At 40.0% G+C, this 72,089-nt stretch overlaps 1 protein-coding gene across 2 annotated transcripts; it reads left to right on the top strand.

Moving 5' to 3' along the window:
* The first annotated feature begins 25,166 nt into the window (after nt 1–25,166).
* On the top strand, nt 25,167–65,918 carry MAP3K7CL (MAP3K7 C-terminal like). Of its 2 annotated transcripts, none has more exons than XM_053565184.1 (5): nt 25,167–25,408; nt 28,063–28,171; nt 41,466–41,527; nt 50,578–50,693; nt 65,111–65,918. In XM_053565184.1, exons 2-5 carry the CDS (start codon nt 28,102–28,104, stop codon nt 65,289–65,291), a joined length of 429 nt encoding a protein of 142 aa, XP_053421159.1. In that variant the 5' UTR covers nt 25,167–25,408; nt 28,063–28,101; the 3' UTR covers nt 65,292–65,918. The 2 variants fall into 2 exon arrangements, with proteins under 2 accessions (XP_053421159.1, XP_053421160.1); XM_053565185.1 differs by lacking the exons at nt 25,167–25,408; nt 28,063–28,171 and adding exons at nt 38,806–38,885; nt 41,164–41,377.
* Nucleotides 65,919–72,089: the final 6,171 nt, after the last annotated feature.

Genomic DNA, 72,089 nt, shown 5'->3' with positions numbered 1-72,089 from the left:
TCTGGTATTTTGGTAACTGGGATTATTTGGGGGGAAAAAAACTGAAGCTGTATGTTTTTGTTTTTTTGAGCAAAAGTCTCACTGTTCCCTGGGCTAGAGTCTCAGCTAGGCTCAGACTGTGAGCTAGCCTAGCTGAGACTCTAGCCCACAGAGTCTAGAATCTAGCCCTCAGCCTAGCTCACACCAACCTCAAACTCCTGTAGCTGGGAGTACAAGCATGCCTCACTACAGCTGGCTAGTTTTTCTATTTTTAGCAAAGACAGGCTCTTACTCTTGCTCAGGCTGGTCTTGAACTCCTGACCTCAGGCAATCCTCTTGCCTTGGCCTCCTAGAATCACTGTGTTCGGCCTCAAACTGTGTTTTTCCTCTTTTCTCACACCACGATCAGTAGCACAGAAGAAGACTTCTGTGGTCAGGTATGTGGATTCCTTGCTGCCCCCACTTCAAGCGGTGGACACCACCTGGACACTCCCCACATTATCTAGCAGAAAGTAATATCAGATCCACAGAGTGAGCCCCTGAAACTACCCTTTACTCTTGAGTCCAGTCACAAGTCTGCGTATTTGAAACTTCTAACCAACAGGGTTCAAGGCTGGGTTTGTACGACCTCCTCTTTGGTTGGATTAATTTGCTGGAGTAGCTCAGAGAAATCAGGAAAATATCTACCTATGTTTGCAGGTTTATATATATAAATGATTGTGTATTGTGTACACATGAAGAGATTCATGAGCTGGAGTGACAAGAAGGAGCAAGGAACTTCCATGCCCTTCCTGGGGGTGCCACCCTCCAGAAACCTCCATGTGTTCAGCTATCTGGAAGTTCTCTAAATGCAGTACTTTTGAGTTTTTTAAAAATTGTTTGGGATTCATTAGGTTACACTGACTGTGGTTGTTAGGTAAAGTCCCTCTTATAATTGTGTACAGCCCCCAACAGATGTGCCATACACTGCTTTTTTTTTTTTTTTTTTGAGACAAGAGTTCTCACTTTGTCACCCTCAGTAGAGTGCTATGGCATCACAGCTCACAGCAACATCAAACTCTTGGGCTCAAGCAATTCTCTGGCCTCAGCCTCCTAAGTAGCTGGGACTATAGGTGCCCACTACAATGCCTGTATATTTTTTATGGTTGAGCTTTCACTCTGGCTCTAGCTCAAGCTGGTCTCGAATTATTTTTTGTTTGTTTTTGGAGACAGAGTTTTACTATGTCATCCTCAATAGAGTGCTATGGCATCGCAGCTCACAGCAACCTCCAACTCTTGGGCTTAGGTGATTCTCTTGCCTCAGCTTCCCAAGTAGCTGCCCACTACAACACCCGGCTATTTTTTGGTTGCAGTTGTCATTGTGTATGTGGCTGGTGCCCTACTCACTGAGCTACGGGCGCCGAGCCTGGTCTCAAACTCTTGAGCTCAGGCAATTCACCTGCCTTGGCCTCTTAGAGTACTAGGATTACAGGCATGAACCACTGCGCCTGACCTAAATCGAGTACTTTTGAGTTTTTATGGATAACACTGTCAAAATGTGCTCAGGCTTCAGGGTATGGGACCGTACCCTCTCTGGAATGAAGGCCTTAAGACCTATAATCAGAAAGATGGAATAAAATTATAGTCTTGCCTTGGGGTGGGTGAAGGTCAGAGAAATTCTGTTTCCTGAGGCTGCTCCCAAGACCTCATATACCCAATATTGTAACAAAAGACCATAACAGGGGCTATGAGAGTTATGAGCCAGGAATTATGGACAAAAGCTAACATATGTATGTAGTTGGGTGGACAGAGAGGTCATGTGCAATTTACTATGTCAAACTATTTTAACATATATATGTAACACCACAGGGATTAATTATTTTCTTGAGTTAATTTCCTAGGTGAGGAATTACTAGCTAAAAGTGATACAGGACAGGTGGCGCCCCAGCCAGCTGAGCTGAGCTGAACTGGAGGACCTGCTGCCTCCGCCCTGGCAGTATTGGTGTGGTGGCAGCTGGCAGAGGAACCAGCGGGCTGGAGGGTAGGCAAGGCCTTCCCCCCACCAGAGGCTCTAGCATCTAGAGAGGGTAGACAACTCTTGGGGAGACACCAGTGTCTTGATGTCTCCTTCCCCTTGCACTTATGACTGAACGGGGACCACCCCCCATACCTAGGTCAATTTTATGTAAGTTTCCTAGGCCTCAATTCCATGAATGGACTGTGTCCATTCATCAATACATTCATTCACTTTGCCCCAGTAGAAGGGACTGTATCCATTCACTAATATACCCATTCACCTTGCCCTGCAGAAAGTACTGTATCCATTCATTTCCTGGCCTCGTGTAACTATAAGAAACCCATGCGACTATATATATATCCCTGGAGAGAGAGAGAGAGAGCACTTTTCTCCCTTGACTTGGGTTTTCTCTCTCTGCCAGGAGCTTTGGTATTGTTTTGTGTTCTTTTCTGTAAATAAATCCTGTCTTACCACTGACCTGTGGTCCGTGGATTCATTCTTTGAATCACCGAGACCAAGAACCCATTGAAGATGAAATTCCAGTATCAAAAGGGTACACATATTGCTAGGTATTGAATTTTGTATCCCTGCAGAATTCATACATTGACTGTATCTGGAGACAGGGTCTTTAAGGAAGTAATTAAATGAGTCATAAAGGTAATGCCCTGATCTGATAAGATTTGTGCCCTTAGAAGAAGAGACACACACATAAAGAAGAGGCCCAGTGGGGACACAGCAACAGTTGGCAGTCTGCAGGCCAGGAAAAGAGCCCTCACCAGGCATGTAATCAGCGTGGTCTTGGACTCCAGCCCAGAAGGGTGAGAAATAAATTTCTGTTGTTTGAGCCCCTGGGTCTGTGATATTTTACTATGAAAGCCCAACCTGACTAACTCTTGTATTTTAAGGCCAAATTATACCAAATTATATACCAAATTGTCCTCCAGAAACATTATACCAATTGTCACCCTCACTAGCATGTAGCATATTAAAAAATAAATATTCTCTTGTATTTACATAAATTTTAAATGTAAACTTTAGAAGAAGTGAATTTGAATTGTGGTCTACCTTTCAGCACCTAAGTCTGGTTGAGCAAACCACTCTCCCCTCTGAGTCTCAGTATTCCCATTTCCCAAATTAGCACCATCATAAAATTCCCTGCCTATGTTGATGCCATTTCATAGTATTACTGATAGTGCCAATGAGAGAAAGTATAAGATGTTTTGTGAACTGTAAAGTAAAACATTATACGTCGGTGGTGTTATTCATCTTACTGCCTCAGTAGAACAAACCACAGGATGTTTAGGAGGCCAAATGAAGCAGTCAGAAATAATTTTGCAGTGTTTAGTCAACTCAGTTGGAACAGAAATTAATCAACATGAAAAATGAATGAATGCTTTGGTTGGGGTCTCAAAGTTCAGCTTGAATCTGAATTCAATTTAGACTGGGCAGAAACAATTTTCTGATTCTAGAAAAGTCGTTTCAAACAGTCCATAAACATCCCTTTCTTCGTTGAAGAATTAGTATATGTTGTTATATATGCGTTGTTACTTTGTCTGTCCCTACGAGGCTGACATTCTTTACATCCCTGGATCTGGTCAGAGAAACCTCATTATCACCCCATTTCCAAGTTATGACAATCTTCTGGCTTTGGATGAAAATGCTTGTTTTCTCCTCTAGCCCCCTGCCTTCCAGTTGTTTCCTAGTAAAAACTTGTGAGTGTGGGTGGCGCCGGCCCCATATGCCGGAGCTGGAGGGTTCAAACCCAGCCCTGGCCAAAAACTGCAAAAACAAAACAAAACAAACAAACAAAACAAAACAAAACAAAAAAAACTTGTGAGTGTCATAGGGAGAGAGCTGAATGAGTGTTAAGTGCCATGAGTTCCAAGGAAGAAGAACTTCCATATAAATCAGTGCCCTTTTGTGTAAACCTTATTTTATGCCCATTTCATTAATGCCTTTAATACATACATGTATTGCTTCTAGTAATTAATTTTGGTTAGTAATAGAAAAGTAGACAAGGTCTATTTGCCCTTGAAATCAGAGAGAACTCAAAAAAAAAAAAATATATATATATATATTTGGCCAGGAGATGTTTAAGTATTTCATAAGTGTGAGACTTGTGACAAAACTCCCTGTCACCGTTTGAGGGTTCTTTTTGTCAAGGGTTGTTGACACAGGAATGGATTTTGACTGGTAGTTCCTTAAGTATTCTACTCTACTGACATCCGTTTCTTGATTACAAACCATATATCTAATTAAAACAGCACACTTTGCCCTCTGACAAAGAGTTGGTATAGTAATGATGAATGCCTGGAAGTAATAATTACTTCGCATTTTGGAATAAACTGAAATTTATACAAACAGTTGCACCCCACGCTGGCTCTAGGCAAAATGGTAAAATGGTTCAAAAAATTATCTTGTGCACATTATCCTAGGTATTGCTGCTTTTATTCTTCTTTTTTTTTTTTTTTATAGAGACAGAGTCTCACTGTACTGCCCTCGGGTAGAGTGTCGTGGCGTCACACAGCTCACAGCAACCTCCAACTCCTGGGCTTAAGCGATTCTCCTGCCTCAGTCTCCCGAGCAGCTGGGACTACAGGCGCCTGCCACAACGCCCGGCTATTTTTTGTTGCAGTTTGGCCGGGGCTGGGTCCGAACCCGCCACCCTCGGCATATGGGGCCGGCGCTCTACTCACTGAGCCACAGGCGCCGCCCGCTGCTTTTATTCTTTATGCTATAGACTCCCAGCAATGAGATTTCTGGGTCAAAGGTATATAGAATTTTAATTTTAACTATTGTCAGATTGCTCTCTAAGAAAACACTAATCTAGCACCGTGTAACTGTTTTTCTACCAACAAGAGATGCTATCTGTTTTCAAAAGGTTATCAGTGCAATAATGTAGAAAGTTATATTGTGGATTTAATTTGCATTTCCTTGGCTGCTAGGAAGCTTATTTTTACCTTTCTTCAAACCTTCTACGACCCATAAACATTCAAGTTCTTTCCAAAACATCCTAGAAAACCCAGATATTTTATTTTATTTTATTTTTATTAAATCATAGCTGTGTACATCAATGCAATCACAGGGTACAATGTGCTGGTTTATATACAATTTGAAATATTTTCATCAAACTGGTTAACATAGCAGATATTTTATTTTAAAGACAAATTAATCTATTTTCTATAAATAAAAAATATGTTCATTATCAAAACATATGAATGTGTTTATTTACCACTACATACCTCAATCACTCACGTTAACTATAAATTTTAAAAATTCATTAACTTTAAGGTATATACCCCACCTTTTCTTTTTCTGTAACTTTTATATTCAGGTGCTGGAGGGAGTAATCCTCTTAATTTTCTTATCTCTTCATTGCCCCAGTTTTCATCTCTGTACTTTTTTTGTTCTATTTGCTGGTAGTTCCTAAACTTGATATACCATTCCTTCTATTGAGTGTTTCATTTCTGATTTCACACCATCAATTTCAAATAACCTTTTCTTCTCTGAATACTTCTTTTCTGTCTTTTTATTCCCATTTTATAGATCCAATGTCTTCTCTCTCTTTTTTTTTTAATTAAAAAAATTTAAGCTGGTCAAATTTAGGAGTGGTGGGTTGTATACCAACTTTAATGACACAAATATTATTAAGTTTCCATAACCCACTCCCATTGAATCAGCCAATGTCTTCTCTTAAATTTGAAAGTGTAGTAGAACCTCCATAGTTGACCACCTCCCTATATTGTGTGTGTGTGTGTGCGCGCGCGCGCACGCGTGTGTGCACATTCATTGTGGCATAGTTCTGCTTGTTCCAGTCTCCAGATGGTGGTAACCAGTCTCATGGGAAGGCAGAGGAGACACAGGCAGGCTATCAACCCATTTCTGAGGCAAATGAAAGAAAAGTATCTTTCCTTTTCTGTTATGCTTTCCCAGCCTCAATCAGAGAGGCTTCGTTCACCTCTTGGAGGACAAGGAGAACATTTCCTTGGGAGATATGGATCCCTGCAGGCCAATCTTGGCTCTCTAGTGTTTGTCCCTGGGTCCTTTCAACTCTGTGTGGAGAAAGCCTTGCACCAGTTTTCCCCTTTGCAACTCCTACAAGAGCCCAAGGCCTTGCATCTAGCTGCTTACTGCTTGGTATTTGTGCGATCAGGAGACAAATGGGTTGAGTTGACAGTGGAAGGGAAGGGAGTACTGAGAGCTGCTTCCCTGAAAAGACCCTTTAAATTTCAAAGCATTGATAACACAAAGCAGAGTCAGAGCAGCTTCTTGTGGGCAGGACAGCAAAGGTGGCTTGTTTATGAAGGTGGGGCTTTCAGTTGTGGCAGTGGTGGATTTGGGTTGGGAAAATCGTGCTATATATCCCGTTTCCCTGAAAATAAGACATCCTCTGAAAATAAGACCTACTTACAGGAAAGATAAGACATCCCCCTGAAAATAAGACCTAGTGCATCTTTGGGAGCACACCTTAAAATAAGACACTGTCTTATTTTCGGGGAAACAGGGTAATAGTTCAGGATTGGGGCATAGTGAGACTTGTACAAACAGTCATGAAACATAAATAATCATTGGATGAGCCTACTTGAGGTATCTGTTTTTCTGAAAGAGTGCTATTTAATCCAGTAAGGATGAGCGAGGAGTCTAATGTTTGGATAAGTAAGTCTGTGAGAATTTCCTAAAACATTCAAGGTATTTGCAACTACATTTTTCTGATCAAGGCAATAGGGTAGTGATGCTTATGCAGACATTGAGCTGTGTAGTTGTATATGGTGTCAATGTTTAGAATTCAAGGTGAAACAATATCCTTCCCTGCTCCTCTGTTGCCAATCAGGGGTTCCACTGGGCGCTTTCTACTTTGCTCTTATATGGTTGATATGTCTGACACAGAGCAATGATGCCATTACAAGGAATTCCAGCCCAGACTGCAGGGAAAGATTGTCCTGTAAGAGACAAGGGAAGGCTTTTCGGAATCCTCACCTGGTCTCTGGTAGTTCTGAGCCAGAAGACAGGTTGGAGACTTCCTCAGTAGACAGAGATTGTCTAATTGCTTAAATATGTAAAGACATAGAAGCCCTGATAGGTTGGTCAGAAAATCATAACCGTCTAAAAACTACAGGATACTGTTGGCTTTACTTAATTCAATCAAAAATACTATGCTTTTTTTTTTTTAATTTAAGGTTAATGTGTGGGCACAAACAACTAGATTACAATATTTGCATTTTTTAGGTAGAGTCCATCTTGTAATTGTGTCCCATACCCAAGAGGTGTACCAGATACCTTTATATTATGCCCATTAAGTGGGAACACAGAAATCCCCTTCTCTCTTTTTTCTTCTCCCTTCCACATTCCCCTTCCTCCATCTTGAATTGAATTGAGTTTTTCTCTTATGTGCATATGTATTAGATTATCTGCGGGCTTCATATTAGAATTGAGTACATTGGATAGTTGCTTTTCCATTCTTACGATACTTTACTAAGAAGAATGTGTTTCTCTCCATCCAGGTTAATACAAAAGATATAAAGTCATTGTCTTTTTTATGGCTGAATAGTATTCCATGGTATACATATTCCACAGTTTGTTAATCCATTCCTGGGTTGATGGGCATTTAGGTTGTTTCCACATTGTGGCGATTGTAAATTGAGCTGCAATGAAATACTATGCTATTTTATCACAGGATTCTAAGATTCTTCAAAATCATTCATTTCCCTATAATGCCTACTTCAGCATCAATTACCGGGTCTGTTCACTGTTGCTTATATGGTTCTGGTCCACACTGGGCAAGGATATCTGGTAATGAGAAGTGTGGTTGGTTTGGATAGCAATGTCCATGGTTCTCTTTGGAGGCATCACTTCATTCCAAATCTGGGGCCCTTTTCATTGACCTACATCTGGAGGTTAATTTTGCAATAAATGAAACAAAAAGTTTTATTCTAATTGTTAAAAATCAAAAGCAAAGTGAAGATGGAAACCCGAATGACAAAAAATAATGAAAATAATAATAACTCAGAGAGTATATAGAGTAGATCAGGCCCTGGATTAAGGGAAGATTTCTACATCATTCTGTACTTTTTTTTTTTTAAGTTATTGAGGTTGGAGTTCAGTAGCCTAATCATAGTTCACTATAACCTCCAAATCCTAGGCTGAAGCAATCCTCCTGCCTCGTCCTCCCAAGTAGCTGAGACTACAGGTGTGCACCACTGTACCCTGCCCAGCTACACATTCCATTCTCTTGAACGCAAAGATTTTAGTCAAAGTAAATCACCCAGGGTTACCTTACATAAAGGTGGGCCTGGAGAGGGTTGGACAGAACACTTTTTAAAAAAATTTCAAACTGTGAGGATGGTACAATTGTTTTTGTTACACAAATAGCTTTTACAATGCTCAAGTCAGGGCTATTATTGTGCCCATCACCCAAATAGTGTTTATTGTTCCTGGTAGGTAGGTTTTTACCCCTATTTTCCTAGTCCCTCTCTTTTCTTGATTTCTAATGACTTACTTCCCTCTGTACACATGTGTGCCCATCAATTAATTCCAACTTATTAGAGAATACGTGTGTCTCCTTTTTTGTTCCAGAGATACTTCACTTAGGATAACGGTCTCCAGTTTCATCATATTGATGCAAAAGACATTATTTATGGCTGAGTAGTACTCTGTGTTATACCTATATCATGCTTTGTCAATATACTCACCAACTGAAGAGTACTTAGGGTGATGGCACATCTTTGTGATTATGAATTATGCTGTCAAAAACATTAGAGTTCAGGTATCTCTTTGATGAAATGACTTCTTTTCCTTTGGATAGATCCTCAGTAGTAGGATTGGTGGGTAGAATAGTAGGTCTGTTTTTATTTCTTTGAGGAATCTCCATACTATTTTTCATAGAAGTTGTACTAGTTTGCAGTCCCACAAACAGTGTATAAGCATTCCTTTCTCTCTACATCCATGCCAGCATCCAATGTTTCTTGACTTTTTACTGATGGCCATTCCGACAGGGGTAGAGTGACATCTCCTTGTTGTTTTAGTTTGCAATTTCCTTGATAATTATTGATACTGGGCATTTTTTTATATGATCATTGGCCTTCTCTCATCTTCTTTTGAAAAACTTCTCTTCACATCTTTTGCCCACTTTTTAATGGTGTTTGTTCGTTTCTTGCTGATTTGCTTGAGTTCTTTGTAGAGGGCAGGAAATTCTTGAGAGCTAGAGGAGGCCAAATTCTTCTCTCCATAGGGACTTGACCTTTGACTCAGAGCCCTCAGGAAACCTTGACTCTTTTCTCTAGTATTTGATCCTCCGCTGATGCAAGTGGAGGATTTATTTATGTTTGCCCATTGGACAGCAGGGTAGTTCGGCTGTTTTCACATCTATAAAAGGCAGTGCAGAGAGCTTCCTTTGATGTGTCTGCCTCTGCTGTGGGCTCCTGGCTAACTTGGTCTTCCCCATGTAGGGCTCTGGATCCCACTCCTAAAAGCTCTAATTTGGGGATCAGAGTCTGAAATAGCCCCAAAGGTACCCTGTTTAGCTTGTTATTTCAAAAGCTAAGTCCTTGCCACAACCATTTAAAACCCTCTCACCTTTCATTTAGCTAAGCAGTTCTTTTTTCAAATTCGGCTTTCTTGTGAACACAACATTTCTTTTTTCTTTATCCATTACAATTCTGCATCTATAAAAAGCATTGCTGGACGGAGGAAAGAGCGAAATCAACATAAAGGGCCTTAGTTGGAATTGGAGCGCTCTCAGGGAGCTTAGCAATAATAGTTTCTAATGCCACTCCTAACTGCAGAGGAGCAGGGAGGCCACAGAGTGGCCTGGGTGTGAAACCTGATCCAATAATGACTACCTTCTGGATGTTTGGCAAGTTACTTAACCTTTTTTGCCTCAGTTCTACCTCATAGGGCTGGCGACCTAAGTTGCAGAGCCCTTTGTTTGAACTTCAATGAAGTGAAAATGCTGGGTTCCTTGTTCAGATTTCATGGTGGTGGCAGCATAGTATTGAACCAAGTGTGGGACCCCTCAGAGCATGGGCCCTGTGCCACAGGTTGCTGGCTCTGCTTATAGGGTTGTTGTGAGGACTACATAAATTATTGTATCTAAAGCCTTTAACATAGTTCCTGACATGTATGCAAATGTATGTAAATGTTGTTAAATCTTGAAAATGACCATGGAGTAACCTGGGAACCAGAGAGATTATTGCTGGCTCAGGATAACTCTGCAGTGAAGTTCACTCATTCTGTTAGTATTTTTGAAAGCTTTTCTATATTCCATGCACAGTAGCAGACAATGGCAATATGTAATTTGTGAGTTTTGCCTTTGTTGTTTGTTTTTTTACTGGTAGTACTGTAGTGTGCTAGAGTAAACCTCAAGATATGCTAATTTTGTCACTGAACAGGCCATAGAATTCTTACCTTATTAAGTCACATAAATTTAGAAGAATTAAATAAATGACATTGGGATCTTGGCATCAAAATATGAAGAAAACTTAAAAATATAAACATAACATTCTAAATATATAAATGTAAACATAAATGGTGAGTGAGCTTTCTCATATGTTAAAGCAAAGGCTGATTTAGATGATCTGGAGACGTCTTCCAGCTCTAATGTTAGTGATAGAATCACATTGGCTCAGGTCTTTTCTACTGCCTATGTAGTCACAAGTGAAAAGACATTAAATTGACTAGTTTTTTTGTTCTTAATGTGTCCTTAAAGAAAATTATTATCATTATTATTATTTTTTGTAGTTTTTTGGCCAGGGCCAGGTTTGAAGCCACCACCTCCAGTATATGGGGCCGGCACCCTACTCCTTGAGCCACAGGCACTGCCCAAGAAAATTATTAAAAACATCTCAGATCAATGGCAGATAAAATTTTCTTAAAAGCTTTCCTTTAAAAAACCCAAATGGAGTACAGAGTACGTTTCCATCTGGCTTCTGATTCATTTTCATTTACTTTTTCTTGGTAAAAAGGGAGCATCATTCTTGTTCATTGTGAATCTCAGAATCTAAATTTGTAAAGGAAATTCTAACGGCATGCTAATTAGGTTCTGCAGAGAGTACTTTAAAAGTCTGAATATATAAATAATTTTACCATTCAGGGTGTGAATCAGCTATAGTTAGTCCGGAAGGCTTTTTAAAGCAATACATGTTTTTTGTGTTCAGGAATGATTTCCTGACGTATAAATAACTTCCTTTTTTGTTTTTTTAGAGACAGAGTCTCACCCTGTCACCCTCAGTAGAGTGCTGTGGCATCACAGGTCACAGCAACCTCCAGCTCTTGGGCTTAGGTGATTCTCTTGCCTCTGCCTCCCAAGTAGCTGGGACCACAGGTGCCTGACACAATGCCCAGCTATTTTTTCGTTGTAGTTTGGCCAGGACTGGGGTCGGGCTCAAACTCACCACCCTCAGCACCTGGGACTGGCGCCCTACTCACTGAGCCACAGGCACTGCCAATAACTTCCATTGTTAATGGTACTCAGACCATAAGGGGTTCCATGGCCCATACCTGTCTAACTGGAATTGTTTGGTTTAATTTGGCTACCCGTGAAATATCACTTTGGTTCTTGTTGTGGTCACACTCACCCTGAACAAGTCTTTGTGATGTTTAATAAGGCATACTCTTATTCAAACACAAAAGCATCTGCAAAATCTGTGTTAACTTTTGATATGTGTCTTCTATTTAATATAGTCAATATAAACATAAGCAATGAGATTTGCAATACTAAAATCTCATAAGAAGTTCATTTCCTGTCCTTCCCTGGCATTTTTCTGTTCCAAGAAAACGTCATTTTCTATTTGTGGACTCTTCTAGTAAATCTTCTTCATTCCCATGTAGCCCAAGTGGTGATGGAAAGCTGTTTCTTCTCTCATAGACTTAACAATGCTATTTTTGTATCTCATTCGAGGGGGTGGACAGTCATTCATTGTTAATACTGCAATTCTTAAAATGTATTTTTAAGAAGTGAATGACGTATTTTTAAGAGGTGGATGGAAATATCTGAAACTCCATTTTAGTTTAAATGCCATCACTGCTCAAGCACACACAAAACTGTCAGCAAAATGCTGTTTGTGTTGGGCAACTCCTATGAGTTGAAAGCAGCTAAGCTAAAAAAGGGAAATCAACAGGTGTCTTATTAGGCCTTAGCTATTAGTCATTTTTGTATCTGCACACGTAATGGACACTCCCCTTCTGAATGAGGAGTGTGCATTTGCGTGCTTTCAGGAAGAAGTCCTGGTGGGTGATTCTAATCCACTATTTTAGGATGTGATGGCTTAATTTGAAAAATGTTTTTATGAACAAAACATAATCTCCTTCTTGACACTTTCCTGGACGTCTTCAAGTTTCACAGTATAATCAGGGACTGAATGGATTTCACTTGTGTACCAAATATCGGATGACTAAATGGGTTTGGCAGTAAAATTCAGGTCGTATCAGTAACAGGCTTCAACAGGAAAAGGAAGAGGGACTATCTTCATTCTTTTCTTGATTACTATAAAATGTATTTTTGGTTTATGACAAGCCAGTTGCCTCTCTACTGAGTCAAAACTAAGGAAGAAATTCTGTTAATTATGTTTTTCATTCAGGAGCTGGCTCCTCCTCCTAATATTACAGAATTTAGAATTGTAAGGAGCTTGAAAGAGAATTAATTAAACCTGGCTCTTTACAGAAAAAAAAATTGTTGACTCCTGGATATAATGGATGATTGATTTCCTCACCATTATGGAATATTTCTTCATTGGTGAATACAGACTTCATATGTCACGTTGCAATAGAGAGCTAACGTCAAGTGTCGGCAAAAACATCTTTTAAATAACTCTCTAAATGCTGTGAATAGCCCTTAGAATTTCTTTTTTAAAATTTACAGAAGGAGGTCCCTACCCAAACCTACTGAGTGACTGTGGGAATCTAGGAATGCTTTTTTTTTTTAAGACAAGGTCTCCCTCTGTTGCCTGGGCTACGTAGAGTGCAGTGACATCATCATAGCTCATTGTACCATCAAACTCCTGAGCTTAAGGGATCCTCCTGCCTCAGCCTCCTTAGTATCTGGGATTGGTGCATGGTGCTGCCCTAAGCTAATTTTTTAAAAATATTCTGTAGTTATAAGGCCTTGTTGTGTTTCTCAGGCTGGTCTTGAACTCCTGGCTTTAAGCTATATTCCCATCTTGGCCTCCCAAAGTCCTAGGATTGCGGTGTGAGCCACTGCACTTGCCCTGGGAATGGGTACTTTTAAAAGATAACTAATAATCAAGCAAACTTGGGAAACACTAGCCTAGAACATACCAAGTTTTCACAAAAATTTCATTGAGTTATATTGAGAAATTGATATCACATAATTGTGACAATACTCTATACCGGAGTGTAATATTGGTCATAACTCAGAAGCAAACCTAGAGTTCATTAAGTGAAAAGATCCCTGAATATTATTAAAAATAACCTTACTGATAACAGTAAAAGCATTTATTGTTGAAAAGAATATAAAATAACACATACTGTTAACACTTTGAAACATATTGTTAATCTGTTCATATCTTGATGCACAGACATATTCTTTCTGATTAAATTAATATAATTCTATTGAATTCTTAAAATACTGTGTAGTTATTTTGTGTTTCAGTTGTGGGAAGGGATTTCCCTTGGGTTTCAGATTAATCTTCAGATTTGGATAAAGAACCAAGAAATACATTGTTGCTCCTATGGGAATAGAAGAGTTGGTAAATATTAATTATGTTTGTGAAAACCTTGGATTTATATTATCAGCTTCAGACACAGAACAGTTAAGACTGTCTTCTCTTTCTTCCTTTCTCATTGTTGTTAACTCATTCTTTAATGACATCTTTTCCTTTGTAGTTGTTTATCAACTGGGAATCCACCACACGCCTGTTGATGACATGTCAACATTGTAACATATGCACTGGGCAGTCCCTAGGATTGCTTAGATGATGCCAAGAGTTCTCTGGATGAAGATCTATGTTGCATGGGTCATATACTGCTAACAGTATCACAAAATACCACCATATTTCCGTTGTGTTTAGTGCGTAACGGTCCCTTTCTGTCTCTGCCTGATTCCTCAAGAGCTTTGATTATCAGTACAGAAAAGGAAGGTGTTACCTCATTCTGGGGTTTTCCACTTGGAAGTGTCAGTTTCACTGCTTACAGTCGCTGATTGCCTTGGCAACATCCACATCGCTACCAGTTTTTCTGAAGGCTGACCCAGGGGGCTGACATGGGAGTCAGTGTGGATGTGGTATCTACTTCCCAACTGGCACACACAAGATACTCAGCTTTGATTTCCTTGTGGTTAAACTTGGGTGCCCTGGAAAGGTGAATGAACCCGGTTGCTGGACCACTGACGAAAATCAGACCTTTGTCTCTTTGAGCCAAACACTGAGAGTCAGATTCATACTTAATTAAAAATTCAAGTAATGGGTGGCACCTGTGGCTCAGTGAATAGGGCGCTGGCCCCATATACGGAGGGTGGCAGGTTTGAACCCAGCCCCAGCCAAACTGCAACAAAAAAATAGCCTGGTGTTGTGGTGGGTGCCTGTAGTCCCAGCTACTAGGGAGGCGGAGGCAAGAGAATCACCTAAGCCCAAGACCTGGAGGTTGCTGTGAGCTGTGATGTCACAGCACTCTACTGAGGGTGACAGAGTAAGACTGTCTCTAAAAAAAAAAATGAAAAATAAAAATAAAAATTCAATTAAGTCTTTAATGTAGAGTATATCTCAATGTAGTCAAAATAACATGAAATTAGAAAGTCTGAATCCTGTCTGTGTCCCTTATTCTGTAATGATCACCCAGCCCTAAGATTGCTGTTTAAATTGTCTGCACGTCAGTTTGCTCACGTGTCAAACATGGATGACAACACTTACTGATCATCAGAGTGGATATGAGATTCATTTGAGAAATTCTAATACATTATATAGGGTGACAGTATGCACCATAAAATAACGTCAAAATAGTAATAATAATTCCTGGACAGAATAGAGTTATATGTGAATGTTCTAATTATCTGAATCTGTATGACTTCATTGCTGCATATACCACAAAAAAGAAGCCTTCTACTTGATTAGATTAAGGGTAACTAAGTTCTTTTACTTATTTGTTCAATATTTTTTGTGCAGTTCTAGGTTTCCAGAAAAAAGTGAGTGAAAGTTACAGAATTTTCATGTATTTCCTCACCCTTTCCTCCTCCAGTTTCTCCTTTCATTTATTTATTTTTTTTAGGTACGCTAAGGGTTGGAAGTCCCTTGATCACTCTGAATCTGCTTGTTTAGTTTTTAATCACTGACCTATCGATCTGTACCATTTTTTATTTGTACAAATTTATGGGGTATGTGTGCCATTTTATCATATGTGTACATGAAAGTCAAGGCTTTTAGGGCATCCATTGCCCAAATAACATACATTGTACCCATTAAGTAATATCTCGTCATCCTCATCCTCCCCCTACCACCTCACCCTTTCCAGTCTCCATTTTCCAGCATTCTACTGTCCACAGCTATATGTACAAATTTCAGCACTCACTTAGGAGTGAGAACATACAACATTAGACTTTGTGGCTGGTTTATTTCACTTAAGACAATGACCTCTAGTTCCATCCAGGTTGCCACAAAAGACGTTCCTTCTTTTCTTGTGGCATTAGGCCACAAGTATTTCCTCGTGTGTATATATAATGTGTGTACATACATATATCTCTCACATTTTCTTTATTCATCTGTTGATGGGCATTTAGGTTGATTCCATACCTTGGCTATTGGAAATAGTGCTCCACAAGCATCTAAGTGCAGGTATCTTTTTAATATACTGAATTCCTTTCCTTTGGATAAATACTTAGTAGTAAGATTGATGGATTATTTGATAGTTCTGTTTTTAGTTTTTTGAGAAATAACCATACTGTTTTCCACAGTGACTCTACTAATTTACATTCCCTTTCACAGCATATTGGAGTCCCCTTTTTTCCACATCCTTGCCAGCATCTGTTATTTTTTGTCTTTTTTAATAATAGCCGGCTGACTGGGGAAAGATAACATCTCATTGTAGTTTTGATTTGCATTTCTCTGATGATTAATGATGTTGAGCATTTTTCATATACTTGTTCTCCATTTGTACGTCTTCATATAAAAATGTGTATTCCTATCTTTTGCCCACATCTTTTTATTTATTTATTTATTTTATTAAATCATAGCTGTGTACATTAATGCAATCATGGGGCACCATACACCGGTTTTATAGACCGTTTGACACATTTTCATCACACTGGTTAACAAGCCTTCCTGGCATTTTCTTAGTTATTGTGTTAAGACATTTACATTCTACATTTACTAAGTTTCACATGGACCCTTGTAAGATGCACCGCAGGTGTAATCTCACCAATCACCCTCCCTCCGCCCACCTCCTCCCTCCCTCCTCTCCCTTTCTCCCTTCCCCATATTCTTAGGTTATAACTGGGTCATAGCTTTCATGTGAAAGCCATGAATTAGTTTCATAGTAGGGCTCAGTACATTGGATACTTTTTCTTCTGTTCTTGAGATACTTTACTAAGAAGAATATGTTCCAGCTCCATCCATGTAAACATGAAAGAGGTAAAGTCTCCAGATCTTTCTTTAAGGCTGCATAATATTCCATGGTGTACATATACCACAATTTATTAATCCATTCATGGATTAGCAATTATGAATTGGGCTGCAATAAACATTCTGGCACAAATATCTTTGTTATGATGTGATTTTTGGTTTTCTAGGTATATGCCTAGTAGAGGAATTATAGGATTGAATGGCAGATCTATTTTTAGATCTCTAAGTGTTCTCCAAACATCTTTCCAAAAGGAATGTATTAATTTGCATTCCCACCAGCAGTGTAGAAGTGTTCCCTTTTCTCCACATCCACACAAACATCTCTGGTCTTGGGATTTTGTGATATAGGCTAATCTTACTGGAGTTAGATGATATCTCAAAGTAGTTTTGATTTGCGTTTCTCTGATGATTAAAGATGATGAGCATTTTTTCATATGTCTGAAGGCCGTGCACCTGTCTTCTTCAGAGAAGTTTCTCTTCAAGTCCCTTGCCCAGCCTGCGATGGGATCATTTGTTCTTTTCTTGCTTATACGTTTGAGTTCTCTGTGAATTCTGGTTATTAAACCTTTGTCGGAGACATAACCTGCAAATATCCTCTCCCATTCTGAGGGCTGTTTGCTTGCTCTGCTTACTGTGTTCTTGGCTGGGCAGAAGCTTTTTACTTTGATCAGGTCCCAGTAGTGTATTTTTGAAGCTGCTTCAATTGCCCGGGGGGTCCTCCTCATAAAATACTCGCCCAGACCAATTTCTTCGAGGGCTTTCCCTGCACTCTCCTCTAGTATTTTTATAGTTTCATGTCTGAAGTTTAAATCTTTAATCCAGTGAGAGTCTATCTCAGTTAATGGTGAAAGGTGTGGGTCCAGTTTCAGTCTTCTACAGGTTGCCAGCCAGTTCACCCAGCACCATTTGTTAAATAGGGAATCTTTTCCCCACTGAATGTTTTTAATTGGCTTGTCAAAGATCAAATAATGGTCAGTAGCTGGATTTATCTCTTGGTTCTCTATTCTGTTTCAGACATCTACTTCTCTGTTTTTGTGCCAGTACCATACTGTTTTGATCACTATCAATTTATAGTATGTGTGAGGTCTGGTAGCGTGATTCTTCCTGCTTTGTTTTTATTTCTGAGTAATGTCTTGGCTATTCGAGGTTTTTTCTGATTCCATATAAAACGAAGTATTATTTTTTCAAGATCTTTAAAGTATGACAGTGGAGCTTTAATAGGGATTGCATTAAAATTGTACATTGCTTTGGGTAGTATGGACATTTTAACAATGTTGATGCTTCCCAGCCATGAGCATGGTATGTTTTTCCATTTGTTAATATTTTCAGCCATTTCTTTTCTTAGAGTTTCATAGTTCTCTTTATAGAGATCTTTCATGTCCTTTGTTAGATAAACTCCCAAATATTTCATCTTCTTTGGCACTACTGTGAAAGGAATAGAGTCCTTAACTGTTTCTTCAGCTTGACTATTGTTGGTATATATAAAGGCTACTGATTTATGAATGTTGATTTTGTAACCTGAGATGCTGCTGTATTCCTTGATCGCTTCTAAGAATTTTGTAGTAGAATGCCTGGTGTTTTCCAGATATACAATCATATCATCTGTGAAGAGCGAAAGTTTGATCTCTTCTGACCCAATATGGATACCCTTGATCACCTTTTCTTCCCTAATTGCAGTGGCTAAAACTTTCATTACAATGTTAAAGAGCAGTGGAGACAATGGGCAGCCTTGTCTGATCTGAGTGGAAATGATTTCAATTTAACTCCATTTAATACAATATTGGCTGTGGGTTTGCTGTAGATGGCCTCTATCAGTTTAAGAAATGTCCCTTCTACACCAATTTTCTTAAGTGCTCTGATGATGAAGGGATGCTGTATGTTATCAAAAGCTTTTTCTGCATCAATTGAGAGAATCATATGGTCTTTGTTTTTCAATTTGTTTATGTGCTGAATTATACTTATAGATTTACGTGTATTTAACCAGCCTTGAGACCCTCGGATAAAACCGACTTGGTCATGATGTATAATTTGTTTGATGTGTTGCTGGATTCTGTTTGTTAGGATCTTGTTGAATATTTTTGCATCTATATTCATTAGTGATATGGGCCTATAAATTTCTTTTCTTGTAGGGTCTTTTCCTGGTTTGGGGATCAGGGTGATGTTTGCTTCATAGAACGTGTTGGGTAGTCTTCCTTCTTTTTCTACATTTTGAAACAGGTTGAGTAATATACCCGGTTTCCCCAAAAATAAGACATACTCTGAAAATAAGACCTACTCATGGGAAAGATAAGACATCCCCTGAAAATAAGACCTAGAGCGTCTTTGGGAGCACACCTAAATATAAGACACTGTCGTATTTTCGGGGAAACAGGGTAGGTACTAATTCCTCTTTAAAGGTTTGGTAAAATTCTAACGTGAAGCCATCTGGTCTGGGCTTTTCTTTTTTAGGGAAGTTTTGTATGGTTGATGCTATTTCAGAACTTGATATGGGCCTGTTCAATATTTCCACTTGATTCTGGCTAAGTCTTGGAAGGTGACATGCTTCCAAGTATTAGTCAATTTCCTTCAGATTTTCATATTTCTGAGAATATAGTTTCTTGTAATATTCATTAAGGATTTTTTGAATTTCTGAGAAGTCTGTTGTTATTTCGTCTGTCATTTCTGATTGATGAGATTAGAGATTTTACTCTCTTTTCCTGGTTAGGTTAGCCAAAGGTTTATCTATTTTATTGACCTTTTCAAAAAACCAACTTTTTGATTTATTGATATGTTGTATAATTCTTTTGTTTTCAATTTCATTTAATTCTGCTCTAATTTTTGTTTATTTCTTTTCTTGTACTGGGTTTGGGTTGGAATGTTCTTCTTTTTCCAGTTGCTTGAGATGTCCCATTAAGTTGTTAACTTCTTCTCTTTCCGTTCTCTTGAGGAAGGCTTGCAGTGCTATAAATTTCTCTCTTAGGACTGCCTTTGCAGTATCCCAGAGGTTCTTATAATTCATGTCTTCATTGTCTTTTTGTTCCAAAAATTTGGCAATTTCCTTCTCAATCTCATCTCTGACCTCATTCATTATAAGGTTATTTAACTTCCATGTTTTTGTATGAGTATGCATATTCTTGTTGTTACTGAGCTCAACTTTTATTGCATGGTGGTCCGAGAAGATGCAAGGAATAATTTCTGTTCCTTTAAATTTACTGAGGTTAGACTTGTGACCTAAGATGTGATCTATTTTGGATTTTGTTCCGTGGGCTGATGAGAAGTATTTGTATTCTGTTTTGTTGGGATGAAATGTTCTGTAGATGTCTGCTAAATCCAAATGTTGGATTGTTAGGTTTAAATCTAAAATTTCTTTGCTCAGCTTCTTATTGGAGGATCGATCCAGCACTGCCAAAGGAGTGTTGAAATATCTATGGAGCTGAAGGAAATCAAGTTTCTCATGTCTGTTAGAGTTTCTCTTATAAATTGAGGTGCATTCTGGTTGGGTGCATAGATATTAATAATTGAAATCTCATCATTTGAGTATTACCCTTAACAAATATGAAGTGACCATTTTTATTTTTCTGTTCTTGTTGGTTTAAAGCCTATCGTATCTGCAAAAAGAATTGCAACACCTGCTTTTTTCTGATTACCATTTGCCTGAAATATGGATGACCATCCTTTCACCCTGAGTCTATATTTGTCTTTTAAGGTAAGATGTGACTCTTGTATGTAGCAAATATCTGGCCTGAGTTTTTGTAGCTAGTCAGCTAACTTGTGCCTCTTTGGAGGACAGGTAAGCTGTTCACATTAATGGAGAATATTGATAAGTCTGGTAAAATTTTGGGTATTGAGTTTTTTGAAAGTCCAGGGGACATTTTTAATCCTTTCACCACTGTGGAAGTTGAAGTTTGATCCGAAGTTTCTGAGTGAGTTTACTTTTGTGGTAGAGGATTGGGCTGGTCATTATGGAGGATAGGTCTGAGAATATCCTGAAGAGCTGGTTTGGTTATGGCAAATTTCTTCAACATAAGAATGTCATTAAGTATTTAATTTCTCCATCATAAATGAAACTCAGTTTAGCTGGATACAGGATCCAGGGTTAAAAGTTATTTTGCTTTAGGAGATTAAGAGGGTGGATTTGATGTCCACCCTCTTCTGGCTTGAAAGGTTTCATCAGAGAGATCTGCAGTCATTCTAATATTCTTCCCTTTGTAGGTAATGGATTTCTTACATCTAGGCTGCTTCAGAATTTTCTCCTTCATATTCACTTTAGTGAAGTTAATTATGATATGCCTGGAGGATGTCTTATTGGGATTGAGTCGTGCTGGAGTTCTGAAACTGTCTGATATCTGAATTTCAGAATCTCTTGGCATGCCTGAAATATTCTCTTTCATAATTTCATGGAGAAGGGCCTCTGTGCCTAGCAATGCCACTTCATCAGTTTTAGGGATTCCAATGAGGCAGATATGAGCCTTCTTTGAATTATCCCAGAGCTCTCTGAGAGAATGATCCGTTTTTGCTCTCCATTTCACTTCCTCTTTGAGAGTTTGGGAGCCTTCAAAGGCTTTGTGTTCAATGTCAGAAATCCTTTCTTCTGCTTGCTCCACTCTGTTACTGAGGGATTCTACTGTATTTTTCAGATCTTTGAGGGCTGCAAATTCTTCCTTCAGTGCATCAAAATCTTTGGTGGTTTTGTCTTTAAATTCGTTAAATTCTTGAGACAACTTTTGAATTTGTCCTCAAATTTGTAATTCCGACTTGTGAATTGCTGCTCGAATGTCTAATTCCAAATTTTCCTCCATTTTATTAATCTTGTTTGCAATACAAATTCTGAATTCGATTTCTGACATCTCGGCCAGCTGTTTATGAATGGGATCTTCTGTTACATCTGCCATATCTTTCCTTGAGGGGGGGTTTATCTATTCTGGTTATTCATGTTACCAGAGTTTTTCTGCTGATTCCACCCCATGATTGATTTACACTGTTTGATTTTCCCCTTGGAGCTTTGTCAAGGACATGTACAGTGCTATAGCCCGAGAAACTGGGGACCTGTTTGGTGTGGTGGGGCTAAGTGGTTCTGTCTTGTTTTCAGCTGGTCTCTGTTCGACCCTAGTGAAACAGTTACTCTGGGTTGAAGTCTCAACTGTGGAGAAATACCAGCAATTAAGTCACCCACCCTCCACAGGCAACAATTGGAAAAGGAAAATCAAACCTTCCTACAACCACACACCCAGGGCACCACCTGAGTAGTCCTCGGGCAATTGGCTCAGTTCAAAAGGTCAAAATAATTGTCTCAGTCAACACCTGTCTCAGGTGGGAGAATTTAAAAGGTCTCTGGCAACGGGAACGTAGCGGTCTGCTGACTACTCTGATATGGATTGCCCCAGTTCTCTGTGGAGTCAGGAGGACCCACCCTGCAAATAGATCAGTCTGGGAAGGTTGATGCCTCCTTCCCCACCTTGCATTTCTGTCATCCCCAGTCACTGATAGTCCCGCAGGGCTTTGACCCAGTTGCCTGTAGTGAATAGATACTCCAGGGGGTTGCACCTGCCTGAATCACAAGGAAATCTATTTCTGATCAGCCAGGCCACTGTGCTCTGCCTCTATATAGCAGGGGGAGGTGAGGCTTGACACCCTTGGGCACTTGATGGAGTCTGGGGGGTGTTCACTCAGTTCTAGCCCCGCCCCTGATTGATGTTACTGACAGAACAGAACAGAACAACTTTGCGGGAATTTGTTTCTGTCCCTGCTTAATTCCCCTGCAGAAGAGAAGCTGTTTTGAGTTACCAGAGCCTGCGCCTCAGGCCCTGTCTTTGCTCTTGCAGGTTTGTATTTGGTTTCCTGACAATTCTAGCCTCCTGTCTTCCTTTGTCTATAGGCTGACGATCTCCTGAGGGCCAGGTGCGTCTTATGCTCAGTAAAGCAGTCCTGTGGGTCAGCCCTGCCCTGGGAACTTCTGGGGTCTGTGTGTGCATTTCTAGTCCCCATGCTCAATCCAGGCCAGTACTGCCTCAGGCAAACCCTTTACTCACAGGGCCTGCGTTTCCATCACAGATCTGTTCCGTAGTGGTTGCCACCTGAGTAGATGCTCGGCCTCCTCTGGTTGCCCAGGGAGACGGGGGGTGTGGCTTCAGAATATCCAGAAGTGAGCCCTATTGTTGCTAAAAGATGGCTGCTGCTCTGTGTCTCAGGGAACTGCTGCTCTGGTGTGGTTCCCTCTCAGCTGACTGTCCTCTCCTTACTCCCATGCTCCAGAGTCAGCACTGACCAGCTGCAGTTTAGGCCCTGTCCCCACCCCTCGAGAAATCACCCAAGAATCTGGACTCCTGGGGGACAGGCCTCCAGACCTCAGAGTGAGAGTTGAGGGGAGTTCTGGGAGCTCGGAATTGCAGGTAGAGAATATATACAGTTTTATACATTTTTATGCCTGGCAGGAGAACTCTGTGCACCCTCGTAGGGGAGGTAGGTCCAGTTTTTAGATGGTCTCTCCCATGGAGTGTAGTGGGAGGACCTTTGAACTCTGCTCGTTTGTTTGTGGGGCACTCTGAGCTGTTTTCATGGGGGAGGGGACTCCCATCTGCTTGGTGATGAATTTTGTACCTTTTGTTTGTATCCTTGGGGTCTCAGCTCGCCTCAGCCAGGTTGATGTGCGTTCTTCAACCTTCTCTCTTGGTGCAGCTCAAATCCACCTGATTACTTGCTAAATTTCTGTCTTTTAACTCTCCTTCTAGATGGGAGCCTCTGTGTAAAGTCATTGTTTAACTCTAAAGCTTGATAGGCTGCTTTGATTCGAGCTGGAGGATTTCTTTCCCTCCATGCCTTCTGCAAAACTGTGTCTGAAGGACGTAAAAAGTCTGTGTCACAGGTGAAAAAGGTCTGATGATCCTGAGCTGACAAATTCATGTCATAGTACGTAACTGGTTCTTTACCAGTCATCCAAGTGTATCTCCTATATCCTGCTCCTCTGAAAAGGTTTAGGGGGTTTCTCCATACTTTGCATTAGTTCTGGAGGCTGGGAAGTCCATAACCAAGGTGTGGGCCAATCTGATGTCTGTTAAGGGCCTGCTTTCTAGTTCACAGTGGTGCCTGCTTACTGTCCCCTCTAATGTGCAAGGGGAGTTTCTCCTTTTATTAATGTGTGTTAATGTGGTATAATGTTAAATCAATGAGCCACTATTGACATATTGTTATTCACTGAGGTTTATATTTGACTTTTCTCCTTGTATTATACATCTATGGGTTTTAGCAAATGTGTAATGGCATGCATCCACCAGTACAGTATCACACAGAGTAGTTTCACTGCCCTAAAAATCCCCTGTGCCCCACCTATTGTTCTTTCCCTTCTCTCTCCCTAAACCCATTCATGGTTTTGCTTTTTACAGAATGTCATTAAGCATGGTAGCCTTTTCAGATTAGCTTCTTTAATTTTCTACTATGATCTTAAAATTTATTTTTGTGGCTTGAGAGCTCATTTCTTTTTATCCCTGAATAAGATTCCATTGTATGGAGGTACCACAGTTTGTATACTTATTTGCCTAAGGAAGGACACCATGGTGGCCTCCCAGTTTTGGCAATTACGAAAAAACCTGCTGGAAACAAGTTTGTCTGTATGCAGGTTTTTATGTGGACATAAGTTTCCAATTCATTGGGGGAAATAACAAGGAGTATGACTCCTGGATCAGATGTTAAAAGTATGTTTCATTTTGCAAAACCCCCCAAACTATCTTCTAAAGTGGCTGTGCTATTTTCATTCCCATTAGCAACAAATGAAAGTTCCTGTTGCTCTACAACTTCATCAACATTTGATGTTGTCAGTATTTGAAATGTTGGCGTGTAGTGGAATCTCATTGTTGTTTTAATTTGTAATTCCCTAATGGCATGGTGTTGATAATCTTTTCCTATGCTTGCTTGCCATCTGTATATTTGCCCTGGTGAGCTGTCTGTTCAGGTCTTTTGTTCATTTTTTGATTGGGCTATTTGTCTTCTTATTGTTGCATTCTAAAGGTGCTTCATATGTTTTGGATAACAGTCTTTTATCTGAGACGCATTTTGCAAAGATTTCCTTCCAGTCAGTAGCTTTGTCTTGGAAATCTGCTAATATTTATTTTAATTATTAAACCTCAATATCACAGTGCAAGTATTTTTAAGTACTCATGACATCCAGGTTTATAGCTATTAAAAAGGTTGAAAAATCCTGAAGCTCCATTCTTCCTATTTACCACTGACTCCTGTTGCGGTTGGTTGCATTTGTAGAATGGATCAAGTCATCAAGTCCAACACGGGCTCAACCTCAAACCTCACGTTCTTAACCAGGATCATCACTGCTATCATCTGCGCACTGGCTTGTGTCCTGTCCAAGTTGGCTGGATCTAGCTGACCTGATTGGAGCGGCTGACATTTTTGCTGACTGGAGTCATGCTATCTTTGCCAGTTTGCTGGAATAGACACAGAGACCGATTGGGTCATGCTGAAGACATTCCTGTCTTGTGAAGCAAGTCTGTTTGTATTTTAGGTTTGCCAGAACTAATGAATTAAAACATTTGGACTCTCCACGACTTGCTGTTTATCAATGTCTCTGACAGAAGGAGGGTTTTCTTTTGCTCTTGCTTTTTCTAGAAGGATGACAACATCCTGGCTGTTGGAGAGGCAAGGGAAGGAAAGAGGGGTTGTGGAGGGAAGCGGAACAGGGAGGTCTCATGGGACGCTGGGGTCTGGGGCAGAGCAGGTAGCAGCGTGCCATCACGACAGCTGTCTCTGCTCCTCAGACTGTCAGTGGCTGCTATGCGGCAGGTGCAGCCTGGTCTCTCACTGAGTTTTACTCCACAGAGGCAGCGACCGGCCAAGGCAGTGGCTGGCCCTGGGTTACACAAGTGCAGACACTCAACTAAGTGAGGTAAGCCAACAGGTGTGAAAACTGAACTTAATGCTCAGAGCACAAGCAACTTAACCAAAGCTCTGTTACAGCCTGCAGTCGAGAGGACTCAGGGACCTGTTTCCCCAGGCGGTGTGATGAAAAAAAGGCAAGTTGGTTTAGGGGCTCTTGTGGTCAACGTTGTGTGGAACTTACAATCCTCCCAAATTTGCCACTATTCTTGGAGGCAGACAGATGTTCTCCATATCGAGGAAGGGAGGGACTCCAATTAGCCATGTTTATCAGCTCCATTTCCTATAACTGGGAACCACACCAGGAATTTATTTACAAAATCCTGGAAGCAAATTTCTATCTCTTGTGCTTTATTTCTTGGTACAGGAAAGTATAGGAAGATTTAACAAAAAAAGGAAGGAATGTAGCTTTCTATCCTGAGGTGCTGTGCTGAAGTGGTTTCGTGGTTGCACAATGCAAAACAGCAAAACTTTTCCTTTTAGCTAAAACTTATAAGAGAATTTTAATTGTGTGTGCTGTTAGATTTGAGAAAATCCATTCTAGTCTCCAGGAACAGGTGGCTAACAAAATACTTGATCCCAAGCAGAGGAGACTAGACAGAAGTGTGTCAGTGTTGAGATAAAACAAATCCTGAGGCAAGTAACAGCAATTTTATATTATTACTGTTTTCTTAAATGAAATATTTCATGTTACTATTTATTGCTAATGTAGAATTACGTGACCTGGGTAGGAGAGAGCTTCACAGTTCATTGCTGTTTGTAGTGTGAAATGAATGGACCAAATGTGATTCTAACTGGGTGATAAACAGTTGCTGGTTTTTCTCCAAAGCTATACTAGGTGTTTGATGGAAGCCTGCACTCTGTCATATACGAGAGAAGATGATTCCATATGTATACACGTCTAAATACATGTGTGTATATACATTGACTTGCGCTCTATAAATAGTTTTAGAAACAAAATTCACTGTTCTGGACACTATTTTTAGATAAAGTTATGGGAAAGAGAAACATAGCTATGAGAAAATGTCCTGCTAAAGCTGTTCCCAGAATCTCCCTAAGGATGGCTAAACAGATTATTTATATTTTGCCATTTTTAGAGACATTTCTCTCAAAATATCATTCAGGTTTTTTGGTTTACTGTCTAGATGAGAAGAAAAGTAGAGGGTTTAGGGAAGGCAGGACAAAAATCAGGAAAGTTAAATATACATATGTATTTAAACAACAAAGATGTCATCTATTTATGACAAAATCTTTTTCTAGTCCCTGTGAACACCAAATTATTAAATATCTCAGTTAAAATGTATTTGGACTAAATTCTATTATGACAAAGAAACATTCATGTATTTTCTCCCATTTCATCAATCCATAGGATTTTTTTCATTCATCCTATTTTAATTATTTAAATGATAATTTAAATATTAAATATTTAATGGTAGAATATTAATAGGCTGTTTTAGAGTTTTGTCTTTTGATTATATCACACATTGTTAAGATGTGCAACTTTAGAAACGCTTGATTTACAGGCATTTATCAGATGTTTAACATACATAATATTCATACTGTATAATGTATTCAGAAAGTATTTTAAATCGTCTTTGCTATTAAGTGATTTCATGATATTCATTCTTTACCACTTTCAGATCAATAATTCAGATTCAATTTAGGCCTTTGAGCCTGAAAAGTTAGTTCAATCTGAAGCCATATGTTACCCTATTAAAACTGTGTCTCTTTTTATCCTCCTCAATTAAAAATAAAACACTATATATAACCTTGAAAGGCAGGATGGAACTGGTCAGGGTGAAAGGATACTGAGAAAGCAAGCTAGTTGGAAGAGTTTTGCCACATTTCATTCATTCTGGATGTATATTAAAAAAGCAATTTTTTAATAAGCCAGAAAACAAATTTTGTAAATGGGGCAGGTAAATAGGAAAAAAAAACTCAGAAAAAGTTTTTTTATTTTTTATTTTTTTTTATTTTTTAAGAGATGGGTCTTGCTCTGCCACCCAGGCTGGAGTGCAGTGGCATGATCATAGCTTGCTGGGGTCTTGAACACCTGGGCTCAAGGGATCCTCCCAACTCAGCCTCTGGAGTAGCTAGGACTATAAGCGTGCACCGCCATGCCTGGCTAAAATGTTTACATTTTTTGCAGAGATGGGTTTTGCTGTGTTGCCCAGGCTGGTCTTATGCTCCTTTCCCTTAAGTGATCCTCTTGCCTTAGTCCCCAAAGTACTAGGATTATAGGAGTGAGCCACCGTGCCTGGTCTAGGAGTATCTTTAAAATAAGAAGGCAGTGCTGGGGCGGTGCCTGTGGCTCAGTCTGTAAGGCGCCGGCCCCATGTACCGAGGGTGGCGGGTTCGGACCCGGCCCCGGCCAAACTGCTAAACCAAAAAATAGCCAGGCGTTGTGGCGGGCGCCTGTAGTCCCAGCTACTCGGAGGCTGAGGCAAGAGAATCGCCTAAGTCCAGGAGTTGGAGGTTGTTGTGAGTTGTGTGAGGCCATGGCACTCTGCCGAGGGCCATAAAGTGAGACTCTGTCTCTACAAAAAAAAAAAAAAAAAAAGAAGGCAGTGCTTGCTAACTTTCCACTATAATTTCCAAGGTCCTTTGAGTATTCAGAGGGAGGATGCTGGAAGAAGTGACAATGGCTTTCTCTTGTCCTTATAGCTGGAAGACCCAGGAGAAGGCCCAGGCCCAGGTGCCCACATGATCAGCACAGCCAGGGTACCTGCAGATAAGCCTGTACGCATCGCCTTTAGCCTCAATGACGCCTCAGGTATACTCTGCTCTGGACTAAGGGCTGCCGCCTTCGTGCCCCACCTTTCCACCATCTTTTCTAATTCTACACCTCTGTATAAAATCTAAGCTTGCATGTTTGCATGACCTGATGCGAGGGGCGGAGGAGATTTGATCACACATTGTTAGAGGTGGCTTCCAAGGACACCTCTGAACATGCTTCTTCCACTTCTATCTTGATTGTTTCAGCTCATTTCTACACCCCAAATTTTAGCTTTCTTTTAGAATAAAACTCACTGAGCCCTAACAATTGCTAATAATAGAAAAGTGTATTATTGTTAAAACGGCATGAGGAAACATTTATGAAGAGGTGACAGTTGGTGAGATGATATAAAAATATCGCTGTCCTGGTTCCAGCAGCCCAAGCTCAGAAAGCTAGTTCCTCACTGGTGCCCCACAATTCTGGGCAAATAAACACAGTCCAGCAGGAGTGATGAATGGGACAGGTGAGGAGGAGCCTCTCAAAATAGTAAGGTCTGAGGTGAGGCTGCCGTCCTGGGAGCCTTTCGTCACAGCTCTTCTCAGTGACCTCTTAACACACATATTGAATTACACCACCTTTGAACAAAGGACCTCATGTGGCGGGAGGTCACAGTGGAGAGGAAAGGAAGGCTTGGCTTGGCTCTCTTCCACTGGCATTGGCCATTGCTCTTAGTTTAGCGTCGTTTGTTAAACTCACATGCTTAAATCATATTACCATTTAATCCCTGGGTCTTTTGAGGTCTCTCTCTCTCTCACCCGCTCTCCTACAATGCTTATGTAGGAGCTATGCTTTAAAAAGCAATGATTGAAAAGGGACAGAATCATTCCCAAATAATGGAAAGTCAGGAGCTAGACTCTGCAAAGTCCGGTGTTACACGATGAGGCAGGCTTAGGCTTACTCTACCAGGTGGCTAGAGTTTCCCAGACTGTGTAGCCCCCATTGGAGGATGTATTTTATAGTGGGAAGATGTGAAAGCTTGATTCTTCATGTTTCCAATACTCTTCCCATGACTTGCTGTTGAACTGTGTCACCACTCAGGGTCACTCTGAAAGAAGGAAGTGAGCGGAAATCCTCCTAACAGGCAAATCAGTTCGCCCAACATAGAAATGACAACTGTCATTAATTGTACTTTTTTATGGTATTTGGCATTCACCTATGTTATTCTGATCCTTAAAACAGTCATGCAGTGTAAACATTTATATTTCTTATGTACAAAGATAGAGATTGAGTTTCAGAGACCACACTGTTAGTAAGTAATGGAGTTGTAATCTAAACTCAGGGCCTTGACTTGGAAATCTGAACTCTCTCTATTATTCAATGCTGCTTCTCTAGAAGGAAAAAGGAAAGGCCTTCCTGTTTTTGTACATTCCATAAATGCAAGATTTCAGGGAATAGTCTCAGTGCTTAAGTGACTAGCTCTCAAGACATATACTTGTAAACCCAAAACCCAGGGAGAAAGCTGTATAATTTACTTTTTTGTTTTTTGCTCATGCTCCCTCTGAGCAAATTAAAAAAGCAATTTTTTTAATAAGCCGGAAAAATTTTTTGTAAATAGGGCAGGAAAATAGGAAGAGAAAACTCAAAAAAAGCTTTGAGCAGGACATGTCTGGTTATAATCAATCTCCTTACGAAGAAAATTTCGGTATGTAAAGGTTGTTTATCCTAAGCAGTATTAGTATATCATAATTTTTGACCAAACAAATGTACTACTCCCTTGTCAACATTTTAACAGAATTTATGTATAGAAAAGAGCCATGGAGAGCTGAATCCCCATTTTGGGGCTGCATGAATAGATTCTTTCAGAAAGTACAAGATGTACAACTTGTAATTAGTTTGTCACTATACTTTGTACTCCCTTGGTACCTGGCTGAAAGCTCACTGTCTTTTTCCTCTATCAATTTAGATTGATTTGTTCCATTCTCTTCCTCTTCTCTTTTGAACATCTCATGAATGCTCACTTCAGAATTCATTTTTTATTTTTATTCTTTTGAGACAGAGTCTCACTATGTTGCCCTTGGTAGAGTGCAATGGCGTCATAGCTCACAGCAACCTCCAGCTCTTGGGCTTAGGCAATTCTCTTACCTCAGCCTCCCAAGTAGCTAGGACTACAGGTGCCCACCACAACGTCCTGCTATTTTTTTTTTGTTGTTGTTGTTGTTGTTGCAGTTGTCATTGTTGTTTTAGTTGCCCCAGGCTGGGTTTGAACTCGCCACCCTCAGTGCATGTGGCAGGGACCGTAACCACTGTGCTATGGGTGCCAAGCCAAAATTCATTGTTTTTAATAGGTAGCTTCCAAAGGGCTTATAATTTAAGTAATTCCTACCCTTTAGCTCCACAAGAAGATGATAATGAAAGCTTTTAAAAAATCTACCAAAATTATTTTTGTTTTACTATCAATGTGTCTATATATTTATAGAAAGGGCACCCAACTGGAAAGTCTAAGGCAGGAGCTGGAGTTTGGTGTCTATCAAGCTAATTGATTTTAATAACTATCTGATGGCACCCACACATGTTCCAAGGCCCCACTCCTGAACCGTCTGATTCAGGAGACCCATTACTTTTCTAAGATCACAAAGGCAAGATTTCAAAGAATAGTCAGGGTCCATGACTCTGTATTTTTGTACACACAAAAAGATGCTTTGCAGCTCTTTGGGGACACTCCCTCTGGATTCTTGAATGAGGAGCGTGTGGAGTGTCACACAGAGGAGCACTTGCCATCACCAAAGCTGCACATGCCTTCTGAATTCCAGTGCCTGTGGCCGGCAGACCACGCATTTAGGAGAAAACAAAGGAAGGCATCCTAGACTTCCATGGTAAATGAGGATACTAAGATGGGCTTTGGGGAAGTAATTCTCCATTGTTGGATTTATTGTTGATGAATAAGTAGAGTTCACAAGGAAAAGAGATAACTTTGCTTGTGAATGTTGACAGGATCATTACTTAAGTTTCTTTTTTCTTCTTTTATTTTTGAGACAGAGTCTCACTCTGTTGCCCAGGCTAGAGTGCTGTGGCATCAAAAGTTCACAGCAACCTCACACTCCTGGGCTCAAGCAATCCTCTTGCCTCAGCCTGCCAAATAGCTGTCTGGGACTATAGGTGCCTGTCACAACACCCAGCTAGTTTTCCTATTTTTAGTAGAGACGGGATCTCACTCTTGCCCAGGCTGGTCTCAAACTTCTGAGTTCAAGCAATCTATCTGCCTCAGCCTCCTAGAATGCTATGATTACAGGCGTGAGCCACTGTGCCCAGCCGACATGTTCATTTCTTAGAATTCTACTCTAGGGCTCATTTCCTCTAATCACTTTAGGACTATATATTCCTGAGATGTAGTGTAGAGATTAAGGACATGGGGCTTTGGAGTCAGAGAGATCTTATTTCTAAACCCTTCTCCATCACTATTTGTATGATCTTGGCTGAGGCATTCAGTCTTGCTGAAATTCAGTTTCCCATAAGACGTGTACATTAGTAACTCACAGGGTTGCAATAAGAGTGAAATGACACATTATAGTTAAAGTATTAGCAAAGTGCTTGATACAGATTAAGCATTCAATTTGCTCCTGCAATCATGGTAATTGATGGTGGAGAATTAAGGCAAATGTAAACGAATAAGGACTTGTGTGCCCCACCTACGTATCATACTTCTACTTGATGTTGGAGTAGCTTCGGCAGTGTACCTGACCTATCACTAGTGGGACCAGTTATCCAGTTATCCTCTAATCAATTAGCTGACCTTTACTGGGTTTCTGTTTCCAGCATGCTGCCAAAGGTGCCAGGTCTGCACAGCATGTCTCCCAAGAGCTTTATAAAGCTGGAGAAAAGTCTGTGCTGCCCAGAGCAGTTGGTAGCAGCTTCTAGGAAGAGGTGATAGTCAAACTGGGTGTATAAGGGCTGTATAAGAATGGTGTCTTTTCTACAAGGCACACACAAAAAAGAGGGATTCATGTCTTTTAATCAGTTATCTTTCTTTTTCCTCCAAACATAAAAGTCAGAGCATGATGTGTTCAGAAAATACTAAAAACTCCATTGGAGCAGAGGTCTGGAGGGTGGCATAGTACCATGGTGTCTTCTGGGCCCTGCTTTGAGCCAGGCATGGTACTGGAGTCTTCCCTGGATTACCTGCTGAGCTAGCAGTGGGCTACAGTTACCAGGTAAATCATGAAAGTTCAGCAAAAGAGTTTGGATTTGATCAAAAGCAGTAGAGTGTCAAATGTCCTTAAGCAACAGAATAAAAAGATGAACTATGCAAAATCTGGTGGAATAGTCTGGAATGCAGAGAGATGAGATAATAAGAGATGCTTTTTATAATAGTATAGAGACAAAACAATGAGAACCTAGAATAGAGAATGGAACAGGATGACTGGATTCAGAGTACATTATAAAGGAATGGGTAAAAGGAGTTTGGTGACAGATTGGCCCTGGTAGATGGGGAGTCGGCCAATTGTTTAATGAGAGTAGAATGAGCCACAAGACTGCACATAGACTACGAACCTCCAGGGGATGAAATAAAGGAAGCAAAGTCTTTGAAAAAAAAATTATATAGTCTTTTAAAATATAATCACCATTTTCAGCCTACTCAGAGCCCTTCATTAAGTAATACTTCACTAATTGTACTTCCCAGAGGCAGCAATACTTGTCTCTAACAAGCTAATGGTATGATTGGTATTACTTCTAAACTGGGAATTCCAAAGTGTTAACTTTCTAAACTGGGACCTTCACAGAACTGGTTCTTAATAGAAAATGTACAGAAGACAAATACGAATGTCATTTCTTGGATTATCAGAGAATCACTGGCCCTTCTCCAATTAGACAGAATTTAGAGTTGGATGGACCTTAGCATTTTGTGTTAGTTCCTTGAGAGTTTTCTTTATCTTCAGCTGAGCTAAACTCTGGCACAGTGTCATGTAAATGTAGACCTTGGCTTTGGCATTCTCATCCTCTCTCTCTTTGTCTCTCTCTCAGGTTTTAGTTTTCATTTAGAAAGAGTCAAGAAGACTGGTATCAACTCGAGCTGGTATCTTCTTAACATTTTGTTTTAAAAAATTATTTCAAGCTATTAGAAGTTCTCATATGGGGACATGAATTAATCATATGACGTTTAGTTAAAAAAAATCCAGGACCTATTCCATTGGTGTCTCCTTTAAAAAAAGAGACGTCATTTTCTCTTTAAATATCAGGACTTTTTGTGTGGCAATGGGAATTATGTAGAGTGGCTGAAATAGCCATCTTTGAATCTAATTCAACAAAGCTGGGTGTAGGGAAATGTCTTTTTGTGTACACATGTAAAACCGGCTCTCAGCAGAACTACCATGCAGGTGAAGTGTCTCTTGTCATTATTCTCTTTCTACAATTTATTTTCCTGCATTCTAGGGAAGATGCCCCAGACGTCTCTCTAGTGATCTCTTTTCTCCACACACTTAGTCCTTGTTGTCTGGCACGAGCCCAGAAAGCTTCATCGACACTAAGCTGTGCATGAGGAGGGAGGTCTATTCTTTCCTTTTGTTTTAGGATTTCTTGTCCTTTTTTTTCCTTCATATTCATGGGGGAGGAAGACTCAACAAGAAGTCAAAAGGTAAAGTTGTCACTGGGATTTTAGACCAAGGCAACTTGGTAAGGATGGTGGTTGGAGAGAATAGTGGCTAAGGCATCCATTCTGAACTTTGCCAAGTCACCTCTGTCCCCATCTGACCCCACCACAGGTAAAGCTGCCTCATTGCAGTGATAGCATTTATTCCTTGAAAACTCCTCAAGGGCAGAGTGTGGGGTGGATGTCTCCTGTGTTTGCATTCTTTTTTTTTTTTTTATTGTTGGGGATTCATTGAGGGTACAATAAGCCAGGTTACACTGATTGCAATTGTTAGGTAAAGTCCCTCTTGCAATCATGTCTTGCCCCCATAAAGTGTGACACACACCAAGGCCCAATGTGTTGCATTCTTGATGGAGCACAGATTTGAAAATCATAGTAGAAAGTTAACTATCAATTACTTATAAAGTAGATCATACAATAGCAATGATCACTTGGAGTTCATTATTCTGGTGTCAGATGAAGATTCTTTGAGACACACTGGGCGTGTTGTTGCCTAAGGCTGCAAAGAAAGGCCAGAAAGGAAGTGAATGTCTACTGACTATTTTAAGAGCTTTTACATACATCTTCCCATCAATTCAACATTGGCAGAAACCCCGTAGGAAGGTACTATTCTACCCATTTTAAAAGATGTGGAAATTTGACTTAAATGAACTAAAATAACTTGCTTCAAATCTAGTGGACAGTAAGTAGTAGAAAGAGTTTTAAAGTGAGGTCTTTGGGGTATATATATATATTTTTTATTATTACCCATTTAGAGGCAAGGACCCTGTAATAATAAGTAAAGCATGATAGTTCCTGACAACTAAGAGCTTCCCAGTAAGTGGCCATGGGGATGACAGAGGAGGGTTAGTTCTGGTATGTTGTGGTAGAAAGGAAGGAAAGGAGAGGTAAATTTTATTTGGTGGTGTGCTGAGGAATAAATATACCTCCAAGAAGCTCTTGTTGAAGCAGATGTGATAAGCTAGGTAAGTCAAAATATTCTGATGATGGGATAAATTGATAAGATGCACAAAGTGATAGCTACAGTAATAGTGGCTAGATGAGTGTTTCCAAGAAACATAAAGTCTGTCCTCAAACTGAATCAGGTCTCTCTGACACATCCTTTAGTCTATTAAGGCATGATCTTATTTGCCTGATCATTTTAGGTACTGGTGAAGGTAACGTTGTGTTCATTAGTTATAAAGAATTTACAATCAGCTAGGTGTCATTTCAAATCTCTGCCTTTCTCCATATCTTTATTCATATCTACATCCATCTCTATAGCTATACTTTTAATTTTATGGAGCCTAAAAACCCAATGTACACTAAAGAATTCATATCTCTAATGTTTAATAAGCCAGAAGCCAGCGGTGCATCTTACAAGGGTATATGTGAAACTTGGTAAACGGTCTGTGAAGCTAGTGAATGATGCCCCATGATCATATCAATGTACACAGCTATGATTTAAAAAAAAAAAAAATAAGCCAGAAGCAAAGTTTAAGAAAGTGTTTGATGCATCTCAAAACTAGGTGATGCTTTAACAAAAACCCAGGTATCTACAAGTTGGTATTTTAAGCTGTATTAGGAAAGTGGATTGGCAGGCTTATATCACTTACTTTTTTTTTCTTTCTTTTTAGAGACAGGGTCACTTTGTTGCCTAGTGCGAGGGCATGAGGGCAGTGGCCTGAGTCAGCCTCCTGAGTAGTTGGCACTGCAGGTGTGCACCACCACACCTGCCTAATTTTTCTATTTTTTGTAGACAGGATCTCTAATGCCTAGCCTCAAGCAATCCTCCTGCCTTGGGTCTCCCAGAGTGCTAGGATTACAGGCATGAGCCACTGTGCCTGGCCTATTTGTTTTATTTCTAAAAATAAAATATATATTGTGATTTAGATTTAAAATGAAAATACTCAAAGACTTTTTTTTTTTTTTTTTGTAGAGACAGAGTCTCACTTTATGGCCCTCGGTAGAGTGCCGTGGCGTCACACAGCTCACAGAACCTCCAACTCCTCCAACTTAAGCGATTCTCTTGTCTCAGCCTCCCGAGTAGCTGGGACTACAGGTGCCTGCCACAACGCCCAGCTATTTTTTGGTTGCAGTTCAGCTGGGGCCGGGTTTGAACCCGCCACCCTCGGTATATGGGGCCGGCGCCCTACCGACTGAGCCACAGGCGCCACCCGACTTTTCATATATGTTAATCTTTTTATAGTCTTTTAGAAAGTGTTTGCTTTGATAGGGAAGTAAAGATAAAATTCTTCTTAAGTTCAGCTTTAAACTAAGAGAGTAAGTTCCTGAACCTGAGGTTTAGGACTGCAGCAGGAAAATCTCCCTTAACTGTCAGGGGTAGGGCTAAGTAATTAAAGCCAGTGACTTTGACATTGTGTGTTCTTTTTGTATTATTCAGATGATAAAGAATATTAACACTATTATTACAACACACACACACACACACACACACACAGAGTTATATCCTTTCCATATTACCCCTGTGGTCATGTTTATGGTGAAAAGTAATGAAAATAAAGGATATTACCACTATTATTACAACACACACACACACACACACACACACACACAGTTGTATCCTTTCCATATTACCCCTGTGGTCAGGTTTATGGTGAAAAGTAATGAAAAATAAGCTTCATTATATTAAGCATTCATTGCTATTACTGGCTATTTCCCAGGCGTTGGGCTTTAGGTTAAGTGATTGACATATGCATTCCTTTATTAATAGCATGTTTCTGAGATAGGTAATACCTGTCCATTTTGCAGAGGAGAAAGCTGACTCTCAGAGACATTGCACTGATTGTTAATGTTTACTAATTAAAAAGTAGTAAACTCAAGGTTGAAAAGCAAGTCTGGGTCTCACTGAATGTTACACCCACCCACTGTGTCTTTACTGGTTAGGAGCCTTCACAGGCAAGCACCTCCCAGGAAAGGTTTTGTATGAGCCTCAGTTATGGAAGCCACTGCCCGAATTCACTTACCTCGTGTCAGTTTGTCCCTGGTGTCCTACAGGACAGCCTCCTGGACACCAGTACTCAGAAGACATGCTGTGGTCAGGACCAGCTATATAATTTGTAGTGCATAGCACAAAATGAAATTACAGGGCTCCACTTTCAAAAATTATTAAGAAATTGAAGACACCATTAAAGCAAGTATGGGGCCTATCTGGACTCTGTGTGGCCATACAAGTCACTTGCTCATGAAGCCAGCTCTGACTGTAGGAAGAACAGACAGATTCAATGGTTCATGGGCAGGGCTACCTCTTGTGTTCTGGATAGGGAAGGGGATAGGCTTGGGAATGTCCTCAGAGTGTGGCTTCTCCCTCTCCTGAGGCCTTCTCCAGCCTGCTAAACTCTTTCTAGCAAGGATTTGGGTTTCCCAGACTGGACCCTGTTATGTTTATGATGGTGAACACAGTGGGAAAGAGATCATTGATTCCAAAGTCCCATCAAGAAGTTGTTTAGAATAGTGGTTCTCAGATGTGAGTCTGTTGACCTGGTCTGGATTTGATGAAGTTTTTCCTCTCTGCTATAAAAAATCAAAGAAATACAGATATGTGAGTGAGAGTTTCGTGGTGTGTGTTTAGTTTTGTCTATAAAGTTAATCTAATATATTAATGACAGCTACTCTTTTTTTCTAAGATTATGTTCCTCCTGTGATTTTGGTATTAAAATGTTTTCTGTGTCATAAAGAGATATTAATGATGCGCAATAGTTGTTTTTGAATCATCTTCACTAGCTAAATAAGAAGATGATCCTTGATATTTTGTGAACAAAATCTGGTTCATGAAATACAAATCTGGGCACGTAAGCCCAGGAGTTGGAGGTTGCTGTGAACTGTGATGCCATGGCACTCTACCCAGGGCAACAGCTTGAGGCTCTGTCTCAAAAAAAAAAAGAAAAAAAGAAATACAAATCTGGGAACCATGGACCTGAAGGTGAAGAAGTGCGGAGTGAGATGGTGGGGAGAACCGTGGGCTGGGGTACATGCCTAGTTCTATATGGCCTCTAATAGTGGAGTCTTGGGAAGCTCCCATCTTTCTTGGGTCCTTGGTCTGTAGCTCTACTCTGAGGGAACTGGACCAGATAACTGCTTACCCCTCTTTCAGCCTCTGATAACTCTGATTGCATAGTTCTCATCACCAAGTAACAGTGAGGATTTGGATTACAGACCCCATGTGTCCCATTTATCTAGTTCATCAACTCAGGTTGAAACATAGAGAAGAACATTTGAGGGAAGCTGCAAACAAAATAATCATGAAAACAACCCAACAGCTGCTCAATAAATGCTGAGATGAGCCCATGGTGAAATGTACTATGGTATGTCATGATGCTTGGGATATCAATAGGAACGTTCTATCTTAAGGACCCTTGGCTTAGTCACATTGCATTTGCCAAACAGGCAGTGAACATCTGTTTATTTTAAAAAAAAATTCTGTTTAATTCTTTCCTTCATATCTCACCCTTTAAAACATTCCTTAGGATACATTTTGCTTGGTTCATTAAGCCTGCAGAGCCACATTAAAGAGGAAACTTTTAAATGACTTCCTCATGCATTAAAAAACAAGATCAAGCGATTTGCCAATTTAGCATAGAGTTTCAGTCCTGCCCTGCACATGGTAGGCATTCCATAAATATTTGGTAAATACATTTTAACACAAATGTAATAACACTATGATTTGGTCCCATTATAAATATATCTGGCAACTCTTCTTTTTTCTTTAAAAAAGGTAAATTTGCCAGGGGGTTTGTTGCACAGCTACTGTACAGTCTATTTGGTGCTTCCGGAATTGTCAAAAGAAACTTAACTGCCCTCAGCAACTCTGATCCCGTGTCACTGTCAAAATGTTTTACAGCAATTCAGCCAAATGTTGAGGAACAGCTGTGCTGCTAGTCCGCCTGAGTCATTTTCCTTCTTTCCTTTTGGCCCAATCCTGTGATTCATCATCCTGCTTTTAGAGTATTTGCCTATTTTTAAAACCAGTCAAAGAAGGCAGCCACTGTTTAAAAGTAAACACACCACGCATCCAGTTGGGGCAGCTTTGTAAGCAGCCTTGCAAGCCCTGAAAATTCTGGCTGGTTGGGATGCCAGCGAAACCAGATGGCATCAAGCAGTGGAACGCAGGCCTGGCCTTCAGACCCGGTTGTCTCCGTACATCTGTCTTTGGTTTCCTTGTTTCCGCTGCTATTTCCTGCTTGGCTTAATCCAACTTGATCTGTTCTTTAACAAAAGTCTTACTTTTTAACTTTGCTCGACTCTCTAAAACATCCACTGTGTTTCGGTAGCTATGTTAATCAATTAGACTTTCATTTTAACCCAAGGAGTCCAATCTTAAGCTTTCATTTATCTGCAAAATTATCGGGATGGTCACATATATATGACTCGTCATGATGTGACTATAAACAATGTCGATTTTCACAACAGCCCTCACTAGTTCAGGGTATTTGTTATTTACAAATAACCAGGTATTTGTTATTTACATTACTATAGTAAAGTAAATGGATAACTTTATTTTTCTTTTTTATAATTTAGCAGGAAGGAGTGTGACTTCACAGGGGCAAGACAGATTAAGTCTCAGGAAGCCTGGGGTTCCATTCCTGGCTGCTTCCTAAGATTCTCAGAATGTCCAGACTACCCTTATACTTTATAGGAGGGGCTTCTCCTTCCAACAGGTGCTTGCTTGCCTTTAATTAGGGTTGGGATGCCAAAATGTAACATGTTCCTATTTACCTGTGCCAAATCATTCTGGCCTTGGACCCAATTGAGCTAAAATAATCATGATGTCTAAGTTATTGAAATTGTACTTAAGTAAATTTAAATGCACTTGAGACAAAATCAGTTTTACAAAGTATAGGTTTTATAACAAAGGCTACCGCTGAAGGGTCCATGGTGACAAGTTCATATTTCTACTTTTCGTCCGATTCTTTGCAAATGATGGGGCTGCAGTAATTGGCAGAATTTGTCACTTCCAGTCTGAGTAGGAAGAAAGCATTCAAAGGGCCTATTAGGAGGGATTGAGTCTCATTTCTTTCAACCTGCAGCAAAGGTCTTGGGAAACTTCTGTTTCTGTTTTCTCTGTGAAGCTCAAGTTAAGAGGTGTTAGTGAACTTGTGGACATCTGTTGCTTGGCACAGGCGCAGGTATAAAATAGACTCAAGTTTGGTGACATATTGTCAATTTAAGCCACTTTTAAATGGGAGAATTAGTATACTACTATTGACTAAAATATAACAAAGGCTATTAAGTGATGTGATCCTTGAGGTGTTTGTCAGAGGTTAATACCACCCTTGTTGAAATTATCTTTCTGATGATTGTCTTGGTGCTTTCAAAGAAACACAATACCTTAGATCAGTGATTTTCAACTGGTGTGCCATGAAAATTTTTAAAGATCATTAATTACATTATTTTCAAAACCATTTCAAAGCGCAGTATGTATGTTTTTTAAAACTTTTTTTTTTTTACTCTTTTCTTTGATCAACATAATTTAAGTGTACCATGGAAGTTTAACTATAGGTTCAAGTGTGCTGTTAGATAAAAAAGGTTGAACAACACTGCAGTTAGATGCTGCGGGTTTTGCTGTACTGAATTTTATTCTGGGCTGTGCTGTCAGAGAGATGGGAGAGGAAACTTATTTCTGCATGGTGTGTGGCCTGTATCACTTCCTTTAGTTCAGAAGAACATCATTTTTTAACACTAAATTTGATTATTACAGTGAGAAGATAAAACCATTATCTTTCCTTGCTTTATGATAGTTTAAAATAGCTTTGTTTTTTGGTTTTTAGCTTTTGCTTTTTATATGTGCTGCATATGTACTACATATGTGTGTACCTGAGGTCCCAGGGTAGACTTCAGGCCCAGAGTCTGGCTGGAGCTAACAGAGCTTCTGCTCTCAAAAGGTCTGTCCTTGAGCATCACGCAGGGATAGCAGCATGTCCTTGAAGGGACTTGGGGTGACTTGGTTGTTTTAGGCCCAATCTCTGTCAGGTTACCTTGAATGCTTCTGAGAATCACATCTTTTGATCGAGCAACGTGCCAATCAGTCAACTTAAGCACTGGCTCACGAGGCCCTTTTCGGCTGCCTGGGCTCTGGCTTTCCTGGAACAAAGCTGAGAATTCTGTCTCAGGATGAGAATGTTGCCTGGTGCCTTGGGCAAAAATGCCCTGTTTGGGCTGCTGTCTGTTCCCCCTCTGTAATCCAGAATGAGATTCTGGTTAACTGCCTGTTAGTAGTGGTTTGTGGGTAAGAGCAGAGGGCAAAACCATCAAAACTTGGAGCAGGTGGAGTCATTCAGAGCAGAATGAATGCTTCTATTTTTCCCTAATTGGTTCTTCTGTCCCTTCAAGGTTCTTCTGGCTAATTCATTAGGGCCTTGGTATATATTTTCCTGAATATCATATTTTTTGGTTTGGGCCAATGCAGGAGGCCAAGACAAAGCTGTCCTTCTAAATAGGAAAACTACCAGACTGGAAATTTGAGGATTCTACTATTTGTTTGCAAAATTTTGGTCAAGCCAACTAAGCTCTCCATGCTCCTGTGTGGACAGAAAACTAGCAAAATTGTCGGATCCATCCTGTCTGTCCCCAACTAAAGTGATGAAAATACCTGAGGCAATAGACCCTGAAGGTTTAACTATGTGAGTTTCAGCATGGTCCCAAAAGGGGAACTCTGATGAGAGAAAGGGCTCCACAGTGAAGACTCATTTTTTTTTTTTCATGTTTTAGATGATACACCTCCCGAAGACTCCATTCCTTCCATCTTTCCGGAATTAGACCAGCAGTTACAGGTAAGGATTTTTCTAAAGTCTCTCTTCTTTCCTCTTTAGTGTCACAAAATACAGCAAGCTGGGGAGTGGCCTGAGAGAGACTGACTTCAACATAGAGGGAGGGGCTTTTAAATCATCTAGAGCTCCAAAGTCAGGCTGACGCCAGGACACAATTTGTTTCTCTTTTTAAGGAGTTTTGGAACCTGGAACTGGTCTCTGCTTCCCTGGCCATTGCAATTCTGGCTCTGTTTTGGGGTAGTGATTTAGTGATAAACTCTGCAGAGAAAAACTTGTCATATGTAGCAAGACTTTGGAATGATCTTCATTTTTCTATCCCCTGTCCCTTCCCCAATTCTGATAACTTTTTTTTTTTCTTTTTTTTTTTGTAGAGACAGAGTCTCACTGTACCACCCTCGGGTAGAGCACCGTGGTGTCACACGGCTCACAGCAACCTCTAACTCTTGGGCTTACAGGATTCTCTTGCCTCAGCCTCCTGAGCAGCTGGGACTACAGGCGCCCGCCACAACGCCCGGCTATTTTGTTATTGCAGTTTGGCGGGGGCTGGGTTTGAACCCGCCACCCTCGGCATATGGGGCCGGCGCCCTGCTCACTGAGCCACAGGCGCCGCCCTCTGATAACTTTTAATAGAGTATAATTATTTTAAGTTAAACCTTATGAAAAACTGTCTGGTTTAACCCATGAGAAAAAATATTTTGTATATATAATTCCTGAATGATCAACCAAAACATATCCTATTTTAACACACCAGAACTATTTGAATGGAGCTAATTTATGACATTTTAATTTTCTTTAGATGACATATGGTGATTCCAGACAAAGAAGGTTTTAGGAGGAAGGTCTGTCTAAAATACCTGAGTACTGGCCTTGGGTCCACCGTTCCCTTGAGTACTTAACTTTGAGGTCATTTTACATAAGTCTAATAGGGGTCTTGAATCTTGTACGTAGACCTTTTGCTTAGGTACGTCTTTCCCCCTGCTAAATATTGATTTTGAAATCTTATGGGAAGGGTTCTCAACTTCCAGTTCCCAACAGGCCCTGACATTCCCTGTTGTCCTATAACCAGAGGGTTTTTTCTTTTTTCCCATTTGTGGGTGTGCCTGGTGCGCTAACGTCATCTGAGTTTGGGATTCCTGTTCCTGGATAGCCCTCAACAGAGGTGGGGAGAGCCAAGAACGTTCCCTTGGGCAACCCAAGATGGTGTTCCTGTTTGTTTGCTTCAGCTCCTTATTTCAGTCACTGGGTTAAAAACCTGGAAGCAGGTAGATCAGGTTTGAGGAGCAGGTGCTCTGTTGCTGGAGTGGTCTCTAGAAATCAATCCAGGGCAGCTCAGGTGGGACCTGGCCTTTTGGAGGAGGCCTCATTCTTACCTCTGCAGCTGTCCTGGGCATCGTCACAGCTCTCCATTGGGAAGCCCACTCCACAGAGCCGTGGTTCATGTAGATATTTCAGAAGGTTGTGTAGGAGGTGGGTTGTACCCATCCCTACATGGTTGTCAAAAGACAGCTCTGTCGTCCCCTAAAATTTCTTCTCTGGCTGTCAGCCTTCTTATCTCTCTTTCTCTTATCCCTCGTGTAGGGTCTTCAACCACTGCCTGCTTCATGATGTCTAAACATCCTCTGCCCCTGCCCTGTCCCCATGAGTATCTCTTCTCAGCATGGAGAACTGTTCAGCCTGCCCTTGGCACTGCCCTGTGGCCTGCTGGCCCTGCATGTCATTGTTCTTTCTCCGGTTCTGTCCTCACAGAGGGCTTGTCCGTGTGCTGCTGCTGTTGTAGCTGGGATTGTGAAATAGGAACTGTTTTCTTCCAGTCTCAGTTCTTTTCCCCTTTATTTTATTGTTACCTCCAAGCTGTTTTATTGTCGCAGAAATTAGATGAAAATAAGGAGTAAGCATGTTTTGAAAATAGAGCAGTGAAAAGCATATTCAGGCTCTTGTTCCCCCATCAAATTATGGCTCATTAATTCTACTGTTTTGTATTAGAAAAAACAAATCAAAAAAACAAAATTTGTTTTTTTTTTTCCTTTAGGAACTTTAATGGTCTTCCCTGACTTGGGATCATTTTACTGTTTTTCCTGCAGAATTCACAGCACCTCTGGCAATTATCCAAATAAGTTTTATGTTACAGCATTGCTAGGTCCATTTGAATTTTATAGCTTTAATTCTCATTTGACATATATTGCAAATGATCTATTTAATTATTTCACTCTAGTGAGACTATTTCATCTTTTTGTGGAATGCATGCATTGTTTAAATTGCTTTGATAGGTAGTTTTTTTTGTTTGTTTCTGGTTTGCAAGGTTGCTATAATGTAGTGATAGAACAACCTTATAAAATCTGTTCTAACTTTCTGATATCCATTACACATTCTCTGGTAGTTTATAAAACACAGCTATAAAGTATCTGTTTGGTAGACACTCTATTACTGATTTGACCCTGAAGATTATTCTGTTGCTTTGCTAGGAATGTGGACATGTTTGAGCATGTAATTCATGGTGTTTCTATTTCTACCAGAAGCCAAAAAAAGCCTCGTGCAAGAATAGCTGTGACAAACATTTCTCTTGATGTCTCTATTAATGCAAAATGTTGGGCAAGACCTCAGGGTAACTTAGGTGTGAAAATGAGCATCTCTTTATAAAGTTCATTGGTAGGCCTTGGCGCTCCACCCGGGGTGGGTGGAAGGTTAATGCTATTTTGTACAAATTCCTTTCTTGGGACTGTTTCCAAATTCCTCATGCCCATCTGAGGTAGTATTTTGGTAAAGCTAGTTTAGACCACAGTCAGAAGAAGAGAGGCCCAATTCTACATCTACTTCTAAGACCTAATGAAAAATCATCATCTTCAGGCTCAGCTTCCTTCTGTCTGAAAAAGAAGTAATGATTCCCTCTTCTCTCTGTTCTGAAAGAGCAATGGAATCCTATCGTTGTCCCTGGATTTGGGTCAAGACCCAGCCTTTCTTACAGCTTAAGCATGTTGTTATGTTCTGGGCACTATGGTTTGACTTATATATGATTCAAAGCTATGCTACAATGTGGTCTTAACTGCACTGGAATGAGAACTATGATTTTTTATTTTTTTATTTTTATTTATTTATTTATTTATTTTTTGTAGAGACCGAGTCTCACTGTATCGCCCTGGGGTAGAGTGCCGTGGCGTCACACGGCTCACAGCAACCTCTAACTCTTGGGCTTACGCGATTCTCTTGCCTCAGCCTCCCGAGCAGCTGGGACTACAGGCGCCCGCCACAATGTCCGGCTATTTTTTTGTTGCAGTTTGGCCGGGGCTGGGTTTGAACCCGCCACCATCGGCATATGGGGCCGGCGCCCTACTCACTGAGCCACAGGTACCGCCCGAACTATGATGTTTTTACATTCGGGTAGAGGACGTGGTGACAAGCAGCTCATAATAAATATCCTAATAGGAATTATAATGACTAGCCCATGGGCATCGCATTAGATTGGCCTGGTTTGGACCTCAGCTCGTTTTGTGATTTTAGGCATGTTATTTATTCTCTCTAAGCCTCGCTTTTCTCAGCCTCAAAGTAGAGAAAATATCAGTCTTATGTAGGAATTAAATACAGTAATGAGTAGATTTGGCACGACTATTTGGCAAAATAATCAATTAATATAAATTTCCTTCCCTGGTAAAACTATTGAATGATATATTTAAGAACAAGTAATTTATCTTTATTTGTGTAAATGAAATGAAAGAAGAATTTCCTTGGATTTTTGAGCCAGGGATAGAATTTTGGATGCCCTTTTCTTTTCATTAAGGCAAGGTACTTAGAAAACAATATGATTTGCTTTTTTTAAAAAAAAAAAAAACAAATTGAGCAATAGCTTAAATCCTTCCTAAAGTCCTCCCATCTAATCTGAGATGGCAGTGACAGGTGTCTCTGTGGTACAAACTGAACTCGCCTTTTCTCAGAGTCTGATAAGTCCAGAAACTGATGTCACCTCCACAAATAAACAGTTCCGTAGCTTTGCTTGTGTACCATAATACCTTGTTATCTGAGTGGTCTCTCCAGAAACTTCTTCTAAGTTTTGTATCAATATATTGTTTGATATCTAGGAAAGGAGAATGGTAGAAAATGAAGTGTTAGCATTCCAGGATTCTGCTACACTGGTTTTTAACACCTGGAAGTGAGATTAAGACAAAATAGTCTCATAGAAAGTGCTGAAAATGGCTGACATCCTCTGCCATGTACATGTTGGAAAGTAGCTGATACTACATGGCTGCTGTGACCACACAGAAAACATATATACGTGCTTTGAAGCTTTATAGTACAGGACCTTTAATTTTATTTTTTTAGAAGCTCAATGGTTATTAAGATATGGGTTGTTAGAAAACCTTGGCATGCTCTTGATTTCTTATTCCCTTTCTTTTGCTTCCATCAACAGAAATGACTTAAATATACTTTACTCCAGTGAGAGATGATGTATAAGTTATGTTGTAAAATTTCTAGCCCTTATCTGGACCATTATACAGACACTATAGAAATGTCAGTTCTTAAAAAATATTTTAAAAATATTAAAAATTCTGCAACAAAGGATTTTCTAAATATCAGAATTACCCTGGACTATATTTTTCCTCTCAGTTTTAGCCAATTGTCCCTGTTAATTTTAAGACGTCAAATTGCAACATAAATTTAATCGATGTTCCCATTCTCCCCCCAAAATAGGTAGAGCTGGGAATCAAGGAATAAATACAGGTCTGCTCAGCGACTGTAGAATGTTTAGCTTCCCAAATATAGCTTTTGTGTGGGAAGCTGGGATAGGAAAATTTAATTCTTACATTTTTGAAGTGGATGGGGCCCTCAGTGTTTGAAGAAGCCAAGTAGAAAACGGAAACGCTTAAGCCGGCTCTGCCCCTTGCTGAGGGACGCCTGGCCGGGTCCTTTCCCACGGGCCTTCCCTGAGGATGGGATCCACTTCGGGAGGAGCTTGCTGTGAACCATGGCTCGGGCAGAGCGCAGAGATGGCACGGTGTGGCTCTGGCTGGCATTCCTGGAACGAGACCCTGCGGTTTCTCTCTTACTTCATCTTGTTAAATCCGTCCTGATGGTTCGGTGGACCCCGGAGATAGTAGCGGCTCTCTCACCCTGCGGCGTAACTTAAACCCTTGCAAACTCCATCCTCAGGCGGCGGGGGAAGAGGCGGAGGTGGAGGAAAGAGGGTGAGGAGGAAGTGTCCCCTCTTGGTCTCTGATCTCATCCCAGACTCAAGGTGTGTCTTGGAAGAATGTGTTTCAAAGTTGGCTTGGGGTTAGGAGAATGTCCTGATGTAGCCTCCTTAGATCGGGCTGTGTTGTGTGGTAGAGCAGATATGACCCCAGCGTGTGCAACTGGAAAGCTGATTCTGTGATCCCACGGAACTTGTGCTTCAGGACATTAAGAATACTTTTCATTCTTTAACTCAACTATCTTTGGATTCCCTTTCTTTTTGGAATGCAGTATTTCATTCTTTAAGCAAGAATGTAGGATAAATGTATCCAAAGTGTGGGAGGATGCAGCATAATTTTGGAGAAGTAACAAGAGGATTTTCTCCTCTTGATGTGAAAAGAAATTAACTATCAACTCAGAGAATTTATTTTTTGCTCATTCATTCCCAGCTTATAACTACAAAAACCTCTTTGACAGGAATAGTAAAAATCAATCCATGAGAATTGAAATAGGGCTACCTTTATGCCAAGAAGTTAATAGACATTTTTCGTCTGGTTATGGCAGGAATTCTTTTAAGTTATTTTTCTGTTTTTAATTTGAAGATGTGTTACAGAAACCCACGCATAGTTGATTAATTCACGATTGCCAGTGTTTTTTAGATGTCACATTACTGAAACTTGCTGGTCGTTCCATTTTTAAACTGGAAACCTGATTCTTGTGCTTGAATTTTACGAATCTATTTCCTCAGGCAGAAGCTTTTATTCAATGAACATTGCTGGTCACATGTTGTCTCTTATTCTGGGGGGTTATAAGAAGGGAAGAGAGAGTCACCTCACTTGGCGAGGATCTGATGACACTATACACGCCACATGTGTCAGGCAGAATGACACATCTCGTTTTCCCATAATTCCACTTTTATATTAGGTATAAAACCTAAATTCTTTAATACTTTTATTCATCAGAATTGTTGTTGAGATGAGAACCATATGTATTTAAGCAAGTTCTCTGATCAGTTTCCTGGGCTGGAGTAAATGTCTAATGATGTCAATGGCCTTCTATAAGAACAGTAGATTTTGCTGATGAGAAGGCACTTTGATTGGTCCAGCGATGTTTGGGGTTAGCCATAATTGGCTCAGGATTATGAAGGGGTAAGACAGTTGATGTTCCCTGGAGAGAAATTGGGGAAAGACAGAAAGTTGGGTCCACATGAAGTGAGCCTCTGATAGCCCTGGTAGGAGTGCTTAGAAGACAGGCTCAGGTGTTAGAAATGTCTAATGAGCTAATTTTTATTGCATTAACTTCCATCTGAATCATTTCAGAGTGTACATTTCAGTAATACATATATATTCACATTGCTTTGTCATCTGGCAAAACAGAAGCTCCTCACCCATTAAAGAACCCCACAGTTACCTCTTCCTTCACCCTCAGGTGACTAAATGTGATAATTTTATAACATTATTCTGAGTTGTACAATATAACCTCCCTTCTTGCTTAAGAAAGAGAAATCTGTATTGCTTTTTAATGTTTCATGCAAATTCGGAGAATTTGAAGTAGTGTTGAGTTGTACGTCAGTTTGAGGTGAAAAAGAGCTTTCAGGATCTGGAGGCTGAAATGACATTTCGAATCTTTGTACTCCATGAAATACTGTACACTAAGTATTACTATTATTAACATTATTATTATTCTGAGACAGAGTCTCACTCTGTTGCCCAGGCCAGAGTGCCATGGCGCCAGCCTCGCCCATAGAAGCCTCAGCCTCCTGGGTTCAAGTGATCCTCCTGCCTCAGCCTCCCTGAGTAGGTGGGAGCCTGAGCCTGAACCTGAGAAAAACGCCCAGCTCATTTTTCTATTTTTAGCAGACATGTGGTCTCGCTCTTGTTCAGGGTGATCTCAGACTCTTGAGCTCAAATGATATTCATGCCTCAGCCTCCCATAGTGTTAGGATTACAGGCTTAAGCCACCAGGCCCAGTGGGTTATTCTTTTTTTAAGTGGCCCTTTTTTATTATGGGGAATCTTGACAATAGATGTATAGGGAGCATGTTTCTCTTGCTAAGATCATATGAGGCCACTGAATACATCCTGAAATACATGCTGCCTCCCCCCATGTATCCTTAGCAGCAGAATCACACCATGTCCTCAAATTTCCCACAATTAAAAAGTGTCCATAAAAAAAGAACATGTGAAAAAATTTTCTGCTTAATAAAAAACACCTCAGGGTGGCAAGAAAAGGGGCCACTCACTTCTTAAGAAAATTACATATGCAGTTTTCTATTTCTCTTTTTAATTCTAGCAGCAAAGCACATTTCTGCCTGTACATGGCTGTCCTAATCTATACTGTCTGAAGCATGCACATCCTTTAAGCAGAGTTCTGCAATCTCTTTGGCTATCATATACTTTGTGCTAAATTTGTGGCACAGGTGATAAGTTACGTACTGAGCTCTTGTTTAAATGGAGTATAGCCTGTGTGGTGTTCATAAGGACAGGATAGGATTCACAAAGTCTTAGAGCCTTCCAGGAAGCAAATCCTTTAACAGGGCCCAGAGAATTTAACAGCTTGGCTTCAGTGCCCAGGATAAAGTGCTTCCATCCCCCTTACTGTTATACTGGTACTTTGCCAGTGTAACAGGTGAAAACTGTTGAGTGGGTGACGATTTCTGGGACACAGACTGGAAGAGCCAGGAATTCTGAATTCCTTTGGCTACAGTTTTATTGCATGGGGTGAGTTGTATTATTATACTACTGTGCACTATTTTTTAATTTAATTTCATATAGAAAAGGATAGTGGTTCCAACAGGCTGCATTTATGCCGTGAATGTGTTCACAGGGCAGTAGGATCATATTCGATTTTTCATGAATTGGGAAGAAACAGATGTTGAACATGAAGGTAAATTTAATTTGAATCTATTTAGAATTGTATTCCCTTTAGAACATTTAGGGGACTCATGATAAATAAGAAGGGTCCTCTTATCTATTAATGAAAGCACAAACTTTATTACATTTCTATTACACCCTAAGTAGGATTAGTAAATGTGACACCCACAGAGTAGAATGAGGGGAACAAATAGTAAAGGAATTCACTAGTTCTAAATTTTCAAACATACAGTTAGTGAGAGTATGACCTAATCAAATATGTGGTTTATAGAGACTGTGGTGAGGAAAGGATTAGACTGAAGAGCTTGTTGAACAATGACCTGATATTTCTCAGATTTTATAATTTTTTTCTGAACTGGGCAGAATAATAAACTCAGGGAAAAGTAATACTTTAAAAATAATTCCCAGAAGTAGGATTTTCACCATGCTGTGGTCAGAAGGGTTTGGCATGCTGGCCTCTGGCCTCTATTTCAAGCACTGTTTCATTTGGGGTCTGATCTTTCAGGTAGGTTTTCTTTAATCCTTGCAAGCATTATTTCTGGTTTAGTATCTTCAGGTTGGATGTATTTCTCAAAAGAAAGCCTTTCTTCTCCACTCTATAAGATAAGATTATGCTTCTGGGCTACAGGCACAGAAAGGAAGGGATGATTAGACCACTAAAATATTTCCCCACCACTGCCCTTCTCTAATGCAGAGTTTAAGCTATCTGGGGAGAACTTCAGAATCCCCAGGAGACTCATTTTACTCCAGTGTGTGGCAAGTAACTGATATGTGATGGGTTCCAGGGCTCTGGGTCAGGCCTGAAATGCCCAGGAATGATAGTAGGAGATGGATGTGGAGAAGACCCATCCACATTTCTGTTTCTAGTCGAATAGAAGCAGCAGAACTCTGTTGAAGGTTGATCGACAAAGCTGTTCTCATGTAAAAAAATATTCCTCTAAAGAACATCAACAGAGCAAAATGGTTGATGATTTATTCTGATACAAAGAAATGGACTGATTTCTTCTTGTTGTTTGTGAAGCCTCTGCCGCCTTGTCATGACTCCGTGGAATCCATGCAGGTGTTCAAACAGCACTGCCAAATAGCAGAAGAATACCATGAGGTCAAAAAGGAAATTGCCCTGCTTGAGGAAAGGAAGTAAGTACTTCCCCCACCCCCAGCACTCTCACCTCTGAGCCCTGGCCGCTGGACAAGGACAGGGGTGGCGGGCAGGGGAGAGCCTGAGTAGGGAGCAGGGGGCGGGGGAAGGAAGGAGAGCATAGAAATGATTATAGAAATGCTGCGGACATTAAGTGCTTTGCTTTATGGAATAGTGAAAGAAATAGCAGAAGTGCTTCTTCCTAAAAACTTAATTTTTGGAATAAGAGATTTTAGTTTAGGAAATTAAAAGTGCCGAAATACCACCCAGAGCCACACTGTGTTCTCTGTGAATGTGCCCAGAGGCCTCAGAGCACTTTGGCTTGGGGTGAATTTTAATTAACGCTTCAATGATGGAGTTCCTCCATGAAGAGAGAAAGCCATTGGGATAGCTCTTTGGGATAATGTCAGTGTGTTAGTTGACTAACTGCATTTTATAGTCTGAGTAATTTTTAACTTGATAGGGTCTATTACCATTACAGTTCTGCTGTAGGGAATTATACAGTTCTATTAATTAAAGCACTTTAATTTTACTCATAACTTTTTGTTGCAGAATCCTTCTATTTAATTGCGTTTGTTTCTGCTGATGGCTACCCTAGTGACTCCCATTCTTTTATACTTTCTAAGCACCAGATAAGAGCCTTTTCCTTCACAGTACTGGCTAGTTTGTAGTTACAAGGGTATCAGGGAGACCTTTTGGTTACTATTTGCATCTTCTACCAAGTAGTATGTGCCATAAAAGCACAGATAGTCAGGTGCTCACCATCTAGTTCCTGAAGCCTGGTACAAGACATGGCAGCTAAAGGTGAAATAATATTTTTTTTTGAGACATAGTCTTACTCTGTTGTCCCAACTAGAGTTCAGTGGTGTGATCATAGTTCATTTCAACCTCAAATTCCTGGGCTTAAGTAAACCTCCTGCCTCAGCCTCAGGAGTAGCTGGGACTACAGGGGTGCACTAACATATTCAGCTAATTTTTTCTGTTTTTCATAGGGATGGGATCTTGCCCTTGCTCAGGAGAGTAGTGAACTCCTGACCTCAAGCAATCCTCCTGCCTTGGCTTCTCTAAATACTAGGAATATAGACATGAGCCACTGCTCCCAGCCTGAATAAGTTATTGTTGAATGCATGAAACATAACCCAAACTTGTTGGGACTCCTCATCTTTCTATTTCTTCTTCCCTTGCGTTTATTAGAATAACATAGGATATGTATTTCTTACTTATTATTTAAATGAGAGCAGGTGAAATATATTTTTTTCTTAAGACATGAAATTCTTAAAACTTTTGAGAATCTCAGGGTACTGGTTGGACAATATAACATGGTGGTGGCCAGTACAGATTTGGGGGTCACACTTCTGTAAGATCGTGTGTATTAACAAACCCTTTTTAATTACTTGCTTTAGTATGTGGATTTTTGGTTATAGGGAATTAGAAAATGTTTACTAGGAGATCAGAAACATAGCTTTTCCCTCATATATCTGAGACTTTCTTTTTGGTCTAAGAATTTTGATAAATTCTTTGGAATACTCAGAATATATATTTACATAAAATATGAGTCCTTAAAAAATTTCATAAAGCATCATACAAGGGTACATGTGAAACTTAGTAAATGTAGAATATAAATGTCTTAACACAATAACTAAGAAAATGCCAGGAAGGCTATGTTAACCATTGTGATGAAAATGTGTCAAACGGTCTATAAAACCAGTGTATGGTGCCCCATGACATGGAAGCTAGGAATCCAAATCTTGAAAAATCCAGCCACTCCCCCAAATGTCCTAAGTTGTTTTCATATTTGTGGAGGGGCAAGTTGTGAAGTGGCCTCTCTTTCCTTCTTGTGTACAGGGAATGTTATTTTGAGGTTTCAATGTATCCTGAGTATTCAACTTGTGAGGCTATTTGGGCTTTTGCTTTAGAGGCCCTATATCTTCTGTCCTCCCTCAAATCAAGACAGTTCCCCTGGGCTGTATTGTCAGTAGAGGATTCCTTGGTGGGGCTACAGATAAGAACATCATCTGTATATTGAAGAATAGCCCCTTACAAAGGCCAATGAAGAATAGTCCCTTATAAAGGGACAACTTTTGTAATTTCTTAGCCAAGGTATTTCCAAGAAAGGTGAGGACTATCTCTAAACCTCTACAGGAGAACTGTTTAGGTTTGCTGTTGTGAGAATCTGTATCTAGATCAGTCCATTTGAAAGCAAACAAAAATTGGGAACCTTGATAGGGAAGGATATAAAAGAGGGCATTTTTCAGGTCCAGAATGGTAAGCCACTTAGATTCTCCTGGAACTTGAACTGATATAGAATATTGATTTGTAACTATAGGATGGACAGGCACAACAGCCTCATTAATGGTCCTTATGTCTTGGGCTAGGCGGCACTCTCTATTAGGTTTTAAAACAGATAAGATGGGGAATTGCAGGGGCAGGGTGTCAATAGCCTATGGCTTAAAATTTTTTGTATCACGGTCTTAAGTGCCCTTTAGAGGATACTACTTTTTTTCTGAGGATGGGATGAGGGACTTTTCAAAATAACTTTGACTAGAGTTGCTCCATTAGCCTTTCCTAGAATCCTTTATCCAAGACTTGGGGATCTACTTGGTCTAGGGTCTCCTGGGGGATACTGAAACTGGAGTTACGTCTTGTGTGGTTTCAAAGGCCAAGAAAAGACCATGGGCCTCTGGGAGGCTCTGAGTTTTACTCCCTGTTAGCCTTGTTGAAAGTTCCAGTTGGGATCGTGAAGGGGACAGCTTTCATTTCCGTAGGGTATTGGAGAGTTTGGGCATCATTTAAAGCACCAGCCAAAGCTCAAGCAAGCTAGGGCCCAAATTCACATTATTTTCCTCTGGGGTGCTACAGTGAGAGAGAATCACATTAAGGTCTTTCAGCGAGAGATCAAAGAAAAGTCAGGCTCTAGAACTCTTCAGTAAACTTTCCTGTGTCCTCAGAGAACCGGCCAAGGCTTGTCTGGTCTCCTTTAAGGTCTGATATAGAAAAAGGAACATGCATTCTGGTGGTGGCCCCTTGGTCTGTGGCTGCCTCCTATAAAGGACATAGGAGTCCAAGGCCTGGTTTAGGGCTGGGGGTAGTTAAGGATATATCTTAGGTGAGGTGGGATTCAGGGGCAGAGGCTACAATTGCTTCAAGGGGTCCCAGTCCCTACTTTGGAGTCTCCAAAGGGTTTCAGAATTTTCTGAACTGGGGTCAAAATAGGGCATGAGAGTTAGGTCAAGGGTCTCACGAGCCCAGTTTTATATGGCCTTATGCCTCTGGATTTCTCCCAAAGGCTATCAATGCCTGAACATAAGGGACTTCAGATCATTTCTTCTGTCATTTACAAAAGAGGTCTAATTGAGGATAGGATGACAGTTTAGAGTCATACTGACTGGCCGGACTTCTCTGTCACCCAGGTCATATTGGGGCTAGGCAGTGTTACATAGGGATATGAGATAAGAGATGAGATGGGAAGTTCTACAGAGATACTCAGGCATACTGGAGCAGATCTTGAAAGCCAGGCCAAGAACTATCTGGCTTCATTTACATTGAGTGGAGAATTCTTCAAGATGGAAGGAATATCACCCAATTCCTCTGGCTTTCTGGACAAGATCTCAAAGAAGTGAATGAAAAGGGATGGATAATATGGAGTCTCCTCAAGGGTCCTAGGGGTAATAGTAGATCCTTTGTGGGCTCACAGGTGGGGGGTAGCACTGTGGGCTTCCCCATCCTCTTCCCTGTTTGTTGCCTGTTGCAACAGCATTCATGGTCATCTGTCAGTAATAGCCATATATGGGGTAGCCATATGTGTGCAACCTTGTGAAGTTTGGGCATCCCAGCACCCTCCTCATCTCCCGGGTAGGAGGACCTCCTTGCTCCAGTGGACAGCAGCCCTGAAGGAGGATACCTTCCCACCCTGGCATTCAAAAACTCGAGAGCTGGGGTGAGGAATTGTCCAGCAGCTTGAAGTATGAGCCATACTCAATTGTTAGTGGCTCTATGTTGGGGTGTATTGCTCTAGAATTGGGATCTCTCAAGTTCCAAGACCTCTGATAATCCTGCCATCCTCTTTCCCAGATCTGATAGAGCACTTTTAGCCCTGACAAGGTGGTTAAAGGGATTGGAGCTTTCTGTGTCTGGAAGGCTCCTCTTCCATTCTTTATGTAACATTTGCTATCTTAAAGTTTTCTTCCTGTGCAGATGGAACTGACCTCCACAGGAGTTCTTTGGACAAAACCACCTCTACTCTGTGGCATTCAATCAATTGTCTGATCAAATGAGACCATGGTCCAAGCTCCCTTTGCCTCAGGTCACCCTGTCTATTCCTGTAATCCTTCCACAAAAACATAGTACAAACACAGAAAATGGGGGAGATTGGCTACTATTACAAGGGCAAGCAGGATAAGGGGATCCCCACCTTGCAAGGTGGTATATTAAATTGCAAGTGGCTTATCCTCAAATCCTAGGAAGTGGTACAGAGAAGTAAGAATGAAGTCTAGCAGTAGAGGCTAAGCATGAGGTTCCCATGGCTTAGTGAGGGAGTATTTGCGCTTCTACATGGCACTAGACACTTCCCTAGCTATTGTCTCCCAATGTCTGGCAACCATTAGAATCTGCATGGCCTGAGGAGTTACCCTCGTACCTGCTCAGAGGTACCCATGTTCTATAATATGGAGTAAAGTTTGCACCTGTCACTTACTGTGAAAGTGGTGAGACATAAGAATATGCTTACCTCAAAGTATAATAAGGCAGTCACGTCAAGGCTCAGGTGATATCACCGGGCTGTCTCTCCATAAAGGTGTCACTAACTCCCAAATGGAACTTTTTCCAAGTTCTTGGTGATAATCAGGAAAAAAGTTTCAGGATGAGCCACATAAATCAAGCAACTGACAGCTTTTATTGAAAGCAAAAGTACACTCTCAGGAAAGTGAGCAGGCAGGTGCAAATCAGGGAAGCTGCACTGGGAGGAAGTGGTTTTAGATCTTTCGTAGTTTTATTAATTGAGAGGGGGAATCCTCAAGGTCAAGGGGTTGGCTTTTACTAAGAATTTGGATAGTAATTTCTAGAATTGAGTTCCCTTGCATTTTCATATTTTATATGACTTTCTTAGAACAGTTATGCTGAGTTCATGGACAGAGAAATGTTAAAACAACAATGTAAATGATATTGGAATTAGGCAAAGTTCATGTAAGGTGTCAGGGATAGCTGACAATCCAGCTGAAACCAGTTCTTGCCTGCAGTTATCAGCCCCTTTTGTTTAAAGTTGTTTACTTTTTAGGCTCACGCCTGTAATCCTAGTACTTGGGAGGCCAAGGTGGGTGGATTGCTTGAACTCAGGAGTTTGAGACCAACCTGAGAAAGAATGAGACCCTGTGTCTACTGAAAAAATAGAGAAACTAGTCACGTGCTGTGGCTCATGCCTATAGTTCTAGCTACTCGGGAGGCTGAGGTGAGAGGATTGCTCAAGCCCAAGAGTTTGAGGTTGCTGTGAGCTATGACAACTACAGCACTCTACCCAGAGTGACAGAGTGAGACTCTGTCTCAAAAAAAAAAAAAAAAGTTGTTTACTTTAACACCTGCAACCCAGTCTTCAAGGTCCTATATCTGGCCTTAGCCTTGTTTCCTACTCTCATTCTCTAACATCAGCAAAATAGTAATATAAGAAAAGGCAAAGTTGACTTGTAGAAATAAGATGGCTAGCAGAGTTTGTACAGCCTTCCAGAACTGCAAAGAAGTGTGCCAGAGCCCCTACTTAGGTACTCAAATGCCTGTGTGTGCTCCTACAGAACTCATCTTCTTTCCTTCTCAAACCTGTTTGGAGTTTATCCCTGAATAATTGGCTAAATGTGGGTCCAAAGCCAAATTCTTTTATTATTATTTTTCTTTCTTTTTCATGACATCTATTAACTTCCTTTTTCTCCATTGCTACTTCTACTATTTGGGTTCAGGATTTATTCATGTCTTGGTTGGTGTAATACCAAAACTGGTTTCCCTGACTATGGTTTCTCATTTCTAGAAAATGCAAGCCAGTTCTTGGCCTGGCTTTCAAGACCTGCTCCTGTTTGCCTGAGCACCTCTCTAGACCTTCCCATCTCATCTCTTATCTTCATCTACATTGGCTTTTTCACATTCCCCAGGGCAGGAGGTGGGTCCTTCTCACACCACCTCTTGGCCTAAAGTGTCCCTTTCTTCCTTTGTGCTGCCTAGATGCTACTCTCCCTTGAGGAAGGCTCAAACCACATACCTGCCCCAACCATCAATGACCAGCAATTTTTATGAGCAAAGGGAAATTCACTGTAATGATTGTTTTATAGGCTAGTGTAACCAATAGTTACCCATTTAAAAAGTTACCCTTTTTGACTGTATAGTTCCCATAGACATGAAGACCTTTTTTGTTTTGAGGCATATTCTCATTCTGTTGCCCAGGCTAGAGTGCTGTGGCCTCAACCAAGGTGACAGCAACCTCAAACTCCTGAGTCAGCCAATTCTCCTGCTTCCACCTCCCAAGCAGCTGGGATTGCAGGTGCCCACCACCATGCCTGGCCAATATTTTCTATTTTTGGTAGAGACGAGGTCTCACTCTTGCTCAGGCTGGTCTCAAACTCCTGAGCTCAAAGTATCCTCCTGCTTCAGCCTCTCAGAGTGCTAGGATTACAGGCATGAACCACCATGTCCAACAATACTTTCAGACATCTCTTTGTTTCCTAATCACCTGCCATAGGTGCTGAGAATAGGGCCAAATATGAGGGATGTGATTTAGGGTGGTCATTGTAGGTTTTAGTAATATAGTATGAGTATATATGTTTTATTTGTAATTTGTGTGGTCTATATTTAAAATATAAAGCCAAGATCAGCAATAAAAGGCTGCTAAGATAAATTGTTAAATTGAGAAATATGGTTATATCTTATATATATTTATAAATAAACTTGGTCTTTCAGGGGTTGTTGGTGATCACTGTTTTCATTAAGACTTTATTAAAGCAGAAATTCATTTTGCAACAGATCTTTTCTTAAATAGTCTTTGTTTTTAAGCAAGATAATTTGGGCCAAATGGATTTGACCCAGGTAATTAGCTCTTCATTTTTTGACGATTCTGATGAGAATTTCTTCCCCATCATTTCATAAAGTGCGCTTGATTATGTTGCCTTAGCGAGATGCAAAAAAAAGATGCTAAGTAAAGCATTTTTAAAGAGAGTTCTTTACTGGGTCATTCAAGCACAGATTAAGCTTTGAACTCTAAACTGAACTTCTCTCTCATCTCCAGCGGAGGTCTCCCTGGGTCAAGTTTGGAAGAATTTACAAAGGAGCAATGAGAGAAGAGTTGATGTAACTATTATTTTAAGTCACGTCCATTGGATGGATAAAGATAATAAAACATTTTCTAGGATTATAAAATTAACATGGAAAAATACAATTTAAAGAATCAATGTAAAACAAAAAGAGGCTGTGGGGGACGGAATTTTATTGAAATCTTAAAAAAAATTACCAAGAATTCTTGCATCTCTAAAGAATTCCTGTTATCATTTTCAGCTATTTCTTTCTAGGCCTTTTGCATATGAACAGGTATTTTCATGTAATTGAATATATAGTAACCTGGAATGTATGCCATATCTTTTTCCATAAATATTACAACATAAGAATTTTTATGTGAAAATGAAAACAGAAAATTGTGTATATACTTTTCTTTTCTTTTTTCTTTCTTTCTTTTTTTTTTGGGGGGGGAGACAAAGTCTCAGTCTGTTACCCAGGCTACAGTGCCGTGGTGTCAGCCTATCTCATGCTACCACAAATAACTGAGTTCAAGCGATCACCCTGCCTCAGTCTCCTGAGTAGCTAGGAATATAGGCCCTGCCATGATGCCCCATTAATTTTTCTGTTTTTAGTAGAGATGAGGTCTCATTCTTGCTGAGGCTGGTCTCAAACTCCTGAGCTCAAGGGATCCTCCCACCTTGGCCTCTCAGAGTGCTGGGATTATAAATGTGAGCCAGTGCACCTAGCCAATAACAAGAGATTTTTATGTTTAACCAGAAGCATTTATTTCCCAAATGCAAAGGTTTTTAAAGCATGTTCCAGGGAGTCTCTTAAAGATTGGAGATGGAGAGGATGTCAGGCAAGAGGCTGACAAGGTTAGTCAGAGAAGTTTTAATCTTTTTTTTCATAGACAGGGTCTCCCTCTGTCAGCCAGGCTAGAGTACAATAGCACGATCACAGCTCACTGATGCCTCAAGCTCTTGGGCTGCAAAGAACTGCCTCAGTGATCCTCCTGCCTTAGCCTCCCAAATAGCTGGGACTGCAGATGCATGCCACTACATTCAGGTAATTTTAAAATTTTACCTAGAGATGAGGTCTCACTATGTTGCCCAGGCTGGTCTTAAACTCTTGGCCTCAAGCAATCCTTTTGCCTCAGCTTCCCAAATCACGGGATCACAGGTGTGAGTCACTATGCCTGGCTGAGATGGTTTAATTTTATCAGTTTTATTTGCTTCCCTTTGTATTATTTTCTTTGAAAAAGTATTGCACCGCAAGAAAACACTGCAAATCAAACCTCACTTATATGTACAACCGTATTTTTCTTAAATATTTACTCAGCTCCCTCAATTGTTTTCATTATCATAAACAGTAAATAGAAATAATTCTCCACAAGTGCTTGTAGGGTATATACCACATGAGGGAAAAGTCCAATCCTCTTTTTCCTGTGATGTCTAATACAGGTAAGATGCCTTCTGGTTAAGGTAAGGCATGGGATTTGAGTTCATTTTCTAACAATGGAAATGTACTTCCCAAGACTGACTTGGTTTGCAAGAATAAAGGACAGTACCTGGCTTGCACAATGTTTTCAATAAATACTCGTTAAGAGAATGAATATAAGAGTCCAGGAACTGTCTCCACTCTTCACTTGCTTAAGAGGTAGAGGAATAGCCAAAGGGAAGCTCACATTTTAGCTGTTAGTTTTATCCCAATATCCCAGATTTCATGAAGCTTGAGATTACACTTTCTACTATGCCTCCCTCTATTGTCATGATTTGAACCTTTTATACCACCTAGTCACATGCAGTCCAGTCATTTTGCTGGAATCTCATTTCCAGGTATCCCTCCACTTAATTATCTTCCTGAACACCTATCAAAAAAGGATAGAAACATTTACCACTTCTCAGTGAGAATGCCTTTAGCTAGGTTTCTCTTGTTGAGGAAACAGGCTCCAATCCAATCTCTAGGGGAGCCAAGCTAGGAAACTTTGCTTGTCACCTTATTTGTATCCCAGGATTGACTCTGTTGGTAAGCAGAACGTCCATTTCCTTTAGAGGAGTGGTTCTCAAAGAGTCAATTCTCTACCCATTCTACCCCTTGCCCCATCCCTACTATGGCAAAGTCTACAATTTGGTTGTAATCACTGGGAGGGGGAGTGGTTTTGCTTCTGGCATCTAGTGAGTAGAGGCCAAGGATTTTGCTAAACGTTCTACAATCTCCACGTATAGACTGCCTCCAATAACAAAGAATTGTTTGACCCAAACATCAGTTGTGTCAAGCTTGAGAAACCCTGGATCTGAGCAAGTGCCACTTCCTCCTTCAAGGGTGCAGTATTGCCCTTTGCTTCCCAGAAGACAGAAGTATATTTGTTCATGTCTTGTTCATACATAGGGCTTCAACATCATAGTTTAGACTGAGTTCTGGAAGTTCCAGTTCAATGCCATTTACTATTACTCCACCTGTATAAGATGAAGGTAGATGCTCACATCCTTTTTGTCATCTTAAGGCATCTTCTCCACTCCTGTGAATAAATGCTTGTATTTTACACATAAGTCTCTGAAGAGCCACCAAGAGTACAATCTACATCTGTATTTTAAAATAAAATTCTCTCTATAGTAATGACCTTATATTTTTACATTATTATCCAAAAGTCTTTAGCTCCTTGGGGCTAAGTAGTATAGAATTTTGCCTTTTCCAAATGAAAGCTCTTCGCCAACTTTCAGAGTGCCAGGAACTATGGTAGTGGTCTTCCCAGATCAGAGAAATACTTGTCCCAATGATGAATCCACATCTTAAGCTCCTGCAACATAAAGAAACTCCTTAATTTTGGAATTAATTTCCACAAGGTTTTAAAGTTTTCTTTAACAAGTCACTTGAACTTTCCCTTCTATTTCTTTTAGCAAACAAAAAATTTTCCAGGCATGTGGGTTAGGATGGGAATAGAAGATCTATGGTGGACCCCAAGGTTATGGCCTTTAGACTCTTGAACTACATTATATGAAAAGCTGGGTTACAGGTTTTGACTTCAGAAATAATATTTCTGTGATTATGATCTTCTATCTTCATATCACATTACATTGAGGGGAATAATAGAAATGATAACTGAGAAATCAAAGGCAGGACCATAGTCTAATCAATTAGAAATATTGATTTGGTCTTCAGATCATCTGTTTATAGGATGGTTTCTGTAGCTTGATGCCAGGATTTAATCATGAATTGCTAATAGGTGAGCAAAATGTGTCTATATTAATAGGCCCTGCATGGGAGATAACAGATGGTTTGACAGTATTCATTGAATAGCTGTATAATTGCTTATCAAATGCATGAAACTAATTTGGAAACCTATCAGTTGAGTCTTCTTGATGCCAGTAAAGGGGAAATTATTATTGATTTTCTCCAATGTAAGAAGATTGGACTAGACAATCTTGACCATTCTTCTTTGTTGTAAAATCTGTGGTGTTGTGATTTATTGTCTCTACCAGTCAAAAATAATAACAGATGGCTCCAGGAGTTTTAAACAAGGTCAGACATGGAACCAGGAAGATAGCTATTGTTATTCCCAGTACTACAAACTCCCAGGCCATGATTTGAAGGTGAAACTCTATTTCCACCTAAATTATCTTTATGACACAAGTAATTTAAAAGAGAAAATATAGAGCAAAAACAGAAGATCTGATGGATAAAGAATTTAGAGCATTTCTTTTTGCTTATATAGGTTTTACTTATTAATATTCCTTAAGATAGTCACATGAATACTTTTACTTATAAATGTTTAATTATCAAAATTTACTGCTTAAAGTACACTTAAGGGTGCAGAGCTCTAAACATTTAATTAGAATAGGCTTGGTTTTTGGCTCCTAATAGCCGTGTGACTTTTTTAATTAAATGGAACATGTCCAGTTTCTCTTTACTTAACTTTAAACTATAAATTACTATATTTACCATTGAGCTACCTTTTTTTCTTCTATGATTCATTCAGCAGGTATTTATTGGCAGTCTATTCTAAGCGCAACAGAAGATCCAAAGATTGGTAATAGCCCAAGGGAACTTTGCATGTGTGCTTATCAGTATTCCAGATTATCTTTCATTCGTCCCTGGTTGGGCACTTAGTTTGGCTCACTGAATACCAAATTGGCTACAAAAGGGGCTTCACTGGGTGCAGGAAGAAAATATTAGAATTTATGTTCTGATTTGCTTTTTGTTCTTTTTTTCATAACTTTGTTAGTTTCAAACTTACAGAATAGTTTCAAAAGTAGTATAAAGAATGTCCATATAGCCTTTACTGGATTCACCAACTCTTTCCCCAGTTGTGCCTATTTTTCCTCCCCAAATATTACTGGGGTTCTCTTTCTTTCTTTCTCACCTACACACACACACACACACACACGCACACACACACACACACACTATATATATATAGATAGATAGGTAGATAGATATGGGTGTGTATGTATGTATGTACATATGTATATAAATATATGTATGTATTTATATGTGTGTACATAAATATCTGATATATAAATATATGTATGCATATGTATATTTGTACATGTACATGCATACACCATCCTACTCTATTGCCCTAAATACTTCAGTGAGTATTTTCTAAGAATAAGGACATTCTCTACTTAACCTTGGCATAATAACTAAAATCAAGAAATTTGGCATTGATACAATAGTATTAACTATTTCATTTATTGACCATATGCCAATTGCATCAATGTTTCTGTAATTTTCTTCAAAGCTATTTTTCCCCAGACCAGAATCAGATTGTACTTAGTTGTCTTTTCTCTTTGGGTTCCTTAAATATGGAATAGTTCTTGATGTTTAACATTTTTGAAGACACATGCTAGCAATTTTGTAGAATTTTCCTCAATTTGATGTTCTCTGGTATTCCTCACGATTAAATTCAGATTATGCATTTTTGGCAGGGACACCACACGAATGACAAGGTGTCTCCTGCAGTGCATGTTGTATCTGTTCCTCTCATCTCACTACTGGTGTCACCTTTGGTCACTGTCTTCCAGGTTTCCCCACACTTTTCCCCTTTGCAGTTAATAAGCAAATTGTGGGAGTACATTTTGAGATGATGTAAATACCTTACTTCTCATCAGCCTTTCACTCATGAGTGTTAGCATACAATCTTACCTCATTACATATCTACATTTGGGTATGCTTTGTAAGGTCCGTATTAGTGCATATATAATTTACAAATGAATATACATTCATGTAAAAATAGTTTGGGCTTATATTCAAAGTTTTGGTCTTTTTAAAACTTGCAGTATTATATAATAAACAATGTTTGGAGATGTAAATACATGAGATGGTCAGGCTATTTATTTGTTCTGGATTATTGGAACACAAGAGGTCTTATTTTTAATCAGGAAACTCTCCCTTACTCCCAGTGGTGATGGACTTGTTTCCAATATAAACTTGAATATTTTTGCTTTCTAAGAAAATCTGTTTTCATTTTTTCTTATCATATTATGTAGTATTAGATCAGTATCTGATCAGTGGAAGAAGGAAGAAGAGAGGCTCTTAGAAATGTGGGCAACAGTAGTAATGAATGGACATAAGGAAGAGAATATTTGCCCTTGTTACATATCAAGGAGAGATTACTACTTTAGAACAGGGGTTCAAAATTGTTCCCTGAAAACACACCCAAAGAACCTCAGGGGCTTTGCAGGGCAGGAGGAGGCCAAGAAGTGAGGGTTTAGGACCGAGATGGGTGGCAGTGTGTCCTAAGCTTTCGTCAATTGGGTACGATTTCTATGAATTATGCCATAGTCACACTATTATTTACTCAATACTTTTCTTTAACTTACCTTTACATTTTTTTTAATTAGCCAACTTTTAGGGCATATGATCTTTGTAATTATGTGTTCCATGTGTTGGTTTATATTTATAAATACATATTGAATAAATTTAAAAGTCTGAAAACTCTGCCTAGATACAATCTATAGTCATCTGATGTTCACACCAGCAGTACAAAGCCCATTAGGAAGCCCATCTAGGAACCATGTATCTGAAGAACCAACTGTTCTGTGCCCTGCAGAGGAGGAAGAGATGTGAGACAAAGAATGTGATTAGATCTAGTCTAGGTGAGAATTAACTGACCCTGTTTGGGGAGCAGACCTGGCATCCTTTTGGGCTGTCATGCTTATTAGATCTAAACATGGGCTTAGATATTTAGCTCCTTATAAGGTAGATTCACATCAATGAATTATTTACAAATATTTACTGAGAACTGAATTTGCTTAAGGCACTGTCACTATAAATTTCCTCCTGTACCCTCAGCCTGCTTCCTCAATTGTAGAGTCAGGCCAGTACCAAAGGAGACACATTGTTTTGTTAATTAGGACCAAAATATATATTTAAGGACTAGGGAAAGACATGGGAAAAAAATATCTGCAAGAGGGTGGCGCCTGTGGCTCAGTGGGTAGGGCGCCGGCCCCATATACCGAGGATGGCGGGTTCAAACCCGGCCCCGGCCAAACTGCAACCAAAAAATAGCTGGGCATTGTGGCGGGTGCCTGTAGTCCCAGCTACTCGGGAGGCTGAGGCAGGAGAATCGCTTGGGCCCAGGAATTGGAGGTTGCTGTGAGCTGTGTGAGGCCACGGCACTCTACCGAGGGTAATAAAGTGAGACTCTGTCTCTTAAAAAAAAAAAAATATCTGCAAGGATAGAGCGGGCATTCTTTAGTTCAAAGAAGCCAGTGAAGATTTCGTAACCTTGGATATAGGAAACAAAGGAAGATGACAATTGAATTTGGAGAACAGAGACTGGGTAAGGGACAAACGACAAGACAATAGGCAGCATCGTATACTATTAGAAATTATAACTGACTCTTATGTGTTTTTTCCTAAATTAGTTATAATTTTTATGATTTGGTATACTCTTATAAAAATCCCTTTTTTGGACTCTGGAAGGAACTGTGGGGCTTTTTGTGTATGTTTAGTATTTTGGCTGTGTCTACTAGAGGTGCAGGAATCAAATAAAAAGTTCTAAAGTTTACAGAGCCAGAAGAATCAAAGTAAATCATTGGAGGCAAGCAGAGGTGGGGAGAAATCTAGAAGAGCAGAATGAAACAATCTGCTTTCATTGTGCCATTGCTGAATAATTTTTCTGCATTGAATTCTGTTCTTGTTCCTGCTCTGTGCCCTGGATCTTCAGAAAGGAGCTCATTGCCAAGTTGGATCAGGCAGAAAAGGAGAAGGTGGATGCTGCTCAGCTGGTTCGGGAATTCGAGGCTCTGACGGAGGAGAATCGGACGTTGGAGCTGGCCCAGGCCCAGTGTGTGGAACAACTAGAGAAACTTCGAATACAGTATCAGAAGAGGCAGGGGTCGTCCTAACTTTAAATTATTATGCAATGTACACATATGAAGTTGGCAACTGCTTTGCGCTGGCCACATGATTTTTATTTTAAAAGAATAGTGAGTCGCAGCGATTGCTACTCTGTATTACCCACATGGCAAACATAGTGAGTTTAATGCTTGTCAGCTTCTAGCTTGACAGAAGGGATATTTTACTACAAGTAAGATCATTAATGCAAAGCTATTCCCAGTATATGTTTTCAGAGATCAGAATTCTTTTCCACATATATATATATTTTAATATGATCATGGTGTATATCAAAGTAAAAATGATAAAAAACAGAATATTGGCCCCATTGAGAATCATGAGCTGAGTTACATCCATGCAACACACCAGTAAATGCTCCTTGTAGTTCCCTATCTGTGTGTTTTTAAATTTCATGCCTTTAATATTTCAAATGGGCTCAAATCTAAACCATCAGAAACTTCTCTGCATATATTTACGTGCACCAGTCAGACTTCATCCCTTCGGGATCGATTGTACTAAGAATAAATGGCTGCCTATCATAAAAGCTTCCTCATGAAAATATTAGCAGATATCATGTTTGTGCCCAATGCAGGTTCGCCAGTGCTAAGTTGCTATTATAATAAAAACAGATAAGGTTGTATTTTCTTCACACTCTGTTACCTCCCAGAAAACATCTCTGCCTTTGTCTGTGTGTTCTACGCAGAGGGAGAGACACGGAAAGGTATTGTTTGGTCATTACTTGGGTGCGTTCCCATGAAAACATCAGTGAAATGATACCTATTACTTTGTTTTGGATTTAAGGAGATGTTTTAGGTCAGTAACAACTAATAGGAATATGTGCGTAAATTCAGAATTAAAATGATCTTTCCCTGTTCTACCTATCACCATATATTCCTAGACTGATCTCTGCGTTATATGTCCATTTCTATTCATGTAACTTCTTTTTCATTAAACATGGATCAAAACTGCAAGTTCATATTTTGTTCCTTTCTCAACTCCATGTACTTATTTGAAAATAATCAAACGTTTTTAAACATTTCAATTGACCTAGGGTGTATAAGTGTTTTTTGTTACATGGATGAATTATGTAATGTTGAAGTAAGGGCTTTTAGTGTAGCAGCCGCTAAAATAGTGCACAGTCTACCTGATAGGTAGAGCTTTATCTCTGACCCCGCCCCCACCATGCTCCGCCTCCTCAGTTTTCAGTGTCTATCACACACCGTTGTATGACCATGTAGGCCCATCATATAGCTCTTACTTATAAGTGAGAACATATGGTATTTATTTTTTCATTCCTGAGCTACTTCACTTAGGATAATGCTCTCCAGTTCCTCCATGTTGCTGCATAAGACATTTTATTTCTTCTTAGGGATGATTAGTACTCCAAGGAGAGAGAGAGAAAGAGACAGTGTGTGTGTGTGTGTGTGTGTGTGTGTGTGAGATCCATTTGTCAGCTGATGGGCACTTAGGTTGATTCCTTGCAATTGTGATTTCTGCAATTCAAATCCTTGCAATTGTGATTTCTGCTACACTGAATATTTGGGTGCAGGTGCTTTTTATTCAATGACTTACTTTCCTTTAGTTAACACCTTTTATACTAAAAGTTGGGATGGCCTAGCCCTAGTCAGAATCTGTTCTTAGCTGTATTTACCTATTCCAAGAAAGAAGTGCAGCCTCTTTCCTTGGAAAGAAATGATGTGATTTCTCATATAAACAGCTTTGAACCATAAACTTAAACATGATATATTTGTGCCTTAGGTGTTTGCTCAAAACACATCCAAGAGAATAGTTTATTAACACAGAAAGGTGGCCTCAGACAGACAGTGGTTCTCAATTGGGGATTATGTTGCCCCCAGTGGACATTCAACTTTGTCTGGAAACACTGTTTTTGTCGTCACAACTAGTATAAGGGGCTCTACTGGTATCTAGAGGGCAGAGGCCAGGGATGCTGCTTACCATCTTACGGTGCACAGGACAGTGCTTCACAACAAAGAATTGTGGGAGCCCAAAGTGACAGTAGCACCAAGATTGGTACACCCTGGGGTAGATTCATCACTGGACAGTCTGGGCAAATGCCCAGGGGAAGCACACTGTGGGGCCACAGGTTTCCTGGCATGTGGTGCTGTGTTGTAAGATCCTTAAGTGTGTTTTCCTCATTTGAAAAATGAAGTTTTCTGGTAAGTCTCAAATTTTAATGTTATCTGAGCCTATTCAACCTTAAGCTGCTTCAACATGCAACCAAAGGTAAAACTCCCCCTTTTCCTGGCAGAACCCTGTTTTAGTAACCATGTTATGCACATCCAAAGTTAATGGAATAGGAGTAAGAAAGGTAATTTACTACCTTTATATATATATATATATATATATTTTAATTTTTATTTATTTATTTTTTTATTAAATCATAGCTGTGTACATTGATATATTCATGGGGCATCATTCACTAGCTTCACACACCATTTACCAAGTTTCACATATACCCTTGTAAGATGCACCGCTGGTGTAATCCCACCAATCCCCTTCCCTCCACCCACCTCCCCCCTCCCTCTATTGCACAGGCTAGGATGCTGTGGTGTCAGCCTAGCTCACAGCAACCCCAAACTCCTAGGCTCAAGAGCTCCTCCTTCCTCAGTCTCCTGAGTAGTTGGGAACACAGGGGCCCACCACAACTCCTCGCTAATTTTTCTAGTTTTAGTAGAGATGGGGTTTCACTCTTACTCAGGCTGGTCTTGAACTCTTGAGCTCAAGCAATCCTCTATCTGGGTTTTTCAGAGAGCTAGGATCACAGGTGTGAGCCAATACACCTGGCCAGACGCTGACATTTAAATATAAGGACTAGTTTTTTTTGCCACTGCTCATCTGAAGAGGGTTGCATAGATTTATGGAATTCAAGCAGTCATTGCCCTTTGTAGGCCATGGTGAATGGGGAAATATAATTTCAAAGTCTCTTTGCTCTACCAGAATGAAAATAATTTAACAATGTGGAAATATTTGAACATCACTGGTATATTAAGGATAGCTGAGTAAATAGTTCTCATATCTTTGCTAGTCTCAACCTGAAATTTTACTACATGTTTCCAAAAGATATCTCTTTATGACTTAAAAGCAAGTATTTCCCTTGGTGTGTATGTTTTTAAGCAGATTTTTATTCATGAAAACATAAAACATCATCTACTTTTGTAGCATCGTCTACTTTAGAAAATCTAAAGGTAGAATTTCTATATTTTCAGGCTCATCTTGTCATCCATTTGACAAGCTTCCATAAATCTTTTTGACCACTGCACATTATCTGTGTAGCACAAATCATTTAAGAACTCTCATCTTCAAATATATTTACCATATTCATGCTGTTGGAAATAAAGATAATGTCAAAAACCAGCTCAGATGTTCCATTAGTATTAGGGTGAAAGTGCTTGTTTTAGAGCTGAAATTAAAGGAACATGTGACTCATGCTATATTCTGCAATTGCTCTACTCAGGAATTTGCTGCTTGTGAGCCATTTAGGTTATGTAGTCATAATTGACCGTGATTACACGTGGCTCAAAGTCAAATTTATACCTTAGCGTTGGCAGAGTGGGTTTCTTTATCTCATCCTGGTACCTGGGCTTGTACACGTATTAACTCAGTACAAATAAGCATCTAAAAGAGATCTGGAACTCAAATTCATTTCAGCAAAAATTCAACACTTTCCAAGCGCAAGGCAGAGCAAAAGCAATAGACGATGTAAAAATGACGACTTGGAAGACATTATTCTTAGTAAAGCATCACAAGAATGGAGAAGCATGAATCCTATGTACTCAATTCTGATATGAGGACAATTAATGACAACTATGGTTATGGGGGGGGAGCAGAAAGAGGGAAGGAGGGAGGGGGGTGGGGCCTTGGTGTGTGTCTCACTTTATGGGGGCAAGACATGATTGCAAGAGGGACTTTACCTAACAATTGCAATCAGTGTAACCTGGCTTATTGTACCCTCAATGAATCCCCAACAATAAAAAAAAAAAAAAATGACGACTTAAAGATAACTAATCTGGTTGCCATGTGTGGGATGGGTTGCACTCAATAGAGAACAGAGGCACAGGACATGGTTATGAGGCTAATAGAGAGGAAGAGTCTTAGGGTAGTAGTGATTGAAATGGAGTAAAAGACAAGGAAGGATGGCAAAGACACAATGAAAAGTAGAATCCACATGGCTTAGGATGGCTAGTATGTGTAAATGAGGCAAGGCAGGTGAAGAGAAATAGCATTTAATGAGTCCCGTCTGTGCCAGACCCCACCAGGTGCTTTATACAGGTTGTATTATTCTTACAACATCCTGAGAGCAGTGATCATCCCCGTTCTCCAAAACCAGAAACTAAGGTCATGTAATTTGTACAAAGTTCCCAGAGCCGGGATTCAAGTACAAAATTTCATTCATCCATTCGATGTTTATTGAATGACTAAGTTCCACCAGGAAGGTGCCCGGTATACAAAAGAGAAAAAGAGACACAGGGACACATTTTGAAGCAGCCCTTAGTCTAGTAAAGGTGGTAAACTTTGATTTAAATACCCACATGGGGCAGTTTTAATATAGTGTATCCAAAAATTACCTCAAAAGGTGGAACCTAATTTCTTTCCCCTTTTTTATGAGTTGGGCTTAAAGACTGGCTTCTAACAAATAGATTCAGACAGCCATGGCAGCCTGTGAGGTCAAGACCAGGTCGTAGCTTCCTTTTCACCTGCGCTCTCTCAGAACACTTGCTCTGGGGGAGCCAGCTGCCATGCTGTGAGGAGACACCTCTGGAGAAGGTAAGGAACCAATGCCTTCAGCTAACAGTCACGTAAGTGACTTGGAAGCAGATCCTCCAGTCCCAAGCAAGGCTTTAAATGGCTGAGTCTGGCTGGCACACGGAACGCAACCTCACAGAGAGACAAGGAGCCAGAACCACCCTGCACACTGCTCCTGGTCCTGGATCCTGGGGGAAGGCCAGTGTGGCTCAGCAGAAGAGGTAAGGAGGATATGATGGAAGATGACGTTGTGGGGTAAAGCAGGGGGTTGTAATCACATGAAATATTTTGGCCTTAATCCTAAGAGCAAAGAGAAGGTATTGGGGAATTTTAAGCATGCTACAGGGGTAGCATATTTTCTTCCAGGATAACACGTTTTAAGAGTTTTTACTTAATAAATTACCTCATTTAAGTTGCTTGTCTTGCTATAAAAGATTGTTTATTCTATACATATTTACACAGATTGATGATAGGGTTTTTAAGATAGAATTCTTAAATATATTTTACTTACCATGTCATTTTAATGAATATTTTTTCTTAGAGAAATATAAAATATAATGAAGTAAACCCTTAGCAATATCAAGTGGCCTGGCAGAATAAAAGACAGATTGAGCCTGCATCTGCTGTTACCATTAACATATTTAATTTAGTGACACCAGTAATCTTGCTTTTTATGAAAATTTCTGCAATCCACCTGTTTTTACTGCTTATGTCACGTTTCGGAGTTGCCAAACTCAGAGTGTTAACAGAGCATTCTTAAATAATTAGAACTCTTAATAGTTTCACCTGTCTTTTTATTTTTAAAGCATGAGAATGATTTGAGCTGGGAATGCAGATCATACCAAACACTAACATAGAAAGGAAAATGCACAGAGATTGAATAACTCCCAAACATAATAGCGTTAATCTTCAGATTCCCCGAATACCCTTCTAGCTTGAACATCCTATATTTTAATTAACTGGGAATACATTCTTTAATTTCTCATAGTTAAAAACACACACTCGCTGGAAGAAAAATTTATACTCAAGAGAGTTTTCAATTACAGTGTTAAAATACTATCCATTTCATTTTTCTTTCTGGAACTTTAAAAATACCCATGTTCAATCCGTGTGTGTGTGTGAAGTTCCCAGGCACCTCTGAAGGCAGATAGATAAAAGGGGCAGCTTTTAGGATTGCAGATTATTGAATCAATGGCCTAAATCACAGAAGCTAGGAAACGGGTTTTCCCTAAAGAGTTGGATCTTTACAAACTTTTTATTGGCTGCTTTGGACTAAGGGGTTTAGGACCATTTTAGGGTTCAGGTGTATAGAGGAGGGACCAGGAGGAGTTTGTATTTGCAACTCCTGTTACAAATACAACAGGTCTGGGCAGTGACTGTTTTCTCAGGTCTGAATCCCAAAAAGAGTAAGATAAAAGGCTGGTGGGACGAGGCAAATTGTATGTGAAACTGCTTTTCCCACCCAACGTCTTAATTGCCTGGTCACTTCTCATAAATGGAGTGAATGCTGAGCATGCTGACTTTCTCCCACCATTCCTGTAACTAAGGATATGACTCATGAACTCCACAATCTCCAAAATGTCATAGATATTATGGTGATTTGATAAGTTAAAAATAGCTGGGGAAAAAGAAAGCAAGAAATCAGCTAAACTGGGGTGGTTTCTTTTTGTTTATCATTTAAATTTTTATAATGTGTGTCTCACCTTGAGTGTTCTGAGAATATCTAGTTTGCCAACCAATCTTAGTTGTGATTTCTGGAAACTAACAGCATGAACTCACTGGGCAGATCTCAAATCCCAGACAAAAAAAAAAAAAAAAAAACAAGATGCAAGACTCAGCACAGCTTCACTGTGGTCTGCATGTGAATCTCCTTTTCTGTAAATTATAGAGAGATGCTGACAACACTTGAATATGCTGACCACCCCATCCCAGATGAAAGCAGTGGTAGTAATAACAAGCTTTGTAATAAACTTTGATTAAGCTTTCCAAATGGCATTTGTTTATCCTTACCTAGCTGACAACTAGGAAACAAAGGACTTCTGTAT

The sequence above is a fragment of the Nycticebus coucang genome, chromosome 16 (assembly GCF_027406575.1).
Source record: "Nycticebus coucang isolate mNycCou1 chromosome 16, mNycCou1.pri, whole genome shotgun sequence".
NCBI classification, from domain to species: Eukaryota; Metazoa; Chordata; class Mammalia; order Primates; family Lorisidae; genus Nycticebus; species Nycticebus coucang.
The sequence above is the reverse complement of the archived record's forward strand: the minus strand, read 5'-3'. Positions and strand labels throughout refer to the sequence as shown.

Excerpts from the sequence above, each read along its gene's own strand:
- MAP3K7CL (XM_053565184.1), top strand. The coding sequence starts at position 28,102 with ATGATCAGCACAGCCAGGGTACCTGCAGATAAGCCTGTACGCATCGCC. Across the intron at positions 28,172-41,465 it reads TAGCCTCAATGACGCCTCAG|ATGATACACCTCCCGAAGAC; the intron begins GTATACTCTGCT and ends TTCATGTTTTAG. Across the intron at positions 50,694-65,110 it reads GCCCTGCTTGAGGAAAGGAA|AAAGGAGCTCATTGCCAAGT; the intron begins GTAAGTACTTCC and ends CTGGATCTTCAG.